The 69,016-nt window shown below is 45.4% G+C and overlaps 1 protein-coding gene across 2 annotated transcripts; it reads left to right on the plus strand.

The window, feature by feature from the left end:
* Positions 1–23,258: 23,258 nt before the first annotated feature.
* nrip1b (nuclear receptor interacting protein 1b) lies at positions 23,259–59,437 on the plus strand. 2 transcript variants are annotated; one of them, XM_071534644.1, is made up of 3 exons: positions 23,259–23,408; positions 28,773–28,855; positions 53,107–59,437. In XM_071534644.1, the coding sequence occupies exon 3, from the start codon at positions 53,565–53,567 to the stop codon at positions 57,192–57,194; it is 3,630 nt and encodes a 1,209-aa protein (XP_071390745.1). In that variant the 5' UTR covers positions 23,259–23,408; positions 28,773–28,855; positions 53,107–53,564; the 3' UTR covers positions 57,195–59,437. The 2 variants fall into 2 exon arrangements, with proteins under 2 accessions (XP_071390745.1, XP_071390746.1); XM_071534645.1 differs by lacking the exon at positions 28,773–28,855.
* Positions 59,438–69,016: the final 9,579 nt, after the last annotated feature.

Here is a 69,016-nt window from a genome sequence, read left to right on the forward strand (position 1 = left end):
CACGACTTAAAGCGGCCCTGCGCACTGTAGCCGCCCGACTCCGCTGCTATTTTATCAAAGGCACAATAATGAAACGCTTCCTTACTACATCTAAATATAGAACAGAATGAAAGTGGTGTCAAAAAACAAACAAACACAAAAAACGATAATCCATTTGTGACCCATTTCTGTCCCTGTGTGAGCTCCATTGTTTGCAATAATCAAAAAAAATAAATTCTCTTTCCCCAGGCACGTAAATATCTACAAAGCCCTCATCACTGACAAAGGGTTTGTCACCGTGGGACTGAGAGGAAATTAGGACTCCTGAGCACAACACCCAACACCCTCCTCAAGAAAAACAAAAAAGAAACACAAGTGAAGAACTGTCGCTTGTCATGCCACCGATGTGATCCCACTTCTAATTTTGAGATTCCCACCCCTACGTGTGTATTCAAGTGTGTGAAGCCAAGAGCATTAGTGCTGCCTCTCTGATCGCACGCCGGCAGAGGAAGGACATTGTCACCATGTATGTTTTTAATAGGATAGCAAAATAAACCTGTTTTCTGGTCAGCAATTATCCATTCTTCTGGCTCGGTGTAAATTAGGAAAAGCCGCAGAAAAGAGGCTTTGAAAGCTATAAGAGGGAGGGGAGGACAGAGACAGGATCTCAAATTAAGGCCTGCTTCCTTCTTTTTATTACTGTGACATATACAGTATATATAGCTTTGTCTCGGCTCTGTCGATTCCCCCAACCCCCCTCCTCTATGAACTGTACTGCGGCCGCCGATGCTCTCTGCACGCCAAGCCTCGCTCTCCCTTCCTGTGTCTCTCTCTCCTGTTTCGCCTTGATGCTTTTCATTTCATCTCTTTATTCCATGCGATGGAGGGTGGGGTGAGGGGGCGGGGGGCTGTTTTCGAAAAAATGCGTCTGCCGGCTTTGTATTTTCTAAAGTGGTTATGTTGTTGGCTGTGAGGAAATCAAATACCTCTCTCTCATGGCAAACCACAGAACACAGGAAATTCCTCCCGCTCTGAGCCACGGCGCCGACTGTCAGGAGAGTTCAGGACGGAACACAGGATGATGACTACAGTCAGTGGCACGGATTATCATTTCACTATTTGGCTTTCCGTGGAGGCGTTTCAAAGAGGCTTCATCCTGTGTTTGGCGCGGTGGCGTTTTTCGGTCGAGGGTGTAATAGTTTTTGGATCACGTCGGTCTTTTGTCACGCGCCAAATGAGGGCATTGTTCAAAGGCCGGTGGCAGCGCCGCGAAGGAAAGGGGCGTGATGCATTTCGCTCCTTCGGTGTTTGTTTGGTTATACAGTATGAAGGTTGTACATACAGTGTGGAGGATCATACAGTATGGAGGCTGTTCATAAAGCTGAAGGAGGAGTACATAGGGAGGCCGGGGGGGGGGGGGCAGGTGATGCTGCCTGACATCTTCCTCAGAGGTGTTTCAGGCAACAAATAGCAGGTCTGTCCGCTGTCAGCCTGTAGGCCACCTGGGGGGTCAGGCCTGACACTCTACACTGTGACAGCACAAGCCTCCTTCCCCACACACACACACACACACACGCACCCCCTCCCAGTCCAGCGCCCCCAGAATGCACTGGGAGCCGTCACGGCCGATGAGGAGTGACGCCGGCGAGGAGGGAGAAAAATCCCTCTTTCCTGCAAGGTGCAAGGAAAGGTCAGGAGCCGGTATCACTGGGAGAATTACTCACCCCGCTGCCTACCTTGACATCAACAGAGAGAGCCGACCTGGAGGGAACGAGTGAGAGCGAGAGAGTGAGAGAGAGAGAGAGGAGGGGAGAGAACAGGTGGAGGGCTGCAGAGCGACCACAGATAGGCGGTGAGGGAGTAATGAGTTGTGAGTGGGGGGGAGGGGGGGTGCGAGGGACTGACAGGGTCAGGGGGAGGTGGAGAGGCAGGTTGAGGTAATGGGCTATGGGGAGTGCGTGTGTGTATGTGTGTGTTTGAGTGTGTGTGGTGAAGGGGGGGGGGGGGGGGGGGGTCGTTGAAGACGTCTTGCCCTTGCAGCACTTCATCACATTCAGTTTTTTATCCACGCTTCCTGAACTTCCACTGCCTTTTCCGCTCCAGTTGGCTCTCAGCGGACAATGTGATCGGAGTGTCCCTGCATGCGCATTGTGCAAGCCTGTTCCGGTCTTTAGTTAAGATGTCAATGGTGCGTGCACCTCCCCAAGGTCAACACCCTAATGAGAAATCTCCTGGGACCACAGTAATTATCAAATAACAACAAAATGCAAGGCCAGGCGAAATAAGATAATTATTCTTGGGCCCACAGTAGATAAAGGGTTTCGTCGCAGCCTTTCGGGAGACACAAATTGCTTGAAAGAGATTCTATTTTCCCAAATACTTACCGGCCAGGTCTCTCCATGAGAACAATTGCATAATGCAATGTCACATACCCACTGCCTGTCAATCTTAGTCGCAGCCTGCCACATTTGAATGCCGGGAACATCTGGTGCTTCATATATCCTCTCTAATAGCTTTCTTTTTCCGTCAGGCCTGTCTCGCTATCTGACATAATGCAGTTACGCACAAGACACTCAACTCAATATTCAGCAAGCCTCAGAGTATCTGCCTGCGCGGCGGTGTAGCCTCCTAACCTGCCCATACATACCAAGAATTTGAGCACATGAGTACTTGGTATTTGACTGCTACAGCGTCTGAAAAGTGCGGAGGGAAGCTGAGTGGAGGATTGAGATTGATCAGTGGCGAGACAGTGGCTGTGCCTCTCGCTGAGTGCTTCTGATTTTTTAAGGTCACCCTCACTAGAGCCAAAAGGGCACATCAATTTTAGAGCCCTCATGAGGAGCACCGCGTCTTCTCCTCGATCACTCAGCCCCCTGTGGAGGAACGACATCTGAAGGTGCGCTTGATTTGTGTGAAACCTGCTACCGTGCATGATCGGAATGAAAATAAAGAGACACAACTTGGGTAAACAGATGGATGGAGCTTCCAACATGCGGTGCTAGGCGGCTGTAACAGAACAGGCGACTACTGGAAGGCAACTGATGACTTACTTGGCAGTTGTCAAAAACAATATGGTACCCTGTTTGAGCAATTGTATAAGTCTTACTTTTCCTGTCAATTTCTAAGATATAATATTTATAAAGTACTAGATAACACTACAGCTCACCTGGCTGGCCTCATAAAAGGGGATATTACCAAATCTGGACCATGTTCCTCCAGCACTACAAAATGGTGCTAGCAGATGAAGCTGAACAGGCTACCTTTATCCTGTCTGTGAGCCAGTAAATCCAGAAGAATTGAGCCCAGTGTTCAGTTGCCATGAATTTATGTGTTAATTTTGCAAACACAAAGAAAGGAAAACATGCATGGTGCACAACGGCCTACAAATTGGACAGAAGTAGTCCCTGGTTAGAAACCTGAGGAATGAAATTGAATTCTGATGCATTCAAAGTGATTGTGTAATTGTGTAAAGTGTAACTGTAGGCAGCAGCCTAGGCACGACCTGCCCTCCTTTAAAAAGGAAAAGGGTCATGTAGAGTGTGAAACTGCTCAACATCCCCAACCGGTAACGCAGTTTTGGAAAGCAGCGCAAGGACAAAAACAATGAGGCGTTCATCCCCGAGACAGCTTCAGGGAACAGCAGTGAGTGGGAGGAGAGTGAAAAGATAACATCACAAAAAAAAAACCACACAGACAAGGAGAGGAGAACGAGGGAGGGAGCGGGAGGAGGAGGAGGAGGAGGAGGAGGAGGAGGAGGAGAGTCATCAGAGATCAGGGTGACCCTGCGCCACTCAGGAACATGTTCTGCCTATAAGCCAAGGGAAAAGCCGAAAGTTTGCCATTGAGTAATCTCACCGCTGTCACCGTCCCGGGGACTCGGCCTTGACGTCGACCGTGTCAGAGGAGCGCCAGGGCCACGCTGCTCTCAAAACCCCCCCGAGATACGCCTGACATGGTCGGAGCATGTTTGGGTGAATTGTTCAGTCAAGTCGCTCTAAGCTGATCTGCTGGAGACGAAAGAGAAATAGCTTCCTGAAATCTCCACCTGCCCCCAACGCTCATCAGAGGTTATTAGGACACGACAAACTGAAGAATTCTCACAAGTAACTTAGCTGAGGGGAAACATTTTCCATGGGGGGGGGAGCTGAAGTGGGGGGTGATTGGGGGAGCGTGCTCACAAAAAAAAAAAAAAATCACAGCAGATGGTGTCTTGCTTTGATATATGTCAGGTTTAATGGAGCCTACCTACCATCAAAGCAAAGCAAACTCCTTACTAAGATTGAGTGAGCCTGACCGTAATGTGCACTAGCCAGTCTGTGCCAAACATGGACCCTGTTTTACCTGGACTTAAAAAACTGTCAACAATCAGGCAGCAAATTCAACATATCCTCATGAAATTATGCATTTTTTGAGACGAACGATACACCTTCCTGGATAAAACAAGGCCTACAAGCAAAAAGAACATGATCAGCAAGAGTGCGACATTCAACAAAGCCGGAGCACGGGCGAGTAAACAAATCAAACCGTTCCGAAATGTGCATGCAAGACCCGCATCAACTGCAGACAGCCAGATAATTGGTGCAAACATTTCACTCAAGACACTTTTGGCCTGTTCCACACAATTAGCGTAGCTTCTGGAAATGCACAACGCAAAAAAAACAAAACAGCAACACATTATCGGCAAAGCAGCCACGTTAAGCAGCGCAGCATGTGCAACACTTCAATACAAAACGCACAGGGCCAGGGAGATATCAGCTCATTTTACGCGCAGGCGTTGATTAAGGCAGATGTAAACTTCAGCATTTCTCGTGCTCTGCTACACATGACAAGTGACAAACTGTCAGAAAGAAAAATGCTTTAATACCTAATAAACGTCACCCAAATTAAAATTGGATCCCTGGAATGCTGTTTAAAACTAGAAAGTGCACGGTCTACTCACTCTTACCCTCCTACCGCACTTAAACAAAGATTATTCTTTTCTTCCTATTAGATCAGGCTATTTTTTTGGGATATGTGATGAGATTTGAAATCAGTTCTGAGCATTTGCAGATGATTATTTTATGAGCTCTTTTTCTTCCCAGAACACACTATTTCTCACAATTACATATTTATTCTCTTCCTCAAAGCAATATCCCCATTCCTAATAAGTGTACTAGAAACTGTGACTTTGCTCCAAAAAAATCTGCTTATATTTCATGGCGCTAAAGCTGCAGCACCCTCACCTTTCGCCTATGCAAACTAATAAAGCTACTAAAGCTGTGTGAGGGCAGCTTAAAAAGGATAACACCACCAGAAATGACTGGCCCATGCTGCTCCACACGACCCTATACATAAACAACATACAGACTGGGAGACCAGGGGACATGCTTAAATCCGTCTTGTTAAGATTTAATGCCGTAGCCATCTCTCTCTACTCGCTCCCTTGCCTGACCCCTCTAAAACACTGCTGACCTCCCCCTTAAGTCCTTTGTTAGTACAGCAGTGCCTCACTGTATACAGTCATTTGCATTTCAGAATTGTTAAACAAATACCCACCCATGGCTCTCTCTCTCTGCCACCCACTGTGACCCTCCACCCACTCCCTTCTCAAGTCAGCCAAAGGTAATCGCAGTCATATGGTGCTGCAACAAGAGGGAAAACTCCTCCAAATGTTCGTTGGAGAGAGCGGGGTCAGAGGTTGAATAATTCATATGAGTAAGAGGAAGAAATACTCCAAAAAAGAAAAAAAAAGGGATATACTGAGTTTAACTCGCTTTACAGTATCGTCGACGTGCCAGAGACTCCTCAACTTGACGGGGGGGGGATGACTCAGTTCATGTGGAGCCATTTTGTTTAATTTATTAAATGGCTCGCTGCACCATTTTGTAGACGTGGAGCTGTAAAACCGTCGCATTATCGAACAGAGAGTATGGACTCGGCATGACATCGTCCTCCCCCGTGCACATTAGCTGATGATGTCAGCGGCCGGAGAGGCGAGGGAGGCGGGTTGTTGGCCGCTTTGGCATTTTGGAAATGTGGTACGGCTGGTCCCGTCAGAGAGCTGAGCGCGGAGGGCTGCGGATCAATAGCAGGCTAGTGTGGGTAGACAGTGGCGGTGTGCTGCAGTGCAATCTGGGAGTTTCCTCTGGGGAGGAATAGGTCACAGGGGGTACGGAGCGCCGGGCTGCCGGTGTTGTTTAAGATGGGAGTACAGGCTAGCGCTGTGTGTTTCTGTTGCAGCTGCTGATGCGTGAAATGGAACTCAGGTAGCCGGGCGGGCCTCGGGCCTTCGCTGTATCTTCCGCCAAGTGATTACTTTACTCCATTGATTTTTCTCCCTCCTCCACTGATCTGAGAAGATCACTGGAAAGAGAGAGAGAGAGAGACAGAGAAGGAGAGAGAGAGAGAGAGAGGGAGAGAGGGGAGAAGGGAGAGGAACCATTGATTGACCTAGTACCGAGATTCAACGATTGACAGCAGAGCCTTGAGTGGCAATGCTCCCTCTTAGCCTGCTAATCTATGACCGAGATCCCCGCTACATTCTAGGACTTCTGTTTTATAAATCCTTACAGAGAGGCCAAATCTTTTCCTATCCAAACATGTTGCGACATAAAAAAACACAGCAACTCTGGCTGTGAAAACCCATCGGCGTCATATTGAATACACCATTAGGAACATCTTAAGCATGCCTAATACATTGCCTTATTAGGAATATGTTCTACCCAATGCACATTATGGTTGGCTGTGCATGCAGTATGTTTGTTTCTTTCATGGTCTTATCAAGGTCTGTTGACCCGACAGAGCTGAGTAAATATATTCATGAGTTTTCAATGGCTTATTTTCATAATACAGTGCATCTTTCAGACAGCGTGACATCTCGTAGAATCAAAACCACACTTCTTTACCTCCGGGGCAAATAACATAAATGTATATGCAAAAGGTGCCTGTCATTACCATAACCGACAGTGGCGCTGCATGTGTAATGGCTAAGTGTCTGTTAAAGGATAATTGCATTTTATTTTTATTATTATGTCTATTTCAATCTAGTGGCTATTTCTCCAACTCAGTGGCCCAACGCTTCGCCCACACCAGTCTTTGAGGCGGAGTTACATATGAATCCGACACAAAGCTGAGATGAGTCATAGACGCTGAGAGCGTCTGACACCGCCAATTGATAACCAAAGCTGATGCAAACAACTTAGTTTGTCATAGAAGCGCATGAATATTCATTGCTCAGTTGACGCAACAGCACTTTGTAGCCCTTTTGAGAGGGAAAACAGAGTCTGGGAGAAGCGTTTCTGTTATAACATCTGTAATCTGTTCTATCACCTGCTGTGATTTTATCAACCTTCTTCTTCTTCAATCTTCATTAGATTTTACATTTTAGGCATTTAGCCTAAAATGCCTAAAATGTAAAATCTAGCCTACCATGAGTGAGCAGGTCGGGATTCAGTGTGTTGCTCAAGAACTCTTCAGCTGTTGCATGGATCGAAGCTGTGACCTGTGACCTTTCGGTTTTAGGATGGTCACTATAATCACTAGGTCATCCTGCCACCTACCTGTCTTATCGACATCCATGGATCTGTACTGGCCACAGCTTTACATCAACAGCATAATTAGATACAACATCAAGGAGAGACACAAAAGATTAAATGACAAGAGCATGTTGCATGTTATAAGTCAAACGCAGGTCGGTTATGTTTGTAAAAATATTGAACAGTCAAATTTTAGCCAGTGTGAGAACAATACCGCCCCCCGCTTCCTTCCGTCCGAAAAGCCGATAGGGAAGGTCAAACGCAGCAGTGTTATTGGAGCATCATTAGGCAAGGAACCATGTAAAGGCCACCGTCGTAATTAAGACCTGAGACCTGCGCTTAACATTGGCACACTCCGGGTCTGGAGAGTGATAAGTGCTTGATCCTGATCAATAAGATGCACAGCACCGTTGCCACTCGCAAAATCAATATTGTTTTATTTGCTGTTACAATAGGCTTGTCTGGTTGCAAATGAGGTCTGAGCCGCAGAGTTACTTTGGAAGTGGAGACCTTATCCTAGACTTCTGCCCGAGTCCGCCTTAATGAATCGGCCAATAAGTGTCTCCGCTGCTGACCTCTCTGGTCATCTGCCTTGGGGACCCCACTAGGGAAGATCCCCAAAGCTGGACACACACACACACACACACACACACACACAGTCATACGAACGTAGCACATCTGCAATTAATGCAACATGCTCACATTGATTTTATCCAGTCTATCAGTGCATCAATGTCATGCTCTCAATAACAAGGGAAGGCATAATTTGGGCAATTGTAGGCAAAAACAGGAATAGCACTGCCTTGTAGCACTCCCTCGTAGCACCTATGTCCTGTTGGACCAGAACTTAGCTTGTTGCACTGTCTTGTAGCACCTTTGTCCTGTTGGACCAGAACTTAGCTCAATAGCACTTACTCTCGTTGTTCTCTCCTATCTAGAAACTTGCTTGTGTTGTATGCAAATCTCATGTGTAAGTCGCTTTGGATAAAAGCATCTGCCAAATGTGAAATTGTAATTGTAATTGTAATAGTTGCAGGTTATTCTTGGTTGAAGAAAGCGCTACCTCCTAGCTTTAGGACTAGCTGCAGTGATTAAGGGCTCCACTAATGTTAATTCTCCCTGACACAAGACAATTGCACATATAATGGAGCGCATTGTATCCATTAATCCTCTTCATATATTCTATAGATACAGCGGTGGGATGAGTTAATCTGGATTTAGCAAACACAAATTCTAGCATTGAGCCTAATTGTCGTGATAGGGCATAGATGGGATAGGAACAATGATTTATAAGATAGGAATCAGCGGTGTGTTATGGATGGCGGTGGGCAGTTCAGATAATAGGGAAAAGGTCTAGAATAGAAGGTCATTAATAGACTCAACAAATCTATTCATTTAGAGAAAATGTACTGTGTCCTTCCACGGTCGAATCATAGATCATGCTAATGCTCTGGCAGATTTCACCTCCCATCTCACCTCGCTCTCCGCTATTTAATTTGGGATGATATCAGCTTCATCAGCTCCCAGTGACACACTCTTATATGTTCTGATTTCAAAGGATCCCTGTTTTTGTCATGCGATATTCAGGAGACTAAAGAAGAGGAGAAGCTGGAAATGACTTGACAGGGAAATATTAGCAAAATGTTGCCGGTGCTAACGCTAAATGAAGGAGCATGGTTCATAATTCTGGATTAATTCAATTTAAATCATATGAAATTAGTAACACATATGCATGCATGTATACTGTATATGTATGAGTGATGATACTGTCAGTAGTCATCTGCAGTATCTGACAGGTGTTGGCCATATATGGTTGTCACACTCACCTTGCAGTGACCTCCTCATGCAAACTGTTCCAGTCAGAGAGGACAAACAGGAGACAGACTGCAGCTCCGCCTGGCCCTGCTACCTACTGCAGCAGCTCCTCCACTCCACCATCATCATCTGTCTGTCATCGCCGGCCCACATGCATCCTCCATTATCACCAGCCTTCATACAATCAAATCAATAATGTTAAGTCCTGATCGCCCCTAAAGATTTAAAACCTCCCCTCTCTACATCCTCACAAACTGCACCGACTTAATTACAACGCCACGCCACGGAATATTTGCTACCCCTGCCGTAATGCTTTCCTCCCACCCCCCCCACCCGCCATAATTCACCTGGGCTGCACCTATGGGGCGCCATTTTGTCTCGGGCCAAGCGGCGGCGCTAATAAGGCTCCATAGCTCTCCTTGATTATTATCAGTGACGGCTCGGTCAGGAACCGGCGTCTCCCCGCGTACATCAGATGCTGTAACCCACTTGCCCCTGTGGCACCGGCCGACTCACCCTTCCTGCCCCTCTGACACACCAGTGCACTGCAGAGGCGAGGGGGGTGGGGGGGTGGGGGTGGGCTTGGCTGCCGGGCTGCTGTTGCTGGTACCCACACAGCACCGCCTGCCACAGCCAGGCAGCCAGGCAGCCAGGCAGCCAGGCAGCCAGGCAGCCCCTCCACGGCCCTCAGGCTGTTCTGTCTGTTCAGCATCTCCCTTTAACCTTCATCTAGGAAACAATAAAACAAGAACAGAGAGGAGGAGGAGGAGGAGGAGGGAGGAGGGAGGAGGGGAGGGGAGAAAGAGAGGGTGTGAATTTGTGTGTGTGTGTGTGTGCGCGCGCGTGTGTGTGTATATCTCAGTGTGTGTTCGCGCTCGCGCCGTATCTGTGTGTGCGGGGAGAGATAGAGAGAGATGCTGTGGACATTTGACACATCTCCTTAAGCCAATGTCTACTTTATTATCTTTGGCAGTCCTTATTGGTTGCACTAATCAAGTGGAAGGCAGTAGCGCTGTGTCGGGGGCTAACACGCTGCGTGTGACAAATATATTATTAACTGGAGGGAGACGGGCGACCTTGCCCGTGTCACCTGAGGACCCCGCCGGCGCTCGCTCTGCCAGCAGGAAACGACCTTCATATTAAATCCCTGCAGAGGTCAATAAACTAAATAATTCACAAAGGTTATATGCTTTGCACTGAAATCTGCTGAAAAAACAGAGGGAGAGGAAGAGAGCGAAAGAGGGAGGGAAGACGGCAAATCTTTTAACTTGTGAGCAGCTAAACGAGGACTGGTGTCCTTGTCAGAGTGTAGTCTCTTTATCATTGGGGGGCGTTTATATGAGCGTGTCAGAGGACGATGTAAATCCTGAATCTCTCTCTATTTCCTCGCCGCTGTCACTCTTCAATCGATCCGTCATCCTGTGGCAGTGGCAGAGGTGGTGGGGGTTGAGGGGGGGGGGGGGGGGATGGGGGGTCACTGTGCTCTAATAACAGGATAGCCTTTTTTAACATAACAGCAGACGCAGCTCTATTTATAACCGCACTGCCAACCTGTATAGTGATCAACCCAACACACTGGCCTTTACGTTGGAAGAAACCTACAGGGGGAAAAAAACAGCTCCACTGTTTTTTCTAGTAAAGATTATTTACTGTTCAACAACTGTCTCGTGCGCTGAGTTTTAGTAGCATACACCTATGCGACGCTGTGTCATTTTTGCTTTATGCGTTTCAAAGTGATGGATGCCTCCTGTTTGTGATAGTCCACACAGGGGCTATTCCTGTGGGCAGGAGGCAGACCCATCACAGCTAAAGGTCAGGGTTAGAAAAAGAAACCTCTGCTGCTGCGTCATCGCAGGCCTGGGATGAGAGGGCGGGGGTCGCTAATTTATTCTGAGATAAAGTCATTGGTGTCAATTCCCAATTACTGGAAATCTGTCTTTAACACGCTAGCGCCTCTACAAATATCTGGCATACGCACTGCAAAAAATACCCATCTTAGCAAATCATTTAGTCTGATATAGAGTCTTAAAATTGAAAACAATCGGCCAATGGGTGAATTAATTTCCCTCATTTCCAATGCAAATCAATTTGTTTTGAGAATTTTCTTGATACTAGTAGGATCGACCTGCCTCACTTCAAGATATTGTCACTCACTTCAAGAAAATCCTTGAGACAAGTGAAACTGCACTGGAAACAGGTGAAATGATCTCATGCCATTGATATATTTTTTAATTTGTTTTAAAGAAAAGATAGATTTTAAAGCTCAGTGCTAGACTAAATGGATATTTTTTGCAGTGTGAAAGCAACAGCATTCTGTTCTCAATGAAGGTCGGTCACACAGAGGGGGTGACAGCGGTGGAAATTGTGCCAACTTATCCTACTCAAGCAGAAGTACTGTTATTGGCAGAATTTTACTTAAGTAGAGGCACATTTACCAAGCCATGTCAAGTTTATTTGTATAGCCCTTAATCACAGTTACAATTTTGGGGCATCACAATGTTAACATTATGAAACAATAATTAAAAATGATACACATAAACCACTCCCCTCAACCTTCGACCTTCAATAAGAACAAGAAAAAACTTATGAGGGAAACAAATTGAAGAAACCTTGGGAAGGGCCTCACAGAGAAGGATCCCCCTTCCAAGACAGTCAGACAGTGTGCAATGGGTGCTGAGAGTGGGCAAGCAAATACTAAATGTTGATAACAAAATGGATCATAAACAAAATACATAAAGTAAGTACAGTAAGAACAACAACATCTGGATCTAGCATAGAGGCAACAACTACAAGCGGAGGTGAGAGAGGAGGGGACCAGATCCTGAAATGAAAAGAGAGAACAGGACACACAAACTAGATTCCCATCGGCCGAAACCTGAACTGGTGCTAACTAACTAGTCAAACCTTACTCTATGAAGAGACTGAGTCACTCAGTAATTGTGCAAAGCTACGGTTGGCCAAATGATAGTGAAAATAAACAGGTTTTAAGCCTGGATTTAAAGACATCAGTAGGATTTGCCTCTCTAACCGCAGCAGGAAGGCTGTTCCAAAGAAAGGAAGAGTAGAAAAAGCTCTGCTACCTGCAGTTTTCTTTTTGACTGCTGGGATAGAGAGGTAGCCACCACCTTGCGATCAGAGTGCATGTGGCAGTATATTTGGTGGAATGAGATCTGCTAAATAGGATGGTGCTAGTCCATGTAATATTTTATATGTTAGCAGAAACAACTTGAAGTCACATATGGCATGAATTGGGAGTCAGAGTAGGGAGGGCAGGATAGCCATTATGTTGTCAAACCTTCTTGTTTTGCTCAACATTCTGGCAACAGCATTTTCTAGATTTTTAATGCTAGCATTAGGTAAACCAGAAAACAGGTCATACTCAATCAATCAGGAGTAATCAAGTCTAGGCAATGCAAATGTGTGTTTTGAGGTTTAAGCGACTGTCGTTGTTAATATAGGTTGAATTTTTGTGATATTGTGAAAATGGTAAAACACAGGTTTAGTAATGTCTTTGATGTGTGACTCGAATGAGAGAATAGAATGGAATGTAACGCCAAGATTTTTAATAGCAGGAATCTCGGAAATTATGCAGTTATCAAAATTTTGAGTAATGTTTGCAAACAGATGCCTGTGTGTAGCTGGTCCAATAATCAATATCTCTGTTTTGATGGCATTGAGGAGCAGGAAGTTTAGGGACATCCAGCGTTTGACTTTGGATAAGCACGCCATTAAAGTTTAGGAATTAGCAGCAGTCATTCAGTTTAACAAGTATAGAGTTGAGTGTTGTCAGCATAGCAATGAAAATGAATGCCAAATTTATGAATGATTTCACTGAGAGGTAGCATATAAACAGAGAATAGTAATGGACCCAGAACAGAGCCTTGTGGCACACCAAAGTCCACATTATAGGGTTAGGTCATATTGTTGTTGAAGACACAATGCATTCTTTCTAATCAGAGCACCGATCTTCAAATACCAATATAGTTTTCAAGGAGCTCTAGTATGTTATGGCCGACCATATAAAAAGTTGCACTTGTCAGGTAGTAAATAGCATTGAGTTTGAATCAGAATCAGTAGAAAGTTGGCAGTTGAAATGGTTCAAATAAATATTTCATAGTTAATCAGTAAGTGCTACATGAGCATTTTGGGAAAAAATACAAAATATACACATTGTTATTTTTCATTTGATTTCCCATGTAATGGAAAAAGGACGACAGAGTTCAATACACTATGTACTATTGCCTATGTTGTTATAGACAATGTTTGCACTGATTACTGCATTGATGTTTGTTTTGCTACTAGCTAGCTAGCTAGCAAGGCTAGAGAATGAGCTAGACAACAAGCAGGCTAACACACACCAAAAATACTGTAACTGGATGTTAACTAAGCTACAATCATGGATTAATTTGACCATTTAATGTTACAGTTAGTTAACTTATGCAGATGTTGTTGTACAATTTGTGATGTGTGCTTGGAATTATAAAGTTATATCTGGGTAGAGTGCAGTTCTGAGATATTGAGCATCAAAGATTTTACATACCATCTGGCAAAACTGTTTCTATCTTTTTAAATATCAAAACATCTAATTAAAATGACTGACTTCAAAAACAAAGGAGTACACAAAAAAGCTACTCAGTCACAGTAACGAGAGTAAATATGATATATTTCTTCCACCCTTTGGATGGCGGTGACTTCAGTCTGTACTGTACAGCAGATGTTACCACACGGCACAGATGAGCTGAAGTAATACCTCCAGTAAATGTATTGTCTAATGCATATTGTACACTGTGACTGTATGCAGGTTATTTATGTTTAACAGTATACCCCATTAGGTGTGCTAATATTTCATCATGATCTGGAGATTAACCTCTCACTGACTTGTTCACCCTGGTTAACCCCTGATGCTCTGGTAAATCCTCTCCTAGTGTATATAGGTTTGGCCCCAATCATGTGATTCAGCAGCTCAGTGGAAAACGCAACTCATACAGTGGTGGATGGGTGTGAGCTCTGCCGCTACTGAGCATTCAGAGGACTGGCTTTCAGTTTCAGAACACCTACAGCCGTAGATTGGTAAAGATGTAAAGATGGCAGCACTGCCCAGATGGAGCCAGGGTTAAGTCACAGGACAGTAGCTGCATGAGTGCAACCTCAACTAAGAAGATCCCTATGGTTCTTGGTACACATGCGGTATTAGCAGCAGACACACAAAAAAAAAATCCATTTTAACAAGCTATTTAATCTAGTATTGAGTCTTGAAGTCTTATTTTTCTTATATGAAGTGAGCAAATGTGCCAGTAGGGGGGAGATAATTTCACTTTCCAGCGCAAATCAATTTGCTTCATGAATTTACTTGAATCAAATGTAATTGTCTACGAGTGGAATGATCGGCTTTATGCTGCCTTGTTTCAAGATATTGATGCTTGTTTCTCATACCACCATTTGTATTAAGAAAAACAAGATTTTAAGACTGAACATGAGAGCAAATGACTTAAAATGGACAGTTTTTGCACACACAAACAAGTTCAGACATAGTGAAAATAATGTCCACACACACACACACACACACACACACACACACACTAACAACCTTGGAATAGGCCTACAACTTATGGCAGACTAAAGTGCAACAGAAACACAATGGTGATTTTGCAAGACCTCGTATTTCCCATAAATACAAGTCTGTCCATTTTAAACCTAAACCTCCAAGGAGTTGACACATTAACGTGCATATGTGCACACACACACACACCCACACACACACACAAAGACCTACTAAACAACACACCAAGCCGTGCTCCTTGCTGTAATTAGACATTGCATAACTGACATCTGGAACTTGCTGACACACTTGCAATTTTCAGTGAATGCAGCAACTCTTGAGGCATCCTATACATCAAGGGAGGGGGGTTGCCTGCGCTCACCTGGCAACCCGCTTCGGCTACGCTCTTTAGCGTCAAACATTTCACAGCTCAAAGATTTTGCGGGGGAAGTGTTTAATATGGCTGGTAGTATCTGCTGCCGCCTTTGCGTCTTGCTCGTCTGCCTTTGAGGCGCACCGGCGGATCAGACACATCAGTGCCATCACGGCTTGTCATGAGGAACAATCGTGTCTTGAAATAACACAAACAGCCGTGTTCAAAGAGCAGACATGAAAAGATGACATGCATATCAAGAGTTCTGAATGCATTTGTGCGTGTGTGTGTGTGTGTGTGTGTGTGTGTGTGTGCGTGAACATGCGGCACATTAAGACAGACAGTTTTGCAAGGATAGAAGAATAGAAGATAAGTTTTACATGAGGGAGGAGAAAAAGAGGGATTTAGTGCGAAGGCAACTACTGTAGAGAAGGAAGCCAGAGAGAGAGAGAAAAAGGGGAGGAAACAGAGTGAGACAGGCAGAGAGAGAGAGAGAGAGAGAGAAGAGGGGGAGGGGGAGGGGGAGGGGGAGGGGGAGGGAAGGGATGAGAAGGATAGACTTTAACTGTCTGAAGGACAAAGCTACTGACCCGCGGATCATTCAGAGGATTGCCTTTCAGTTTCAGAGCAAGGTCAGGCTGCTTATTTTACCTCAGTGTTTTCACGAATCTGTTTTTTGTGTGACACAAACAAACACTCGGGCCGTGTACACATACACACAGACGGCACGGACGCACACACACATGTTCTCACGCGCGCGCACTCACACGCACGCACGCACACACACACACACACGCACACAAGCAGACACTGAAACTAAGCCTGCCCATACCGCCTTGAAATAATAACAGCCTATGTAGGCTTTGCTATCAATAAACATTAGATGTGCAGGCTTTGTGCCTACATGGGTATCACGCTACATGGCACCTGTCATGAATTTCAATTGCTGTAACGCGCCATCACAGACTACACATGTCCACGCTGCATTCTAATGTCTGTAATATATTTCCCCCGCCGGCGATTTGGCCTTCAAATGAATCCAACGCTGTGAACTCGGCTCGCATTATAGTCTGTTGTAAGGCATCTTAGCATAACGGTGTAACGAGCTAAAAATCGTCTCACGTCTTATATTGACAGGCCTTAAAGGAGCTGACAGTGGTTGTTGGCTGGCAGCTCATTATTAGCCGCACTACATTTATGTCAACACGTTTACTGACAATCAGCGGGGGGATGCTGGGAAGCCGTGGCAGTCCCACGGGACCCGCCAGCATCTGTGGAGGAGATGAGGAGACGGTACCAGTGGGCGTTGAAGCTCCTGGTGGAGCGCTCTGTAAAAACACGACAACACTGAGGTAGCGATCACTGGAAGTCGCTTAGTGCCCTACTGTGGGTTTGGGGGTGGGTGGGGGGGGTTGCCATGAAGCAGCGGGCCAAAATACTGTCTGAGAACAGAGTAATCTACAGTGTGTGTGTGTGTGTATACACAGTGGGTTAAAGTGCCCCAGTGTGTTCCATGCTGATCTGATAATGAGTGAGCAGGGTCAATAGGATGTTAACGGCCCCGTGGGAACGGCTGGTGGTGGATGGGTGGAGGAAGGACGAGGGCCCAGGGACACTGAGCTGTGTTTTCACTGCGTCCTCGCTCTGTGTATGTGTGTGTGTGTGTGTGTGTGTGTGTGTGAGAGAGAGTGCAGCAGGGACGGTAAGGTGCCTCTGTCCCTGATATTTGACTCTTTCGCTCAGCCCCCACTGTGTCCTCCCAATAGAGCCTCAGTCAAACAAAGCAGCACGTCGAGTGTAAAACCAACAACAACACAGCGGCTTTGAACAGCAGGATTAGTCTCTGCTATACGGCTGAATTTGTCAGCATACACATAAACACACACATGAAAAATAGGCACGCACAGTATATGTCTACTGTCGTATCCAAAACCAACTCGTTTTTTTTTTTACACTTTTACCTCTTTTGGTTTCAGTCCCAGCTGAACGTCATCTGTGGGTGTTTTACAAAAATGTGGCGGCGTATGCATTAACAGCATATCTACGCCTCATTATACTTGCAAATGGCCCATAGTGAGTGAGTGAGTGAGTGAGTGGGTCGGAGGAGTCATAAACCACAAGGTGAAAGAGTAATTGGATCACCCAAACATAAGTAATAAAACCTCACAGAAGACGACAGCATGTCAGTTGTGTGTCAGTGGGGGAAAACGTGTGTAAGCTGATAGACCGGCATTGATAGCTGAATAGGACGGACGGCTACGTGACTGTGTGGGAAGACATGACTTATTCACCCCTGGGCCGCCCGGATCGTTCAGAAAATGCACACAAACACAGCGAAAATATAGGTGTCGTGATTTTTTTTTTTTTTTTTTTTTGCTCGTGTCACACTTTGAGCCGACGAGTCAATATCGAACCTGAGATGGATGGTGTGATAAACAGATGAAAGAGGAAGAGCTATGAGAGCATGGGTGTTGAAATCACGAGACAAGGGCTCCCAAAGGACAGAGAGCAAGAGAGTAGGGAGCAACAGAAAGAGAGGGGGGGGGGTTTAGAGAGAGAGAGAGAGAGAAAGAGAGAGAGTGAGAGAGAGAGAGGGGGGGGGGAGAGCACTAAAAAAACATTGCGTGTTGTGTTGGCAGGCACTCCAGTCAAATCCCCTGGCAGTTTGAAGATGTTTTTTTTTTTTTTTTTCCCCTTCTCGTTCCGCGAGGCCCCGCCTTTGCCATCTGATATTCAAATGCAGAGGAAACTGGAGGAGCGCTCCTCCCAGACCACCCGCAGAATCGTCAGGGATTAGTCAAAGAGCACCAACTAGGTCAACAAGATGCAGGGCCGGCGCACGTACAGGGGGGACGGGAAGCAACTCACTCACCCACACAGAAGCCCGTCTCGTCCTGCCTCGGTGTCTATTCACACGCATGAACTCTCTCTCTCACACACACACACACACACACACACACACAGAGACACACTCACAGACATGGTTACGCAGTGACCTGTTTTTCCATACTTTGACAGTTATCCAAAAACAACTCCAAAATTCCTCTTGATTTTTTTTTCTCTCTCCCCCTTTCAGAGCAAGTGGGTATGGGTTAAGCATTAGATATGAGGACAGGCGTAGGGAGATGTAAACATTCCCACTGCTGTCAGCAGCCTAACAATTGACTCACTGGCAGAGCATTCGCTTTGCCGGGTAAAAGGCAAAAATGTTGATGAAATGAACCGTTTCCGTAAGTGAATATGTCTTATTTGGAACAACCTAGTTCGGTTAATCTACTTGTAAAGTTGTTCCCCCCCCCCCCCCCCCCATAAAACTTCACTGGCTGTGTGTGCTTCCTGGGTAATGCGGGAATATGGAATAACATCTCTGTGGTCTCGCAGTCACACCTTAAAACAATAAAGCAGCTTCACGCAGGATGGCCTTGGAGATTTTTTTTTTTGGAAACCAGAGGTGTTTATGAAGCCTTTTCTTCTCCATGCCAGTACCAGGGGGGAAGAAAGCGTTCAATGGGAAAGCAGACACCATCTCCATTGTAAGCCCAACATCATGATATCCCCTCGCCGAGCGCCGAGCCGAGCGTGGATCCTTTCAGTCAGATCATTAACTCTCCGGAGAAACACAACACGGCAAAACAACAGAGCGCTGCTGCACTAAATAACACTGACATACCTGGACACCGACCGCCGTATCAACTATCTGAACCCGGACACCTCGGAAAGGAAATTTCTAAACACCACATGATAACCTCGTATATACCGTTGTTCTCCGAGGGCGTGCTGACGTACTTCTCCTGGCACCGCGCATTGAAATGTTATACACTCACACAGAAATAAATGAGTCTGATGGGAAAACAGGCGTTTGGAGAGACGGGGTCATGTCAGCACTTTGGTGCACCTTTGTCGGATACACTGGCATTATCTATCTTGTCCATCACGGGTACAATTTCATCTTTCCGAAACACTTCAAGGACAAAAGCGGAATATTTATCGGGGACGATCGAGATGACTGTGTGGCGTGTCGTGTCTGTTTATTTTGAACCTGGGTCAAAACTTTTTCTTCTCTGCCCTCCATTTGTTGCACCAATAAAAGCCAGTTTCACTTGTTAATGACTAATCCACTCATCACAAGGCCAATGTTGAGTCTGTACAAAGGATGTCACTTGCTTGGAGTTGTAAGTAAGATGTTCGGCAAAGCTCGGGCACTGACCTTGTCAAACGCGCTCAAATCTCTTCTTTTTTTTTTTTTTCGCTGAATTAAATATGTGGCCTTGGCAATTTAGCAAAACAGTTCAAGAATCCGAATGTGCTTTGTCTCGTTCGTGCGCAGGTTCCACAAACCCGCCGCGTCATCCGGTCTCAGCCAAACCTTCCGCTGCAGCTGCATACGTGGGGAATGTCACAACCGTCCCATACTGACTCCAGTTCAAAGGTTACAGTATGGTGTGACTTCCCAGCGGGCCCTCCCATCGCAGCTCGCACCTGCCTCCTCCTCCACCTCCTCCTCCTCCTCCTCCATTCCCCTCACTCCAAACCTTGGGAGACACCGCGGCTGAAATTGAGGAGGGGGGAGTGGGGGTGGGGGGTGGGGGGGTGGAGGTCAAAGGTGCGGAGGGTTAATGTCTGCTGACACTCCCGGCTCCCTCCCTCTGAGACAATCGGGCGTCTGAATCTAAACTCTCCTCTGTCTGCACTGCCGGGCCAAGACACCGGCGCTCGCACCGCTGACCTTTGCCCTCGCATTCATATGTTTTCCATGTATTTTGTTTTTTTTTTACCTTGGAATATTCAGCGTAAGTGTATAAAAAAGCTATTTTAGAGGGGGGGTGGGGTCAGATTACTTAATTCCTGGGTGGAGGGAAAAATCAAATCTCACCGCATTATCTGAATGATAATCTGCCCCAGTAACCGTGCAGTGAACTTGTGCTGAAAGGTGAATCACAGTTGAATAAGCTATATTCTAGTGTTATATACGGATGAAATGTTCTGTGGCTTGGCTCGGAAAAATCTGTGCTTGTTAACTAAGCTATTTGTCTTTTTGGTTTTCCAATGGTTGGCTTACACTTATATTTCTCTTTGGATTACACTTATGTTTCTCTAATGGTTGGTTTACTTAGACTTCTCTTATGGTTTAACTAGCTGACAAGTCTGCAGTTATTTAATTAGAGAATCAAAATTCTAAATGAGGATACTACTCATTTATTTTCTTTTTAGGTTTTGTATTATGACTTTTACATGCTTCTTTGTGTGTTGTTTTCATCGGCAGAAACCACCAGCAATTTAATTTTTTACATTTTTTTTTGGGTTGCTGATAGTTTGATAAAATCATTGTTATAAAATCCCAATCTACCACTATTTATATGTTTAATAAGACACTGTGTTAACAAGATAATAAAAAGTCACTCTTGTAAACATCAAAGTCCATTCACTAATGACTTTTAAACGCTTGTTAACCTGCCCTTTTAAATGCGCCACACTTTCTCGTGTTTCTTCATGTCTTTTGTGGTCGGCCACAGTTCTATCAAGTCTCACATTGTTACCAGCCTCCTGACATCTGGGCTCAACTTTCTTTTCCTCCGTTCCAGACAGAATTTAGAAAACCACATACATAAATAAAACTGTGACATACATTTTTCAAAATTACTTTGTGTGTCGGCCCACAGACAGCAGCCACAAGCTGTCCTTACTTCAGGTCAAAGGACAAAGTTCCCTGAACCACATTTCTGTGAAAGGCTTTGGGGCCAAAGTTCAGGGAGTTCTGGTGGGGGGAAGGAATGAAAGGGAGGATATTGTATCTCCATTTATGTGGCATTTGAGGTCAGAGTTCAAAGATGAAAGGTCACTCCAGTTCAGAGGTTACAAGGTGAGATACCATTCAGTTTGCCAGTCTGTCTTGAGGCCGATGTTAGGCCAAAGCACAACAAAAGAGTGATGTTCTGCACAGCATTTGTGGCGCAATCAGATGACAACAACAATAAAGGCAGTAAAGACAACTTTTTATGAATACCACTTTGCTGAGGACTTTGATCAGACTCGTATTTTAACTGCTGTTACACTAAAAATGCAAATTGAAGGTTAACACCTATTGCGAGCGACGGCCTTGTAAAAAACTATCCAATTTACTTGACGGACGTGTTGAGTGCCGGCTCTGTTTATACTACTGGCAATGAACTGAATTACTGTTTAAACACCACAGTGGGGTTACGGCAGGTTAGAAGGCACAGTATCCACTGGCTGGATACAAGTGGCCAATAACACAGCATGATGTGATAGTGGAGCAGCGGGAGGAGGAGGAGGAGCCACCACCCCCACCCTCCCCTCCTCCCCCTCTCCACCCTGGATTTGAAAAGGAAAACAGAGAGAGAGAGAGAGAGAGAGAGGGATGGGCAGAAGTAGGTTATGTTGTTGTGTTCTTATTCATGAGAACACTGATGTTCCCCAGGTCCTTAGAGACATTTTGTTCAAGGCCATGTTGAGATGGCCGACCGCAGGCCAGCGGACTTGATACCGCAGATTATCACAAGATGTCAGGAAAGAAGGAAAAGTCATATGGAAGCGTTTTGTTACATAATCAGCTTATATTTACACTGCTGTTGGTCTGGGGGTGAAGCAGGGCAAAGTAGCACGGGCCTAGACTAACGATACATGAATGAAGAATTAAAAAATAAACATTAAATTATATTTTACGTCATTTTAGAAGTTGACTGCATGAGCACATTTGCTGTTTTTGAACGACACCCCTGCTTCACACTTCAGTCACACACATTCACACCTGGGAGCTGCCTCAGTGCCTTGTTCAAGGGCACCTCAACGGTTCAATTTCCCTGCTTGCTCACTGTTGTGCTGTACTGTGTTTTTTTTTTAATTCTATATTTTGGACCAAATCCGGTGTAATGACTTGTTTAGAGAGGCTGACTAATGGGTTGGTTGGGCCACTTCTCGTTTAATCCTTAGTTGAATCAATCCACTTTTATGTTATGAGAAGGAGATAGATTGAGGAAGTTCTGTGTAGCTTCCATTAAATTAGTTGACCTGGCTCGGACTGTCCATTAATTGGCCTTAGACTGTTCATTATAAAATAAACACATGGAGGCCACAAATGTGCTAGCTGTGGTGAGCTACATGACCAGTGATGTAGAATAAAAGGTAGGTAGACTGTGACCTCCATTCATCACCATAAGGCAAACAACCACAACCAAGAGTAAAATAAATTATATTTTCAGAAGGAATTAATTTATGCTTTTCTTTCCTTTTTACTTTACCCTATCCTTATATAACTTGCATGAGTTCAATACCACTACTGTGATTTCACACCATAAATTTTGATGTCAGCCCAAAAAAGGTGAGCAAACTCTATTTCACATGTAAAAATGTGGGTAAACTGAGTTTAGTGGTTTACATTCACTATATCCCTGTATATGACACTCAATTTCATGTTACAAAAACTATTACTATTATGTCTCGAACTTTTGTTGGTCTTGATAGTGAAGTTTTTTATTTATGTTTTTGTTTTCTAAAACAAAAACATAAATAAAAAACTTCAAAAAACTTCAAATTAAGTTATACTACGACTGCTACTACTGCTATTACTACTACTAATACTGCTAGGTCTACTGCTGCCAATACTGCTAATAATAATATAAAACAATAAAAACGACAATAACTGAAAATCCCCAAAAATGTATTTACAAAAATTAAAGTAACAAAATAATACTATATAATTTAAGAATAATTAATACATAAAATATATGAATCAATACAAATACAATACAAAAAAGAATAATATATGTGCATTGTTATTGTTATTATATTTTTTTTATTAGGCTATTATTATTACACATACAGTACATGCCACAGGAGCAGCAGCAGTGTGCAGCTTGTTCCTTTAAGGGTGGTGTCAGCCAGCAGAGGAGGAGGAGTGTAGCTCTCTGCTGACTTCTCCACAGCGAGGGGACTCCGAGAATAAACAATTCCCACAGACTGCACGCTACACACCACAGCTCGGTCACAGTCGCACAAAAACCCGAGGCATTTTGGAACTAAATTTTTATTTTTACAGGCAGTCTCACCGTTTTTTTTTATTTCCTGCCAAAACTGTCAAGACTGACGCGACCTTTTTCATTGGATTTGCCTCCTCCTGTCGAATAATAACGATGCGCCTCTCCGGCTGACTGTGGGGTGGACAACGCAGGTAGGGGATCTACGTGCTAGAGATAAATGCACTGTAATATCAGTAAAATTATAACCACCGGGGGTAAAAAAATGACACGGGTGTCTATATGGGATGGGGTGTCGAGGATTATACGAGATTATTGCGTGTTTTTTCGAAGATAGGAAGGGCTGTTTGTGTGTCGAAAGGCGAGCAGAGGCGCATATGGATATAGCGCTGAAAACGCTGCATAAAGAAGTGGGGAATAAATCAGCCTGTGTGCCGTGCCATAGCCTTCTATGTTAGCATACAAAGTCATTTAGTAATAAAACCCGCTGTCTTCATTTCCCTGGCTACCGTGTGGCCAGCAAATTAGGCCTAGACTATGACTATGTTTTTGCATAATTCGGTAAAATGAATGTAAATTATAGTTATTTTGTCCAAACACATAGACCGACCACGACTAGAACCTTCTCTTAGAATATATGTAACCAGCCTGCTAATTTTCTAACTGTATTTTTAGGCCACTGTACTGTCATACCTCTCTGACACTATGGAAACTGAATCGATAATGTCAGACCACGGGTTATGGCTATTTAACAACATGATTTTCCCTCTCAACATTACACACTGTAGGCCTGTCCATGTCAGAAGAGTTGTAATGTGGTAGCTTCAGTTAATGTAGTTCATCACATCGGTTCAATACAGTAGACACCCTTCTAATTTCCTATAAAGTAGCCCAGAGTAGTTTTAGCACCACCAATGGGAAACACTTCACAGTTGCACTGCTCTGTAAATTACTAGGCTAGTGCTGGTCCTTAAAAAAGTCTTGAAATGCTTAAATTTGAATTTATCGAAATTCAAGGCCTTGAATGCGGTTAAATGTTGAGTTCGGGTTGTAAATAGGGATTCAGAGGTAGTAAAAATATAGCTTTGTCCGCGGTGCATTAGCTACTTTTATGAGACATTTCTCCGGTTGCCCAGACGCATACTTCACTGTGTTGTTTTACTCTCCAAGCTAAATTTTTGGGGTGAAATAAGTCTTAAATTTGCCTTGCAGAAACCTGTAGGCCCCCTGTAGTGCCGTGTTGAGCTGGGTTGGTTTACATTGCAGCCTCATTCAGGATTCAGTGATAATAGCGCTAACCTCCTGACCATGTACAGTAAATACAATACAGGTCGTTAAAAATGTTGCATAGCACTGTCACTCTGTCTGTTGCTACAATAAGAAACATCATCAAAGCAAACTCTGGCCTTTTAATGAATTATGATCAGTCATGCTCTGGATTCAATGGTTTGTTAATGATCCTCATTCATGAACATTTTGTTTTGCCTTGTTCCTTACTTCATGTCCCAAAAAATCAAATAGTCTAATGCCATCATCCTATTTTACAGTGGCTGAACTCTTTAGTTTGGGAGGGATGTTGGTTCAGTTTGCAGACCAAAATGCAGTCGGTTGAAGTTGATCTCTCGCAACCTGTCACATCATTTTGCCATCCTCTGAGATCTGTTTTGATAGTTCAGAGTTCAAAGACTCGGAAGCTTTTCAGTGACTGCCAGAGAGGCTTTCTGAATGGCCATTGCGTAGGTGTCCAGTTATTCTGAGATGTCCTATTGCTTCATGCAACCATGGATCAGTACAGAGGCAAAAGGTCAGGGGCTGAAGTTTGTTACAGGGTTACTGGGAAGAGGGCAGAGCACATCTCGCACTGTTAGTTCAGGTGCACATAGTCCAGGTCACAAAATTTCTTGGCAACAACAAAACCCGTTTGGCTTTTGTCATGTGAAAAAAAAGGTGTGTTCAGTTAATGCACTACGTTTCACAGAACCTTAGTGGATTAGACATAGCAGACTGAAGTGATGTGGAGAAAAGTCAAACTTCTGTAAAGTCTGGTTCTAAATACCGTCTGTGTCTGGGGGTCTGCCTTTTAGCCTTTCTTTTGTTGAGCGTTTAAGCTGCTTAATTATTTGACCTGAACTTACACAAGATGTTCAAGGTAGTTCAGCTTGTCCTCTGTTGCCATAGATAACTAAAACCTCCACATTTATAGCCCAACTTTGAAGTTGCACTTGAAAAGTACTTTTGTATGAGTGGTCTGGCCAGCCTACTGTAACTCCATGGAACCTGTGTATTGGATGTAGCTTCGTTTGACTGAGCCATCTGCTATTGTCCAGGGAGCTGCTGTTGAGTGATGTGCAGTAGCCTGCAACAGAACCAGAGGACATTCAAATGGCCAAATGCAAATGATGTCGGGTCTGCTGAACAGTCACAAGACTGGACTCTGCACTCTGTCTACTCTCTTATCCACTAGCTGCATTTCATGACAGCAAATCTTATCTGCCCTCAAAACACCAAGCTGCTGTGCAAAAGTGGCATGCTTTCAGGTGTGTGTGTTTGTGCACATGCAGGTGTGTTTCTGTGCTTCTTGTGTTAAATAGTTAATGTATTTGGCTACAGTATAGAAGACATCATCAAAGTCATCAACCCTATTAAACGAATCTTGACATTGCATGAGTAATTTGAGAATCACACAGCTCGTTGCGGCCCGCAGTGGTTCCTTTCTCCTTTTGGTATTTTGATGTAATTGTGTATTTTTATACAGGATGATGCTGTAGATGTAGGAGTACTTGCCCTTGCACTTATCTCTGCTAACAGCCTCCCTGCCCCCTCCTACTACCATTGTGCCAACTATCAAACCCCACTGTTTGAATATCTGTCAGAATAGCAAAAGAGATGGAGGACAGACAAAACTGAGGGTGGCATCACTCTTTTTATGACTGCTGAGATACTCAGCAAAAAAACAAACTAATGTGCAATCTACCAAAACAGGTGTCATGCATTTACTGCAGAGTTTTTGATTTATTATAGACCTGGGAGCTGCCCAGCACTTGTGTTGTTGGCCACTGAACATTGTTCAAGGGCACTTTGACAGTAGATGTTGAGGAATAGAGGAGCATTTCTCATCTACTTTCATGCCCATACTTCCTGAGCCAGTCTGAGGACTCAAACCAGGGACCCTCTGGTCACAAGCTTGCTTCTCCAATCATTTAGGACCCATACTGTTTTTGTGGAGCATACACTAAGCCAAAGCATTATTATACATTCTCTTCTTTGCTTGTTTATTCAGTGGACACTCACTGCTGCTAATAATACTCACTACTGATAATATTATTTGGCAGAAAATTACACAGCAACATGAAAACTAGGCACCGTAAAATTCAAACAACTAGACTGAAATGATTTATTTTTGTTGTTGTGAAACTGACAAGATAAAAATTCACTAAGAACCTAGCCGACATTCTGTTTGATGAAGCTGTTTGAAATGATCAATTTTCAGTGTCTTTTACTATTAGGCAGATTTAAGCACAGCTTAGTATCCTGACTTTTCTCTCTGCCTGCTCCACACCTCTCGTCTCTCACTGGATTTCACACTCACAAGGAACACGCAAAGATTATAGTATTATACAAGCAAGTGTTTATATCAAGACGGGTCCAGATTGCATGAAAGGGGAATGGATGTAATGAAGACTAGACTAAAATGTCAAGTTTTGAAGGATTAAGAAGCCTAAACATAGACTAGTTGATGATGTGACTGAAATATAACCGATAACTGAAGCCAACGAAATGGAATTCAAAAAAGAATATTACCACTAAAATTGCCACTGGAGCTACACTATTCAAAGCCAATTCTGAATTAGTGAGGCAGATACAAAAAGGGGCATCTGAACACTCATGCTGCTTACTGAGTAGAAGGCATTTTGAGTCTACTCTTATTTATATTATATAGAATATTTAGAAGTTTATTGCCGCTAGCACCCCCAAAGAATGAAACCGCTTCGGAAAACAAGGCAAATGACTACTGATGTTGATGCTGCTTTACGGAATGAGATCATTGTGTTTGTAGTGTTGGTGTATTCCCACTGTGCGTTGTTTAAGTAGGTAGTGTTGAGTATGAGCTCTCAGTTATACCAACAGTGTTTCCTACATCTCACTACATTGACAATCGCCCTGGCTCTTATTGGTGCTTCCGTCATGAACAGAAGGCAACCAAAGTCAATGGGGCTCATTTTGATGACAAGGCAGGAACTGCTAAATGCGTCTTTACAGCCAGCGCTCCTGGATGCGGGCTGAGATGACGGAATGGATGGAAGAAAGATGGACGCCTCCTCCGCAACCCCTGAGAGCTATACTGGCCAGAGCTCATCTGTTGAATGACTCCCCCCGCCCCCGTCCTCCTCCTCCTCCTCCTCCTCCTCCTTCACCCTCACCTCCGACTCTCCTCTCCTCGCCTCAGCCTGACGCTTCACCTTGGCCTTGGTGCAATGACAGGCCCCTCAATTATCACCACCGATTGATCGTTGCTGATTGCAATTGCTGTGAATTATTTAGACTTCGCTGAAATCGCTCACAAAATGGGAGGGAAAGGGAGACGGGGGAGAGGGAGACTGAAGGAGAAAGATATTGCGGGTCAGATAAATTACACATGTCACCCACATGAAGCATCGGTGTGTTTCAAAAACAACAGCTGTGGAGCCTAACTGTGCCGATCAATGAAGCAGAGCAGGGAAAGAGCACAGAGCTACCTTGTTCTGTGGTACCGGCCTACCGGCACAACACTGAATCTCTACTCTCCCTCTCCTCTGATACGTTAAGTAAAGGCTGAGGAGATGTAGCGAGGAGCAGCAGACCTGGGTGACGTGAGAGGAACTGACTCCTTCCCTGGCTGGGCTGGTGTGGTCACAACAGAGGAGCGGAGTGGAACTGACTCCCTCCCTCCATCCCTCCCTCTCTCACTCCTGTAGCAGAGCTGCTGCCCCCGGGCTGTAGAGGTGCAGTAGGAAGGTTTCTCTACCATTGTGGTGAGTGTGCTGCCAGGATGCTGCAGTCAGACAAGGGGAAGGTCTCTGCTTTGCCACAAGCAGGGCAATGTCACTGGCGTGACAGAGTGGGCGGGCTGCAAAGAGAATGAGGACAGACGCTCATAGATAAGAGCCATACCCAGCCTGTATGTACATGTGGTAAATTGTCTGCCTTGATTTACAGGGGATTGGACTGCATAAAGATGGCTTAGAAAGAGTTGGCATTGTTGTTGGAATTGTACATAATTCAGAGTGCGATAATACCGTCCTTGATCATTGCAAACATGGATTCACATCAGCTTACGTCATGCCTCACTCAAACAAAACAGCTTAGTGGCGTCTGACAAGGCTACTGCACCTTGTGTAATAACTGCTATTTGCGTGTGCCCAATTGTATTATTCCATATGTCCCTAGTGTGCCCTAAGAAGCCTAAGGGTTGAAGGTTGGAACAACAGGTCGCAAAGTCCAATTAGAATGCCTGAAATGCAGCAGGATTTCTGGAGACTCAGGTCGGCTGTTATTCAACTGTGTCTTATTTTAACCAGGTTATGTGGCTGGAGTGCAGGGGGAGAAGCTGGGGCTAAGTGAAAATGCCACTCATTCCTGAAGAGTCCCTGGCCTCGTCAAGGTTAGTGGCTTGTCTTTGTAAGTTGAGGGATTGATGCATGAGCCTGTCTGGCGCTGAATTCAAAGTCCAAGGCTGTCACAGGCAGCGGCCCCCCCCCACCCACCCCCCCTCCCTTTGCAGCCTATCACAGGGCCCCGTCCTTCCCAACTTCTTAGCAGCCTGTCCTTTTGGGAACCTTGAGCAGCCCAGGCAAGGACACAGCGTCTGGTGCAGTAAGCCTGTGCAGAGGGGGAGGCTTTACGTAACGTTCTGCTTTAAACATGGGCGTATGACTTCCCTGACACCGAGCAGTGCAGTGCAGAGCTGCACGCCGTGCAGCACATGTCCCCTTGGCCCCCCTGGACAAGGAGGGGGCAGAGAGATCCCTGCAACTTAATTATATCTTTCTCTTTTAAAAGCTTTCGTTTGAAATTAAATTTTCCCAGGCAATTAACTAAAGAGGAGTTTTCAGAATTTATGAATGAATGATGGATATATTGCACAGGACGACGGGGTGGGGTGGGGGGGGGGGGGGGGGGGGCAGGGAGCGGGGGATGCATATGCAGTATATGCTGTGAGGTTGTGCCTCGGAGATTTATTTCCATCGCGAGAAGGGTCATGTTCGGGGAAATTTAAGCATCATAAAACTTTGTCCCTCAGAGTTGCCCTTGTGTGCCACCAGCCCAGCAGCACTGCAGAGTTCACAGTGCACCATTCAGTCAGCATTTGGGTTATTGTCAGTGTACCTGCATGACACTTACATTGGTCGGCCGAAATCTGAGTCATATGGCTTTGCAGGATAGGTGGGAAAAAAAACGCACAGGCCATGCAAGGGCTGGGGTTTCCCTAGTTGCTATTTTAGACACACATCTTATATAGTTTGGAAACAATTCGCTGAATGATGTTATATTCTGCACACCCCAAATCCTCTTCAGCTTGAACTGTAATTGTGTAACTTTTTGGCTTCTAGTGATGAGCTGAATCGTTGCTCGGCAACAAGGGACCTGTGCGGGTGGCCGTGTAGAGTAGGAGCTGTATGAGTTCAGAGAGATCTTCAACACATTAGCCTGGTTTCCACTACAGGAATGTCACCTAATTCCCCCGAAAACTGTAGATCTGATTGTTTTTGCACGTTGTTCCAAGCTTGGACGATGCGTCAGCTGGACTAGAGTTTCATATAAAGTCACAGTCCATTTGAAGCTGTCTTCTGAACATGTAGAGTTGGCTGTGCTTGGCGTTGCTGTAGAGCTATAGTTTGTGGCAACAACACAGCTTGTACTATCTCTGAGTTTGCAGATTCCCATGTAAATCTCCCACTGTATTTTAAATTTGTCAATGAATAGATAAATGAGTCGTTGCAATTTGAATCAATATGATATAACACATGGCCAAGTAAGTGCCAAATGAATACCCCCCCCCTCCCCCACACACACACTCCCAAGTAAGGGCTGAGGAAGTTTGGCATTACCCCCTCTTTTACTGAAAGTGGTCTCTTGAATTTCTGAAACATGCTGTCCTATTGTGAACCTCCAGCCCACTTGTGAATCCATTAGTGAGGTGGCGTTATTCAGTACATCCTTACCAGAGCTCGGTAAACAGACTGAAAGGCTGTGGGTCAGAGGCACAGCTTTCTCATAACTGTTATAAGGCACCCAGCGCTAGGGAGGCCATTTGAGAGGAGATGGAGAGCGCCGGGCGGATGACTTGAGGCGGCTATATGACCTATTACTTAGGGAAAATGGACTGGTGACCAGAAGATTGCTGGCTCATACTCTGCTCACCCTCTGCCCTTGAGCAAAGGCAATTAACCTGGATTCCTCCAGTAAATATCCAGCTGTAGAAATGGGAAGAGATGTGCAAGAGCGATAATCGTGTAAGTGACTTTGAATAAAAGTGTCCACTAAGCAGGAAGATTAATACAGTTAATAGAATCACAGCTTGTGTTTTCAAGTTATCAAGGACCCAGGACCGCTGAACATATAGAGGAGCACCTTGTTACCCCTCCTCCCTCTTATCTGTCTTTGTGCGCCCCCCCCCATCCTCACACACACACACACACACACACACACACACACACACACTCTTCTCTCTTTTCCTTTGGCATTAACACTAGAGCATGACCTTGACCTGATTGCTGAGGAGGCTTTTTAAGTAACTCTCCAGAAGGAGATCCAATCATGTGACACCCCTCACCCCACCTCACCCCCCTACCCTCTCTCCCATCCTTGTATGTCTAAGAGGGCAGGGGAAAGGGGGCGGGGACACTCGCCACAGGCAAGCACGCAGCTGGAGGGGCCGTCGTCCGATTGGGTAACCGCTGCAAGGTCAAGCGGGGTCGAGGTCGTGTCAGAGCGAGCTGCGTGGCTCGAATGATCCCTGCCCTTATCTGTATTTGGGAATGGCAGGCCACAAGTTCCACGCTGTTTCATTGTGGCGGCGAACTGAGCAGGTTTAGTCATCATCTCAACTCTCAATCACTGATACCAGCATATGTCAGGGAAAGGTCGGTTCATGGCCAGAGTGATTCATGTCCGGAGTGAGCTGGCTGCTTGGATTTGTGTTATTGCAGTTGCTTTCACTCACTCCCTACAGCTGCCCCACTGTTTAAACCACGCTGGCTCACTGGCTCACTTTAGAGCTCACTGGTGTCTCTGCTTCAGAGTATTTTTATGCTAGCATGTTAACATTTCTGCCCCCTGGATATGTTTACCATATGGCTGGGTGAATAAGGATCCCGGCCCCCTTTGTTAACACCACATTAGCACATCCCAGCCAAACTCCAGCATTTCTGCAAAGGAGGCAATCATTAGATTAAAGTGTCACTTCTCACTTTTCCATAATACTGTGCTCTCCCTTGTCTTTTCGGCACTTCCAGTGTAGTTGGAGATTAAGACAGGCAATGGGAGGCACTGTTTCCTCCATGTTATATTATGTTAGGTTACACAAGGCATGTGCTGTGATATAAAATGTCAGTGTGACTTTGTACTTCATTTCTGACATCATGACCAAGTGACACTAAAAAAGTTAATGTACTCAGTGAACTGGCCCAGTTGGATGACTGTTTGGGTTTTCGTAGTATATCATATACCGTGAATATAACCACTTCCTCATGTGCATATCTTTTCTGTGTCAGTCCTAAGAAAAGCCGCAGTAGCTGTTTATCTGTGGAGTGGTGACAGCAACTGTAATCTGTAATTTGTGCCTTTACAAAGGTTTGCAACATGAAAATACTAAAGAATTGAACACAGCAAAAGAAAAGTCGGTTTCCTGTTGAATTCAGTAAACTGCCCCATATTGTCGTCAGTGAAACTACTGCAAATTCTAAGCTTGAGATAACCATAAAAAACTTAGCTTGTGATTTTTGAAGCTATCCTACCCATTGATATGAGCGTAACATCTAACTTGAAAGGCATCCAGGCTGCATGTAGCGTTCCAGTCAAATAAATGGAGCAGTGAAGATTTCCAGTCTAGTTTTCACAGGGATGCGCTGTCTCCCCAGATGTCACAAAATACTCAAGTTCTGTGCTTCTCATCTCATTGCGCTGTTATTAAAAGCAGGCCAAGTCATACTTCCCCTGTAATTAAACTAACTGATCGACTGATCATTTGCCCGGAGGAATAAGGCATATAGAAGACTACTTCCATTATTGTAGGCTACAATTTGTCATGCATTTGTCCAACTCAGTGTAATCTTCCCACTTTTAGACTTTAGACTGACTTTACCTTTACAACCAAGTTCAAATTGACAAATAGAGATTTTTTAAAGATTGGTTTGGTTCATAACATAACATGCCAGACTTGGACACTTTTATCCAAAGTGCCTTTTAGCATGGCTGACCCCAGTGGGAATCAAACCCCAAAATGTGGCACTGTTAGTGCAGTGCTGTCCCCATTGAGCTGGACCTTATGCTGGCTTGATTATGCACAGAGCGTTTTCTCGTTAGACAGAACTGAAGTAAAGGTGATCACCTGCTAGGATTTGACATTTGGAAATCAGATATCAATTGCTACGCGCCTGGTTACACCCCTAGTTCACACATACAGAGGAGAGGAGCGCCATAGAGTAACCCATAGCTTGTATAATTTTGATTTTCATGTCCGTGCTCAGCCTTAGTCCATCAGAGGTGCTCCTGTTGTGTAACTGTATTTATGTCAAGGGAGAGCGCTAGCGGTAGCACAAGTGTTGCTAACTCGCGTCGCAAGTATTTTTAAGGGAAGCCTAGTTTGGGTTATAAAAAATAATGGAAGCTAAAGCAAAGCTTGTGTAACCTGTGTGATCTCTTTGTACACACACATTCGCACATACACACACCTAGGGTTAGCACAGAGGAGCTGTGTGCTTGTGTAACTGTGTTTACACGTCTGGGTCTGGCGCTGGCACAAGAGCCAGACGAATGTGGTTTATCCAGGGCCTCTTTCTCTCTAAGCCACCTGCCCTTCCATTCAGCGTTGACCTTGGTGCTTATGAGGAGGCAGGGCTTGACCTACATCCACCCCCTTAACAGGAACTAGAACCTCCACCAGCCCCCGCCAAATAAAGAGATCTGACACCCTATTCTACTTTTTCCAAACGGCCATTTTCTCTCTCTCTCTCTGTCTGTCTCTGTCTCTCTCTCTCTCTGTCTCTCTCTCTCTCTCTTTGGCCATGTTTGCTGTTCTTCACACATCTGAGCCCACGATGCAGCATAGCTCCATCTTTCTGAAGCGTGTCTGGCAGCAGAGGAAAGTGGAGCAGCGGGCTTCATGACTCGTCTCTGAGGCACCAACATGTCTGTGTGCACTAGGTCACCATTAGCACGCAGAGGCTTAGCACTCGGCTGGTGAGAGTTTAGCAGCGGGTCAACCCTCCTCTGGTTTTTAAAAGCAGAGTGTCAAGCAGTGGCTAATGCAAATCAGTACACACGCAACCACATGGAGTAGCTAGCATCTGGTGGGACTAATGTTCCTGTATGGGCACACTCAGTTTGACACTGGGGTTCTAACATAAGGCACACTAATGTACGGCGAACTCTGGACCCGGCCAGTATACCTGACAATCTATCTATGAGGGGGTTTGTGACACCAAATTTTTAACTTAACTGGGAATACAATTCTGAAGTTGAATTTAAGCAATAAGCCATGAGATGCTGTGGTTTATAGTCGGTTTAGAAGGGCTAAGATGTATTGGTAGACTTGAAACTAACCCCAGTGTGAAATCATTGTAAAGTACAGCGTCAAGTGGCTTATTGCTTTTATACAATGGTGATAACACACCATACCTAAGGTAGAATACAAATGTTCACCAAGTCTTATAATAATAATTGAATGTCACTCTTGCTCCTAACACTATAGCTCTTGGACAATAGCTAAACAAAGGTTGCTAAGCGACACGAAAGCGCCAGAGTGAATGATAATTTTCGGTTGGCATATTAATATTTAAATGAGCTATTATGCATTCAAAGGTGTGCGTTGATTGGGTATTTTTACAATGGCTTCGAACGGGCCTCCGCCGCTGATACAGATAGTTCTGTTATACATGGACGCAACTCTCAGCTGTCGCCAGAAGAACGTGCCAGTCCAGGAGAGCCATAGCTAATGTACGGAGGGATTACAGAAGCAATGCATGAGTGAGCGCAGCTTAATGAAGGAAGGGTTTGCATGAGAGCCCCGTGCGTGATCGGAGATATATCATGAGCTGTCCTAACCCACGCAGTGGCATTCACGGGGGCCAGTGTCATGCTACCGGGCATTAGGGCAGCTCCGGCTCAGCTAGCCCCGTGATGCCTCCCCCAGCCTAGAAACACTCATAATGTTTCTGACTGGATGACATGTCATACCTTCACGGGTGTTAAATGACTGCGAAAAGCAGCGTGTATGTCTGTGTTTAAATAGAGGGTCCCATTTAGCATTCTGAGTAACACATGAGGTAATGGCCACCTCGGAGGAGGAGAGGTAGACGTGGGTGGTGGGTGGGTGGGTGGGGGGCTGGTGAAGCCTGTAGATGGGTGTTCAACCTCGGGAGCAGTTGTTGTATTAAGGCGTGGGAGGATTTTTGCCGTACATACAGGCCAGCTGATAAGGGTCGCTTCTATTCCAAAGGCCACAGGAACGCAATGCCAAAATTCCGGGGCTCATCAGAGTAGTCTCTGAGTCTGTCTATTTTTTTTTTTTGTATTTCTTTTCTTCCTTTGTTTCCCTCTCTCTCTCTCTCCCTTTTACTGTCTCCCTCGATCATGCTCTGCAGAACTCCTTGCACGATCTTAGGGAGGAAGAAAAAAAAAGAAAGAAAAGTGGGTCAGGGCGACCTATTTTTTTTTTCCCACAGTTCACGGAGGCAGAGGGTGGCGGAGTTATCGTCAGTTAGACGAGGAGCAGGGCCTGATGGGGAGGCAGGGCCCTGTCGCGAGACGCAGCCACTCAGAACTGGGTCAGCAGCAGAGGCTACGTCTTGTAAACGGCTTGTCATACTGGGGAGAAAAGCTGCAAATGAACCATAGATTATACGCCCCAAGCTGAGCACTGAGGTCTCTCCTCGCTCCCCAGCCCCACACATCAAAAACACACACACACACATATAAGGCTTACAGTAGCGCAGGAGTCTCTGAAGCACTGCCACCTCCTATAAGTTCCTCTCTTCCCCTCTCAGTCTCCAGTAATAGCGTTTGATTACTGCAGTCAGACCTGACAAGCTCAAAGCCCAAGCCACACACGCTTTTAAGTAAAGGATCTTTTCACAGTTCTCTTTCTCTGACACACGGGTTGCTATTTTCTAAATATAGCCCACTTTCTCCCGGATTTGCTCCACTTTATTCAGGTCAGGTTATTTACTGTACCAAGTTCAACTGTGGTTTAGAAATGAGCAATGCAGATGCTTATTCAGCTGCGCTGAATTCTGTGCTGATTGCATATCATCTGTGCCAAAGCCAGATACACATGAACAGATAATTTGCTTGTATGACCTATTATAAGATATCAAGCACTAAAAAAAAATATGCGTCCCTTATGGGAGACTTGTTTTAACTTGGCATGATTACCTGCATATACTGTTATGCTGGTAAACTAATCTAATCTAAAAGTACATGCAAGGCAGCCCTAATCTCAGTGCAACGCTGGCTAAACTAGGAAGATCAGTGATGTTATGTGAAAAGGAGTAGCGGGTGACTTTGGCCCATGTTGATTCCTGGCATATTATGTTCCAGCCCCGGGGAAGAAATTATCCACAGTCACCATATATTTTTGATATTGATTTCACATGGCCCGCCGCCGTCGCTGGTCGTTTCATATCCTTTGTGTCTTCCAGTGTGTCTCAGACAGACAAAGCGGGATAAACACTGGGTTTGATCTGCTCCTCACAAATAATTGCTGTGGCTGTTCTAGTGAGCTTGGACCTCAGAAGTGAAAATCGGGGCTTACTCTCGTATTGGGGTCTGCTTATGGAGCAGTGCAATTTTCAGACAGTAGAGCTCACTCATATTTCACTATGTGGAACAAATCTGCCTGTAATGAATCTCGCAGGACACTGTGGTGCCTCCACACCCGAGTCTTTTTGGCTCGACTGGGGGCGTGTGTGTCTATAGTAGGCCTGTTAATATTTCAGCACACCCATCTCCCCGATATGAAAACAACTTTCTTTTTTTTTTTTGGATGGGACGGATTTCACAGCGAATAAAACACAGGGTTCATTAGCGGTTGTGTCACTCCTCTTCCCCTATATCAGTCCTGGCTAATGTTAATCAGATTGGTTTCGCTCTCTGTAAAAACAACCTTATTAGCCAAGGTGTCACACTAACAAACATAACATAATATCCCGAGGTGGGGCTAAACATGGCGGGGGATCGGATTAGCAGCGAGGCACTGGTTGGTACAGACACCGGGCTCTCCTCAGCGCCTCAGTGCCACAGCTCCATAGCCTCGCCGCTGTCGGGGCAGCAGACCTGTCTAATGTTATTCTTAGCCTCAGAACTTCACGTCTCTGCGCGAAAGCCCCTTAACGCTAATTGAGGAGACTGCTCTGAGGGGATAGTCTCTGAGGGGGCGTTTGCATGTCACCGTCCGTCTGGCTACGTTTATGCGCGCTTGTGTGTGTGTGTGTGTGTGAAGGTGAGACATGCTGAGCGGTAAACCAGTCAGAACCAGTACTCGGCCACTTCAGCCAGTGCTGTGTTTTGTTTTGTTTTTTATGAGAGGGAGCCACCACAGCGCCTTTAGCAGATGGTTTCCAGCAGGCCTGCGTATGACATGTGATAACATTACAGTTCTGAAAGGTCAGGCATGAAGAGAACCGGTAGGGGGGCTAGGCCTGTCACTGTTTCGCCCCCTTATATACTCCTCTGCACACACTATTGTGCCGTCTATGTGTGTTATGTAAAAAAAAAACACAGCTCATGTATTGAACACATCGCTTCTAACAGCGCGACTGCAAATATTTACTCTATTACTTGAACCTCGGTGGCCTGAATCGCAGTCAAAGGGAGGGTGCTGCAATATTTGCATGCTGATAAAAGCCATCTTTGTGCTTTTACAGTAGGCTGTGCTCCGTTCTCATGCGAGAGCAGAGTTTCGCAGCAGAGAGCCACACTTTGGACTATGGACCGCGGTGTTTACGTAGGTAAATCAGAGCTCTTCATCTGGACCCAGCAGGTCATCATCAACCTGTCAAAACACTGGCTCCAAGGCGCCGCCCCTCTCTAAGTCTCAGAGAGGCTCGATTGGCCGGTAAGCCGACGCTCATCCTTGGAACAGAGACTGGGATATTTGTTTTGAAGCTCCAGGTCACTGTGTGCCAATGGCTCAGAGCAGAGCGGGGAGGAAAAAACAGTCTGGAATTTCCTCATACGTAAACAACACCTCTGGAGTGGACGGCCATCTCATCACACAGGTGTATTCCAAAAACATCCCCCCCCCCCCCAGCCCCCGTCCTGAAATGGCATAGGGCTTGAGCGAGGAGGAGGAGGAGGAGGAGGAGGAGGAGGTGGTGGTTTAAAAATAAATCCGCACAGGCCGGTCAGACATTTTGAAATTCTGTCTCTATCTCAGTCTGATAGAGAGGTTAAAGATACAGCATCCTGATAAATCTCTTCCCACCAGGGGGAACAGATAAGGAGTGGCGTAGATTGAATAAAAGAGCTGGGGAGAAAGAGGGAGGATAGAGGGAGCGGGGGCGGGGGGGTGGTGGTGGTGGAGGGGTGGGGAGGTGGGGGTCTGAGATGTCTATCAGGCCGCGTGAAGGTTTTTTTTGTCTTGCAGATCCAGTTCAAGGGCGCCCGCAGGCGAGGCAGCTCTCGCTCTTGCCGTGCCAACGCTGCCGCTCAAGGTCATATGAGCCAGCCCTGTGACATTAAAGAGGAACAGGAAAGGGGAACGGGGAGGGGGGGTGGGGGGGTGGGCAGAAAACCATCAACCACAGACACGCACACACTCACTCACTCACACACACCACACAGAATTGAGTTGTAAGGGGAAAAAGTAACCTTTAACTCCTCGAATCTTTCCTGTGACTTTCTGCACTGGTGTCTGGGTCTACAGTGGATTTTGTGAGGGCAAGAGCTTTTTAAGGGCAGTAATGAGAGTGTCTTATTCTCTCTGCACAGAGCCAAGAGATGCTTGGTTAACTGCTTTGTAGTTGCCAGCCACACGCACACACAGCATTTGTGTGTGTGTGTGTGTCTGTGAGAGAGAGAGAGAGAGAGAGAAAGAAAGAAGGAAGAAAGAGAGAGAGAGAGAGAGAGAAGAGTCACAGTGTGATAAACCTCGGGGGAGGGAGGTAGAGAAGAGAAAAAAGGTCTTAAAGTTATTTAAAGGGACAGCGAACCAATGGCAGCCCCCTGCAAATGTTTTTCATCTGAGTGTTGAGGCTAAAGTGAATTTCACCTTTTTCGATAGACTGTAGCATCAATAATTGAACAAGTTTGCCAGCTGTCACAGAATGCATTTGAGAGTTAAATAGATATCAGCCTGCGTTATACTGCATGATCAGAACCTAGCTGTTGGCAAACATGGGACGCAGAGCAGCCTTTACTAGAGATATACTACATAGAGCAGACTATATACTATACTGTCGTAAACTAGATTGCATCAGCTGGTTCTTTCAGATTGATTGTTCTATGGCCAAAATATATATTGCAAGGGAACTACTGTGTGGCCTTGACCTTTGCACTCCTTGCTCTTTGTTGCATGTAATTTTGGTGCTCTCGGAATTTAAGATTATTCAACTGTTGTGCTCATTGTAAGTCACTCTGGTTAGGAGTGCCAGCTAAATGCCTAAAATGTGAATGTAAAATGTTTTGGTACAGTTACGTCTAATTTTTATGTAACTAACTAGCCTCAGTCTATAAAATCATCTTATCCTACTCACCCTGTTGGATTCTGAAGTGCTTGTGCTTCATAATGTAAAATCAGAGTATTTAGTCATGTGTCCATGCTAGATTTGTCCACTGCACTACATTGGATATGGACATGTAACAGCTATATCGTCATACAGTATACTGTGACACAAAAAAGATTACAAAACGCATTGTGGAGGTGGAAATGGTGGCATTATAACCACAATCAGATATGCGTAATTTAACCTGGAAAGCAACATTCACAAATTAATAAGCAGTTTTCAGTAGCAATTTTTGTGCTTTCCAAGTGATCTATGATTTCACAGTAAAATAAAGCTAATGAAAAGCCAATGAGGGATTAAAGTTAAAGTCAAACTTATTCTAATCTGGGATGTTTTGCATTGTGTAGTGGCTGGCATCATGATAAGAACAAAAGTGAACCCATTATCAAATATTACTCCACTGTATTGACAGCTGAGAATATAGTTACAGGATCCATGGGCTGAGTCGCTCCTCCACTTTTTGTTTACGTTGTAGTCATGTGTCCACTGGTCAATCAGGTGTCGGCTTGCAGTGCCCATTACACTATGGCCGCTCGGTGACAACACTGTCTTGGCCTCCGACAGCACACAGTTATACTTAACGGGGGAAATGCACTTGGGGCAGCAGGGTGGCGTGGCGAGTACGGACTCCGCCCGTCAACCAGAGAGGACCCCGTGGTTCCAGTCCCTGTTTTGGCAAGCATATGCTGTGCTGAAGTGTCCTTGAGTAAAACACTGAATCCCTACCCAGCTCCAGGGCTGCTGTTCTGTAGCTGACTCTGACCTCTGACCTCCCTGTGGAGGGGGAAAGTGAAAAGAGAATTTCCCTGTGTGGCTCAATAAAGTATCACATCATTATTAGTACCATATTACTTTATACCACTCATTTTCAGCTTTTTGGTCTAGTACAGCTTTGTCCCTATAACTAAACATTAACCGTTATCTCCCGTAGCCAGAAATGAGAAGAGTCTACTTTGCCTCCTAATCTTTGATTTTTACACCAATACACGGCTCCATAGACAATGAATTGTAAAAGAGGTACAAGGTGAGCCTAATGGTAACAAGGATGATTTTGGGGCGCAGATAAGAGTATATTTTCTGGAATGGAACTAATAGCCTTACTATCATCTAAATTTCCTTTAGATGTAAAAGTACAGGCAGACATTGTATGAGTCTACAAAGTCAGTCTCCCAGGCTGGTAATGGAGCTATTTCAGGCTATGCATCAATATGACATCACAGATTACAATCTTAAGACTTTGGGAGCACTTTAGGTACTTTCAGTGCTGAAAGAAAGGAGGAAGGACTGGGTGACAAAACACTGAGTCATTATAATAACAATCACAGTGATGGGTGGAGTTGTACAGTGATACACCCTAACTCAAAATCTCTAATATTCCTATAGGGACTTGTGCTGTGTCTGCGGTGCTCAATAGCAAGTTAACAGTGTACTTATCATACTTAATGGTATTTTTTTTATCGCCTGTGGTATCACAGTAATATTTCTATAATGTATAGAGTGATTGTGAAATTTATCATAGGATAGGATTACTATAGTTCTTTTTTATAAGGGTACAGTGATATAGTAGGAGGAGAGGAAAAGGTGCTATGGTTGTCACCTACCACTAATCCTAGGTTTACAAGAATTTTGTTAAAATAATTAAAGTAACTGGACACAGCTTATGTGCGAAAGTGAAAGTGTAACTCCAGCTTTCTCTGGTAATATGCTGGACATGCAGTTAATTACCACTGACCTTGTTTTTGGGGGTGTGATGAGAAGGAGAATGTCACACTTTCAAAATGAGTCAATACATAGCTTACAATACATTGAGTACATATAATATATATATACATCCAATTTCTTATGGAAAGAAAGGTTGTTAGCTTGCCAGGCAAGAGAGTTTCAGAGTCTAGACACAGGAAAAATAAAATAAATAGTGCTTTACCAGGCAGCTACATGTGGGAATACATGGTATAAAGGTTTTATTCTGAGCCCATTGAAGCTAACATTTGTAAACTGAAGAGTAATTCATCCTCCTACAGAAAAGACAGCTAGCTAGCTAACACTGGCCCCATGCCCCTTTGACTTGCACTAGCATGGCTAATGCTAAAAGAAGCCTGTGGCCAGTGTCTCAGAAACCTTGAAAACATCAATTTTATTTGAGTCACCTTCATTTGCTGAGTACATGGCATTTATATAGAATTTCAGTAATTGTGGTTGATGATAGAATTCACTCTAACTCAAGTACAAAATAAATGCTACACAGTCGGCCTGTATTGACACACAGAACAAAGACATGGCAAGTAGTACAGTAGTCTAGGGTGCCACTGCAGTTACAGTAAAATAATAGCATATTATATTATATGTTATGTATTTACAGTTTTTATGTTTTATTAAATGTGATGTATTTATTTAGATGTGATTTTTGTTTTATTTATAGAAATTTTTAATTTATAGAAATTATAGCCTATTTATTTATATTTACCCTATTTATGAATGTATTTTTCTAATACTAGTTAAGAGTAAATGCGTTTACCCTTTACTACAGAAGACAGATGTTATTACCGGGGCTGTAAAGTGAGAGTGTACCATGGAAAAAGTCAGTTCCAGTGATGAATAATAAATTGACATTCAAATTGCAGCAGAGGAAGTCCTTTCAGTGGAGTGTTGCTCAAGGGGGTTGAGTGTTTATCCCCTTGCCTGCTCTAACTATATTAATGTAACTGGACATTTTGGCTCTGCCTGCATAGTCATCTCTTCCATTTTGTAGTCTTCTTATAGGTGTACAGTCTAGCAGTGGAGAGCAGGTTTACCCACGACACCTGTTGAGGAGTGAAACTCTTCCCCTTGGGCAGAGGAGTGTATGCAGCCGGTATGATATCCACCCTAAGTCCCTATGAACTGTACTTTCTACTCAGACAGGATTTACCGGATAAGTGTCCCTCGCTCTTGTGACGCAATCCTTTTGAACACTAACCACTCAAAGCTGGATTTGAAGCTCCACTGAACCCTGTTGAACTTTGACACTTTAGGTGGGACTTAGAAGAAAAGAGTGGGGAAACACTTTCCTCTTAGCAGCAAAACAAAGCCACAACAACCCCCCCACCCCCCCACAGGCCGTTTGATCACACCTGCTCATCACCCAACTGGCATAGCACCATTTTGACTCTTTCCTTTGATTAAACTAAAAAGCATTTAGACTAAACAATCAATAAGTACAGGCTTGAGTCCTGAATCGTTCTAGCATAAATCTTCCTGGGGCCTGGCGTGGAGTCTTCTCTGTATCATTTTTGCTGATTAGTTTTCCCATTACTCAAAGCAGATGTGTTCGGAGGTGATGAATGATCCAATTATGGGATATTTGTCACCCATTTGATATCTGCTGCTAGTCTGGGACACCAAGGAATTTCATTCTGGTCCCTCCAGTCCACAGTCCATTCTGGCTGGGTACATGTTGCTCCGGCCTTTGGACTTGTTGTTTGGACGGCCAACTGGCCAACTCTACCATTAGACACAGCATGGACTTTTGCCCCAGCTTTGTCCGTCCCCAGTAGCACCCAGCCACCTCTCCCTCATCATCCCATCCCATCATCTGGGTTACAGATAGGAGAGGTCCTCATGTTATCAACAGAATACTCACCACTCCTTTCTGTTTTAGCTCCAGCAATAAGAATAGTTGCCCTCCTAATAAAATTTAATTTATACTAACTATATCCTCGTAATTCCATACTCCCTGCTGCTCCTCTTGTTGACATACTAACATGCCTGAGATAGTAGTCATACATGGCTAAACTACAGTTGACCCCCCCCCCTCCTCCTCCCCTCCCCCCATACACACACACTCCAAAACAATACACAGACACTCGCAGCTGGACACTCGCAGCTGAAAGGGTTCATGTATGCCCCCCACCCCCCTCTGCTCTGTCTGTGGACAGTAGGCTGATTCTGCAGCCTCGCTCGCTCCCTCCCTCCCTCCCTCTCTTTCTCTCTCCTCTTCTCTCTCTCTCCCCTGCTCTGCTGTGCTGAGCTGTGTGTGTGTGTGTGTGTGTGCGTGTGTGTGTGTGTGACAGCTGCCTAATTGGGCATTCTCCCCTCGTCGGAGCGCCTGCCTCTCCTCTCTCTCCTCTCTCTCCTCCAGCCTGGGCCGGGGCTGCTGACGAATGGCAGCGGATTACAGATGAGGACACGGTGACCCGCCTGACCTTGCTGCACAGCCGCGGGGGAGGGGGAGGGAGAGGGGGGGGGGGAGAGACAGAGCGCTAGGGGTGGGGCGGGGTGGGGTGGGGTGCTAGGACTGCAGAGGGGTGGGGAGGGGGGGGGGGGTACGGGCGGGCCAAGCGGCGTCAGGTCAGCGGAGGATGAGGTCGTGCGAAGGTGGGCGAGAGATGGAAGGGGTGGGGAGGGTGGAGGTGGGAGGGGGGGCGACTTTTGCCAGGTGGCCAGCCGGACGGGCGGGCGGACAGGCGGGTGAGCGGGCAAACGACAAGAGTGTCACATGACAGCGCGGCCCCCCGTGTCACTATGTCAAGGGCACGAGCCCCCGCTGGCAACCGCCACTGCGGCATTTCCCCCCCCCCCCCCTACTTTAATTTATATATTTATTTCCACACTTCCCCTTTCTCTCCTCTGCTCCTTTTCTTTTTTTTTTTTTTTTTTACTTTTTTTTTATGTGTTTGTGTCTATCAGACTTGCGGCTCCTATATGGCTGCTGGCTCGCCTCCACGCCCCCCCCCCCGGGCAGCGATGTGGTCGGTCAAAGGGAGGTGGCAGATCCTCGAGTGTGGTGAATTTTAATTTCTGCCGCGCGCGCCGTAGATATTCCTATGCCCCTCCCCTGCCCTGCGCCCACCCCCCCCCCCCACCGCCCCCTCCCAACCCCCCCCCCCCCCCCCCCCCCCCCCCCCCCCGCTGTGCGTGTGAGACTGCCAAGGTGAGGTTGTGTCCTCTTGTTAAGAGCGATTAATGGCACTCGTTATGTACATAATGAAATATCCCTGCTGATGCATAGGGTGGCGTTCTCTCTCACTCTCTCTCTCTCTCTCTCTCACACACTCCTATCTCTGCTCCATGCCTGCCTGTATATGCGTGTGCGTGTGTGTGTGTGTGTGTGTGTGTGTGTGCAGTGTAACATTGAGGACGTTCTGTTACAGCCTCCAGGCAACTCCGGTATGTGTTTGATATGGTGTAGAGACCCCCCCTTGTAAGCCGTCTCTCCAAATGAAAAACGAACGGGAATTAAGGCCCTGTCAATTCACAGTCGAGTTTGTTCCTCTTTTTTCGCTTTAGATGCGCACAACACCGCGGCTCCCTGCGTGACATGTGTTCTGAGAGATAGAGATGGGTGGCTCACCACCGAGTCCCGTTTTGACTGGCGGAGTAAATTTAGATCTAATCTTCTTGTGTGTGTGTTCTTTTATAGCCCAAGAATGTTCACCTCACATCAGCTTTTAAGTTGACCTTGTTGTGTTGTTTGCTCTTCTGCGGCTTGTGTCCGCGCATGTGTGTGTGTGTGTGTGTGTTTCTGGGGCGAGACGCTGCCGGCTTCCCTATAGGTTTTTTATTTTGACCTCGTGTGTGTTTGCTTGTGTGTGTATGTGTGTGCTACCGCTATTCAGTGCCTGAGTCAAGCTGTGCAAGCTCTTTTAATCCCACGCCCCGGTGCACGTAGGCTTGATTAGTGGCAGCAGTTATCTGTGCAGAAGACAGCCCGCCCTCCTTTAGCGTTTGGTCAGGTCTGGGGCACGGGGGGGGGGGGGGGGGGTGTCAAGTCATGAGAAAGGTGAATGAGGAAGGAGAAAGGCAGAGAGAGGGAGGGGGGGGGGGGGGGGTGGAGGCAGAGGGAGGGGGAGGGATGGCGAGAACGAGGGAAGCGGGGAGGGCGGAAGCCTGATTAGTATTCCAAAGGAGCGCTCCTGCCAGTAGAGCAAATTGATTACTGCACTTTACCTGTATCAGCCTCCACAGCTAAGGATGACAAGGTACGGGAGCGTGATGTGTGTCTGCGTTCGCCTCCCAATCCCCGACCAGAGCGGAATGGGTGTGTTAGCGCTTGGCTTAGTGTAGCGGGTTTTTTTTTTTGTTGTTGTTTTTTTTCTTAATTCTGCTGGGCTCTATTTACTATGTTTTCCGCTAGATAGTTTTCTTTCTCCCCTCGATCTCCTTCATTACAGCAGAATAATAGGGACTGCTGGTTGCAGTTCGGCGTTGGCCTTGTCTCTCTCTCTCTCTCTCTCTCTCTCTCTCTCTTTCTCTTTCTCTCTCTCTCTCCCCGTCTGATTTAATGGTCAATGGCTGACTGAGGGAAGACAGACTAATTTCCTGCAAGCCTTGGCCCGGCGGTTGTCTGCATCAGGGATGACAATTAGCATGTTACTATTAGTTACACTGGAAGCAACCTGGTCAATTCCAAGGCACTTTAAAAGCCATGCTGAATCCAATTAGAATGTTATTTTTGTCTGCCTATGATTTCCATCAACACACACTGTTCATTTAACTACAATACCTTACTCTTCCAATGTTTCTGTACAGGCCCAATTATCTATTTTACCAACCCCCTACTTCCATTAGTCAGTATATGTATGTATATCTCTGCAGAATGCCTAACTAACAGAAATGGCTTGAGATAACTAATTGAAAATAAATTATTATAATAGGCTCAATTCAGCACCCCTGGGCCTTTGTCATTGGATTGAGAGTGTAAGGTAAGAATCCACTTGTTGAAAAGGATCCAATCTAAATGCTAAAGCAGGTTTATTATTTCAATTTATTAGTGAGTAAGGAGTCTATTAGCTGGTTACCAACAGTGTTAACGAATGCATAGGCAAGGCCTGCTAACTCCAATTATGTAGGCCTGTGCACTGCATAGAGATAAATAATATAGTAATTCCCATACACATGACCACTACTGTATGCGTTGTTGCCAAATAGTATCTTAGGCTGTTTTTTGATATAGAGTGCCTGTGAATGGCCTATACATAAACATATGAGTATTCAACTAGTAGGTCATTTTAGAGTAAGAAATTTCATTTTTTTTCTATTCCAAATACTCTACCCACTAAAATGTGACTCATTTTAGACATATATAGGGGGATAATAATTATAAACAATGGGAAAATCTTGATATATTACTCTTTTCCAAACCTCTGTAATGACCATGGCGGCTTGTCCAGAAACCCTGAGCAGACAAAGGGGAGCCCTCCTCGCATCTTTTCTCCTTTAGTGCTGGAGTGACCCTGCTGTAGTTAGCAAGTGGAGCAGACTGTAGGTGTTTTAGCCAATAAGGCTTAGAGGTGAGGAGGAGGCTTACAGGTTAGGAAGAGGCCAGGCTGAATAAGTGTGTTTTGTCCCAGTCTCCATGTGATACGGGTTTACCTCCGGTTCAAGTGGAGATCAAGGTGATCCCGGCTTGCATCAAGAAATAAAAGTACTTTTCAACACTTAAAGAGGCTGCTGGCAGAGCATTTCAGGGTATTTTTTTTTTTTACCTGCAACACAATAAACACAATGTAATTCAGAGAAGTCTGCTTTGTACTCATTTGTATATTTGTCAGTGTTGTAAACTGATTCTGTATACGCTTTTTATGTGTATATTTTATATCCAACTCCCAAGCCTGTATTTCCCAAGCGTGTTAGAAGGCACCGAGCATCCCCTAATTGACATTGCGTGAAGGATTGTATGCTTGCAATGGGATCTAAGATTGACTTGTGCTTTGACTCAATTAATGGCTTCCACGCACAATGCTTACACCCATTGCATGTCTACAAAAAGTATGTCAGAATCACTTTAATCCCGAAGTGCAATAAATGGCATTTGTCTTGGTGACAGTGGAGAGAATTAACGCCAACTTGAGTTTCACAGTAAATGCAGACAATATGTGGTATAAGGACAACAGTACCTCTCATTGGTAGTATTAAGTTTTATACTAAGAGGACCATGGAAAAATCACTCTCAAACATCCCAGCAAAAGTCATTGTTTAGATTTTTTCCCACTTTTATCCCCCATTTTTTGCATAGAATTGCCAATTATCTCGCCTATTGTTTTGCAATGTTAAAGTCTGTCTCTTTCTGTCTCGCCACAGTCTCTTACTTAACCCCACTAGCGCATCTGAGGAAGGTGTTTACCTACGACACTTCAATTTAAAAATGCTGTTTGAAATTTGGGTTTTTGATCATGCAGCACAACTATTTGCCCACAGGGCACCGATGGCAAGTATTCCAATATAATCCCCGGTGTAATTGACCAGGGTTATCCAAGCTTAATAAGTGGCTACATTTTGTTTTGTCCAATGTTTTGCTTGAAAAGGAACCATATGAGGCTTGTGATATTATCTTAAATGGCAGGGATTGCTTGTCTAAAGCTTATTTGACTCACTCTTCTGTGTTATCTATCAAGTTGTGTGAACAAGTGGGTGCAATGTGCCGCAAGGTCCTTAAAGGTGATGGGACAGTAAGCATAGTGTCTCGTTAAACCCTTGTATTCTTGGGAAAATATGGTTAACAACAACTATTTTTGAGCTCTGTTTACCTGGCGGTGGGGCCAGGTCTTCATCATATACCTTATAAATGCAAGTATACTTTGGTATTAACCTGGATGCCAATTCAGTTTACTGGTTGTATGTAAATGTTTGTGCCACATGATCACCAGATTACAAACCTTGTAAATTTAAGTGTGCTTGGGTATTAACCTGGATGCCAATTTAGATTCTGAGAATATCCGAAATAGAGTGAAGCTGTTTTTGTCAGTAGCGCCAGCTATTGCACTGTAAGTGCTGGGTTGGGCATCAGGGCCAGGTGTAGGACTAATCTTATTGAAGTGTCCTGTTCATTGGCATATACTCAGCTCGGCCCTGCCAACTGGATTGGTGCTGCTTGAGATTTTCTCCCAAAAGGTTACGCATAATCGTTTTATACTTTAGTGGGTTAAATGTACCTAATTGATTAACAAGATTCCTTTAATTGTGTAACTTTGAATGGGGCTGTATGTGTAGTTGTGCAGAGGCAAAAACAAGTCAAAAATGTGTTTCGGTCTTTCGGATGATTCTAATGGAATGACCCTTCACAACCTATTGTACCCTCTAATACCATTCTCCAACCTCACTCAGAGCAAGCATTAGGATGATTTAAAAACTGGAAAGTAGGTCAATGGGAGCATTACGAAAGGCAAAATGGTAGCAGAGAGTTGTCCTCTTCTCTTTTCTGCCACTCAGACCTCTGTCACAGGCCATCTTACTCCAAACCGTCCCAAATTACTCACAGGAAAAATCAGGAGCACTCTTTTAACCCGATAAAGGCAGACATCTTGCTGACTCACGGCGATGGCCTTCTTAGGATTGATGCCAGGGATATTATGGAAATGATTCATTAAAAGCCAAGGTTTTTTAGCTGGTTTTATCTAGCATTCAGGGCAGCCTGACAGTGGGACATTTGATCTCAATTGCAAAGTGGCCCATTTCCCTCAGACATCACCACCGCAGTCTGCTTCAAAAGCCTAGCTCTGCCTTTTGGCGTGCTGGCCATGGGGCAATCAGCTGTTCCTGTTTCCAGCGCCAGTGTTTACAAATGGAAAATGTGTGTTGTTTCGGGGGGAAATGAGTACCATTTTGGATAGACGATGTGAGCTGAAGATTACCTCGGAGCCCAATAGAAACGAATCAGGTATAGATTGATGGCGGCCACGGCTCATTAAGAAGGAATGTGTGTGTGTTTTTAATTGATGCACTAATTCTCGGCCACTCAGGAAATAGCCCTTGGGTGGGTCTTCCAAATGGCACACAAATATTTACTATGGACACAAACATTTTTGTAAGCACGTCCGTGCCACCCTGGGCAAGGTAAGGGGGGAAGACGGTGTTGTCCAGGTCTGTGATACAGTACAGTGATATCATCCAGGGCCATTTAGGTTTGGCTGGGTCCCCGCCAGTCAGTTGGGCTCTGAATCGCTTAGATGACTCATCAGCGTGCATGAATTCCTCTTTGCTCTCTCTCCACCCCGAGAACTCTTTGTACTGATGAGTGCAGATGAAGTTAAACGGCCCTCACGCGCCTCTCATCCAAGGCCAGATGCAGGCCAAGAACTGTAGCTCCCCGGTCCCATTTTGTCCGAGTCTAAAATGTTAGCGTTCACTCATCACACAATGTTCCTCACATTCATGTGCTCTGAGGAGGACGGTTTTCCCCCTGGATTGCCTGTGCTACTTAGCACAAGAGGTCTGACTTTTCAGCATGCGTGTATCACATTTCCTTTATGTGGGGTACGTCCACGGGTTTCTGTGTGCGCACATGGGGGCGTGTGTGCTATGCATGACTTGTTTGGTCAATGCATCCTTAGAAGTGGGTCAGAGTGCCCTAGTTCTCATTGTGTGGGTGTGCGTGTGTCTGTGTATTGCATTTCAGTGTTATTTTGTCCTGATTGACTTATCTGCGAAAACATTTTTTTGTTTCTAGTCTCCTGCTGCTCGGTAGCATGTTATTCTCTTGTTTACCTCTCTCAAGGTGAGGGAGAGCTTTTAATTCGACTTTCCTCTGGTGCACTCGTTCACTTGTGGTGGGCCCGGAACAACTACATTTGGTCAGGTAGCTTATGTTTTGTCTTATTTAATCATGTCAGGGCCATATTGAATTTACAAATAGCGGTCACGCCGTATGTGTAAGTGAGCTACCCCGTTGAGTATGTGCAGCAGGGCTGGGCTGCAGATTACATGATATAATAGTGTTTAGGCATCGCCTCTCCTTTTAAATTCCTTTAACCTTGACTCCCCTTTAATGCAGGGAGAACACATCTGCCAGGCTGGTGTCAGACATTAGTAATACACACCGCTCGGGCAGCATTGTCACTTTTTATTAACGCCCAGAGCTTTGCATGGACACCAGCTGTTGCATCAAGTGGAAAAGCCTTGGCGGCATGAATGACCTTGACTTTAACTGCCGCTCCTGTGGCTCTTCCCCTTTTTAATTCTTTTGTTTGGTCTCATACATTTTAAATGGCTTAAATGGATTACTATTCCTGACAATGAAGGTCATTTAGGAACTCTCATTTTTTTTTAAAAGAGGGGGGAAGAGGTTGTGCGTGCTTTTTTGTTTGTTTGTGTGGGTGGGTGGTGGTGGGGGGGGGTGTATTTACAGGGGAATGAAGGTCAGACTTTGAGATCTAATCCGTGACATATGCATCGGGACGTTTTTGTGTCAGTTTTCTGGTAATTCCACATAGGAAGTGGCTGAGAGTGCAGTGACCTTTCCTGTTCCTGGTGTCTCTTAAGTACTAGCGGAGGGAGAGAGCGGGAGAGAAATAGACGAAGAGAAGACCAGTCGGGGGATGATGAAGCTCTCACCCCTCCCCATCACTTGCCCTCCCCTCTCACACGTACGTGGCCGACTGTAGTGGTAAAAATCACTTTAGAATGGTGCCTGCTCTGTCATTGGCTGACATTGTCAAAGATAATGGATAATCACCACAGAAACCGTAGAGCAGCTCATTGGTGCTCCGGTGTCCCACGGTGGGGGAGGGGGTGGAGGTCAGGCTTTTGGGGTGCCACCACCAATGAGATGACATGTTAACAGATGTGTAAGGTCATTTTCAATGTATACACCAGGGGAGATAATGTAATAGTAATACACACATCACACATCCTGAAAGGGGAAGCGAGGGGGGCTGTATGCTTTAGGGGCTCACTATAGAGGACAGCTTTCCCTATATTAAGGTCATTTATTTGTTCAGAGAGCACTATCGCTGTAGAGAACATATTTTCTCTTGCCCTTGCTGTTGCGGAGCTTTCTGACATCAGCTCTGTCATTACATGTGTCTTTCAAGAGCTTGAAGGTCCCCACTCCTTTGTAAAGGCTGACTTGTACTTAAGTGATAAAGTGGATGTGGTAGCTCTGTTATATATAAATTTATTCATTGCAGTGTTATAGTGGCCCTGTGCTGCCTTGTCTGCTTTGTGTATTGAAGTTTCTTTGGGCAAAAGCATAGACAAGGTCAACTGTAATTTGTAAGGTTCACTGCCAACAGTAAAGAGATTAACAGAATTTCCCACGTTGAAACAGTGTCCGTGTCTCTTCTCCTCTGACTCACTGACTGGGCTGCATCAAGGCATATTAGTTACTGTTCCAAACTAAGTTGAAGGTAAACATGTGTACGTGTTTATTATGCTGATCAAACGCAGTGTTACAGGGCGTTCTATTATAATTGCGTTAAGCTCACTGGCGGGAAAATAGCCCTAATCCTGGCATCTAAGATTAGCAGGACAGCAGACGTCAGATGGCCCAGTGTGACCAGGTTGGCTTTTGTTGTTGTCAGATTTAGGTCAACAGCTTAAAGCTGGCCTTGAACTGTAATTGATGCTGATGGGCCAATCTCAGTTAAGTTATTCTTTATGCATTGGCAAATGTCGTGAAGGGTCTCATCAACCTGTGGACCAGTGGTCTCAAGAATTACTTAAAATGGCCAAAATGATTGTTTTCCTGCTGGTACTCAGACTTCATTGCACACTGATCAACTTAAATCCAGCCTCTAATCCTTGCTCATTTTCAAGGTGGCATTAAAAGTGCCACCTTGTTGCCCTTTCTGTCATGCCAACCTGTGGACTTTGGCCACAGGGATGGATTTCAGCCTGATTAGAGGCCCGCTGCCTTGTTGTTTTTGGCCCTCGTCGCTGCTCTCTGTGAAGTATTTAGGCTAGTGGCTACGTGGGTTGCCATGGCCTTTCGTCATAATCAAGGGCTGCTGTCCCGTTGTGTGACCTGCTATGTTGGTCCACTCAGCGGACACCAAAGGTGAGGACGGCGTCGGGAAAGGACACGGACAGCAGCTGAGGCGAGGTGGAAACTCTGTATTAATTAACCTTTATGGGATGCGGCCAGGACTGTCGGAGGTGTCCTGTATCCACGGAAACCACGCTGACAGGGTTCAGAGCAGAGGTCTCCCAGGGCAGTGCCGCTGACACTGTCATGGCAACTGGCACAGAGCTCACCCCGGTGTCACCGGCTCTGCCCTCCTGACAGTGGTGTGGTGTGACAGGTGCACCTGATCCTTAAGCCACCCCCATCCCTCCAACACACACACACACACACAAAAACATTTGATAGTCTGGTACGGCTTGTCTGTTAGCTAGATCCTTGCTGTGATCCTCCACTGCCTTTGTACTGTACCTGTAAACAAGACTCACATCACATCAAGTCAGTTCAGTTGTTTTGCTCCTGTCTTCTGATTTCAAAGCCGCTCAGGCTCAGATCAAGTAGGCTTGGTGAGGGATTCAGCTGGACAGGTGTTGATAAAGATAATTCAGTGGTGAGATAGAGCAGCCACAACAAGCGGGACAGTTTTCACTCAGTCTGTGCATGTGTATATGTGTGTCTTCATGCACTTATTCATGCTTGTGTCCAGGCACGCATGCTTTAATGCATATTTGCGTGCGTGTGGGTGGGTGGGTAGGTGGCTGCTGCTATGTGCAGAGCCAGGGTTGTGTCGTGTGAGATGCTGCTCAAGTGCATAAGGAGCGGGAGGTGTGTGTGTGTGTGGGGAGGGGGGGGGATAATCCACTGAAATGACAAGCTGCATAAGAAATTATTCACAGCTCTCACAAGGCCCTTCACTTTTGAAAGACATCGCTGCGAGGGGCTTACAGCTCAAGACCTGAATGTTTTCAAGGTAGTGGGCTTGAATTTTCAATTTGGATCCAATCAGGCCTAATCTACATTTGTCGTCTGTTCGGGTGGCTGTGAGGGGAGAGTGCGGGGAGGGAGAAGGAGAGGGAGCCGTGTGCAGTCAATCTGAAATGTTGCTAAGTAACAGAGATGGCGGACAAGGTATATAGTGCCGTGCAAATCCCTGCTTCTTACACAGTTTCTCCTCTTTCTCTCCCTCCCCTCTCCCCCCCCTCCCCTCTCTCTCTCGCTCTCTCTCTCTCTCTCTCTCCTCTCTCGCTCCCATAGGTCCCCCATGTGAGATCTGGAAAGCTGAAAGGCGCCACTGAGAGAACCACAGCCAGGCATAAGGACAGAACATCCTAAACATCCACAGCCACGGAATGTGTCAACATCTCTGTGGTGAAATCCCGCTGACTCCTCACTCGCTGCTCACATAAGCCTGGAGCCGGGCCTTCTGGGACCATCCGGTGTTCAAAGGCGTACCAGAATGCCAGGGAGGCCCACCTGCCCCGGAATGGCTCCGACCATGGCTGCCGTTTCACCGCTCCGCTGACTGGACCCACTACAGAGAGGGATCGCATCTAGCCGGTGCGTCCTTCAGCGCCCTACAGTGTCACTCTGTGCAACTGCTTGCCTTCTTTTTGGTATTTTGGAAGTACATGCCACTGTCAACCAGATGACCCAGTGGACATTTGTTTCCCAGTACCAGTGCTGAACCATACGAGGGGATCCTAGTATTGAACATGACTCATGGGGAGGAGCCTGGCCCTGAGACACACAAGGATTCAGCTGTTCTAACTTATCTGGAAGGTTTACTGATGCATCCAGTGGTGGCCGGGCCTGGGGCCACGGCAAGCAGGAGGTCCGAGGCTGCCCACAGCAACCAAGAGCAGGCCGACAAGGCGGGCGGGCCCTTCCAGCTGCCCAACCATGGCCCTACAGCCCCCAAGGCTGGAGCCAATGGGCCCTCACTGGGTGCCTCGCAGCACCTGAAGAAGGCCCGCCTGCTGCGCTCCGGGGCCTGGAGTGAGCCGGGGAACCAGCGGATGAGTTCACCCCCAGTGGAGCTGAACGGCCAAGGGGGAGGCCTGCAGAATGGAGCCATAGAGGGCTCTCCTCACGCTGGGGAGAGCACCCTACTCGCCTCCCTGCTCCAGTCCTTCAGCTCACGGCTGCAGAGTGTGGCTATGTCCCAGCAGTCCAGCAAGCCCCCAAGCGAGTGTTCCCCTCCAACCAAGGCCCCACCTGCAGACAAAGAGCCACTCCCTGTATACGGGACAGCCTCCAGCCGTTTGAAGGGCCTGATGAGGAAGAGCAAACTGCAGAATCACAGCAACACGCCTTACAGCCGCCGGGGACACAGCCAGGACAGACCTCCAGAATCACCTCGCTCAGCACACAGCGCCACGCCTCCTTCCGCCCCCGCGGCCACTGATTCAGTGTCCTGTGCAGAGCGTCTGAAGGCGGTGGCCAACATGGTGAAAATCCGCTCTAGCCCAGCACCTTCGCCCAAGCCCAGCGTGGCCTGTAGTCAGCTGGCCTTGCTGCTGTCCAGTGAAGCCCACCTCCAGCAGTACTCCCGGGAGCACGCGCTCAAAGCCCAGCTCTCCGGACGCTCCGCCAGCGAGCGACTGGCCGCCATGGCAACCCAGCAGCAGGGCCAGGACAAAAGGCCACCCAGTGTGGGAGAGGCTCTGCCTGGAGCCCCAGACACACTAAGCTCCTTAACCACCCAAAATGGGATGACGACGACAACCACAGTAACAACAACACTCCCCCGAATGGCTCTGTCCAGCCCGCGGAGTCCCTCCCTGCTGCGCGGCCACAGCCAGAGCTCTCCTCCCCCTCCCCCTCCCCCACATACTCCAAGCCACACCCAGAGCCAGCCGCCTCGGGAGAAACGAGGCTTTGACTCGCGTCCGACACGCCCTCCCCAGACCTGCAGTAGCTTGCTCCTGCTGCTGCTCAATAACCACAACAACCAGAAGCAGCTGACCAAGAACGGGCACCTGGAGGACAGCTGTGGCATCCTGCCACCGAGCGGCTCCTCTTCGGTCACTTCGGACAGCGAGTGCTCCACCCAGGAGAGGAGCCTGGCCAAGGATAGCAGTGATGCAGAGAGTTCCTACTCAAGCTGCTCTCCCATTGACCTGTCCATGAGGAGCCGGGCCAATGCCCAAGACACTGGGCCCAAAACCACCACCTCCTCTTCCTACTCCTCCTCTTCCTCCTCCTTCTCTTCCTCCACCACAGTGTTTTCCTCTACCCCAGCTGCTTTCTCCCCTCCCTCTTCTGTTCAACCCTCTACCACAACCTTTTCCCCCTCCTCTACTGTTGTCTCCTCTGTCTCCACCGCTTTTTCCTCCTCTTCCTCCTCCTCTTTCTCTACCTCCTCTTTGGACAAACTGACAGAGTCATTGATAAACAAGTGGAAACCAGAGCCGTCCGGGTCTAAGGTCTCCAAGGGTAAGGAGCTTGAAATGAGCCCAGACCTAAAATCTCATCCTAAGGTCACACTCATGCAGCTCCTTCTTGAGCGCAGAAATAACGAGAAGGTAAACAAAAGTGTAGGTAATCCAGATTTGCCACTTGACATAAGCATGGCCACCATGTCTCGGGGCCAACCGAAGGGACTGGTGCCCTGGGATGAGACCAGGACAAAGAGCCCCATGGACAGGCCCACACCCCCAGCCCAGCCCCTCTACTCTCACAATCGAGACCCCAGCAGTGCGCTGTCCCCCTACTCCTACCCTTCCCCCCATGTCCAGTCCAGCCCGCTGGATTTGTGTAAGTCTAAAGCCTTTCCTGCTGAGAAGGCTTCTGAGCCTGCCTTCAGTGCCAGTAAACTGTTACAGAACCTGGCCCAGTGTGGCACGGCTTCACCCTCCCCGCCTATTCCCCCCAGCAAAGGGATGGGCCAGGAGCTGGAAGCAGGCAGGCCCTTGGCCCTGTTGGAGAGGCTCAATGCACCCATCAACAGGACCAGCACCACTCCACTCTCCGACGGGCCCTCGGGCAGTGGCACACCGTTCAGCCGGAAGGAAGCCTCACCCCCTTCCTCCCAGATCGAGAACCTTCTGGAGAGGCGCACGGTGCTGCAACTCTTGCTAGGAACGGGCTCGACCACTGCTACGGTCAACCGCAAAGACAGGCCCGCTGGGAGTGGTAGGAGGAGTGTGGAGGTGGCAGGGGGGTGCTTTGAGAAGAGCCCCGGCCCCTCTGTAATTTGTGACAGCTCCAATGGGCCCTCTTTGGACGTAAAGATCAAAACGGAGCTTGTGGAGGAGGTGGGGCCGTCCTCGGCCGCATCTGACGATTTGAGTGGCAGAAAGCGACGGAGTGGCTACGACAAGAGCAGCCCCCTCTCAGAACCCCAGCAGGATTTTAAAACCGAACCACGGCCTGCAGAGGTCATAGCAAAATATGGCCTCCTCAGCCAGCTGCTAAAACAACAGACTGCTACCTACTACACCAGCGCTGCTGTGCAGGCTGAGTCACAGCCCAGACAGGTAAAAGAGGAACAGAGGGAGTACCCGAGCCCCAGCCCCAAGAAGAGACGCCTCTGCTCTGATCGAACTGACAGCCTGAATAATGTCAGCTCTCCAAGGGCAGTGGACAGTAGAGACGGCAACAGCCTTGCCTCATCTGCTCTTCAGGAACAGCCTGACCAGCAGAGGAGTCCCAAGGAGGAGGAGGCTCCACCCAGGAGCCCCCCAAGTGAATCGCTCACCAGAGAGAGTCGGGGCTTCAACGTGCTCAAACAGCTGCTGCTCTCCGACAACTGTCTGAAGGAGCTGTCCCAGCAGCCCCGGGGGGCACCCAGCCCCTCTGTCCTGCAGGCCAACGGCAAGGCCAATGGCAGCATTCTCGGTCAGCCGGCCCACAATCACAGCTTCCTCCACATGCCCTGGCACCCCCACGGCTCCCTCAGCTCAGGGCTCCCCAGTAATCTCAGACCCCTGCCCACCCCTCCGGCAGTCGACGGCCCCCTCCGCGCCCCCTGGGGCCGCCACTCAGCCCCGTGGCCGGTCACTCAAAAACGGGACCCCCCGACTCTGGTCAAACAGGAGCCAGAGAGCCCGGTGCGATGGACTGGTCAGGAGGAGGAGGATGAGGGCTGTGACTCCAACCCGGACTCTCCGCGGCTGACGCGCTCCAACCCCATCCTGTATTACATGTTGCAGAAGGGCAGCGCTCAGCTGAGGAAGGAGATGAGGGATCAGGCGGAGGGGACCCAGCCTATGGTCCGAGTTAAGGAGGAGCCAATCAGTGACGTGCATGCCTATGAACACAGACTGAGCTCCACTCCGCAATCGCCGACCCACGACAAGCACAGCCACGAGAGCCAGGGGCTGAGCCAATCATCTGAGTAGAAGTTTTATCAACAACAAAAAAGACAAAGGGGGAAAAGATTACAATGACTCTCTTTTTTTTCTTTTTTTACTGACTTGCCAAATTGGTTTGAAGTTTGATGAGACAAAATAACATTGAGAATGCAAAAATGAAGATTTTTTTAGTGGAATGGAGCAAGTTCAAATTCAAAGGCATATTTTCATTGCTTTCTCAATTTTAAACGGTGAGGTTATGGAATGGTACAAAATAGCTCTATCTTTGCAGAATGTCTAATTGGTTAAACCAAAATTAAGCAACTGTCAAATTTAACTTTGCCCATTACTGATAATCATGCAGTATGTATTTCACTCTCTCAACTTCAAAGTCCTCCTTTAGAATTTGGTCTTGTTTTACTCCTATAATTTGTATCTGAATTGTACACATATCACCATTCTGTGTCCTCTTTGTTGCCTGCCATAAAACATTTACAAAGAACATTTCAAGCAGCATTTATTATTGATGACTCCAAAAATGTTAGCTCTCAGTTCAGTGGACATTTATTTATTTTCTCCATCAGAACATTTTGAGATAGACAGAGTCCCATCAATTTTAGATCAGATTCCAAATAAAGTCATTCTAGGGCAGGCACAGCAGTCTATTACAAAAATGTACAAGATAGAGACATTCAAAGGAGGACCTTGAAAACAATATTCACACTGCAATAGCTTCAGAGGGGATCCTACAGTGATGAATGCTCTCTCTCGCATTTCCTCAAGAATCATGGTGTGGCATAATTACCAGTGGGATGACAATACATCATCAACAGTGGTTTGAATGGTCACAATTCATTGTATTTTGCTTTTATCTGAATTGAACTTGTTAGGCTAAAATTCGACAGTGCAAATTCAGGGGTAACGTCTTTGCAGATTGTGCAGTTTTGAGCAGATGGGTCAACAAGGCATCTGTGGTGCATACAGTTCAGCAACTGTGTGTAAACAGGTTTCTAGAGCAACAGTTAAAAGACTGCAGTGTCTGAGGAACTGTTATCTTTCCATCCTGGGTAAAGCAGCAGTATTTACTTACGCGAAGCACATGGCATGTCTCTTTTCAATTCATGTACAGTTGTACCCAGAGTTTGCACTTTCGAATTTGAGTCCTCGGTGTCCTTTTAAGAATAAGTTAATGGCATGTAATGAAAAATGTCAGTATTGTTATCTGTTGAGAAATTTGACAGTTTGTGAAGTTTTTTTATTATTATTTCTTGACTCTTGTGCTTTATGGACACCTTTTATTTTCGTGACGGTCTCTTAACTCATAAAATGTCAAAAGAATTGCATGAAAATACAGAGAAAACCACAGGTACATTTTTTTTTCTGAAGCAGCTGGATATGTGTACCTGCCCCCCAATAATCACCAAGACATGTTGGTGTCTTGAGGGATATCTGGTATCTAGCTCCTTATTTTGATTGTACTGTATTCTTTTCAGTATCAGTTTTAGTTTCACACACTGCGTTATCCATTTAGTCTTGTGATCTTTTTAATACATATACCTATGAAGTACGTTTCTCTATTATTAATACATTTTCACAATGGTTAAATATATTTGTGTAAATAGTACTTTCATTATGAAAGATGACTATTTTGTATTGTTGAAGAAAAAGATATTACCCTAGTTTTTAATGCCCTGATATGTAAATATGAATTATATGCGTACTAGTGTACATACAAAGGCAGAGGATGCTATGCCCATCTTTTTTTGGTTGGTTTGTTCTTTGCATGTGTCTCTATGTGGTAAATGATAATCTATCCTGCGCTGTGTTGTGTAATAATGTCTGACTCTCCTCACTGCTGCCTGTTGCATGCAGACGCATGGGAACTACCTGTGTATCCCTACTGGTGATGGGGGAAAATGTCAAGTCTTAAAATAGGTCTTTTTTTATCACAGAGAGAGGCTCGTTTAGAATATGAACAGTCCCTAAATAACCACAGACTGTTGAGCAAGTTGATAAAAATGTGTGAAAATAAACGTGCATTGAATATTTTTGTGATTTTCATTTCTGTTACTGGTTAACAAAGCTCTGCGAAGGAGCTCGGGGCTATAGTGGAGGATTGACGTACAATCATAGACCTGCATTGTGCATCTGAGAAATACATTTGTAGCAGCAAATATAAAAAAAAAAGATGTTTCATTTTTTCATGTGAAGACCTGAAACATTATTTCATTTTTTATGTTTTCATTTTTGGTGTTCATTTGCACTGATATCTCAAAAATAAAGTACTAAAATGCATGACCTAGTATGAATGTGTTTCTTTTTTTGTACTTTGCCATTCATGAGTTTTTTTTTCTATTGACAACTTGATGCACAAATCTGGGATGTGTTTGAGTATATTAATCGATAATATATTCTTGAATGTTAGCATTGGCTGATTGAAATTCATCTCCTAGCTTTCAGATGCCGCCACAAAACACATAGGCCTACGTCTTGGTTTTATGCTTCCAAACAATACAAATGGAAACAGTTGTATATTATATTTTATATCAGTTTTAGAGTAGAAATGGACTTTAAACAAAACCAGGAGTGGGGTAACAGACATCCCATGTCAGATTGGGGCCCCAAAAAGCCTTGAGGACATAAAAAGCCAAAAGCACATTGAGCAATCAAAGACTGGTCGTTATTATAGAAGGGCCAGAGGATGTCCTGTATTTCCCCCCCAAAACTTCTGCTTCTGAGTTGGCTGCAGTTCACTACATTGCTGAGTCTTAACAAAGGCAGGAAAGACATTGAGAGGCGGGAGGACACCCGGAGGTCAACAGATGTGCCCTGAACGCATGCCCAAGGATGGAACATGCATCTTTTATTTAGACCCTGAAATAGATGGCTTCACACGGGCACTGGAGCACCTGAAGCCTTGTGTTTCAGACTGCGTGATTATCCATTTTGCCATGATCGGCTCGGCTTGAGAAAAACAGCCTGTAGCGCGAGACTCTCCGAAGGTGAAGACGAGTTCAAGCCCAACTTCCCTTGGCGCTGGGTTTTTGAATATGAGGTCCGACGGGCGAACAGACGGCTTTTTGTCTGCAGTGCACTTTTGAAATCCAGCGCAGTTCCTCAGCTCCGACTTCTCTTTTATTTAATCCTCCCCATGACTGGCTGCACTCTCTTTAAACTCTCAGTAACCTTTCCCCTCGGTGAACTTCTCCATTTCAAGATTCTTATCAAGGCTGAACCGCCAGTAACCTCTTGATTTCCACCGACTGCCGAGGCGGCGGCGAGCATAAAGGAGGGAGTCACAAGTTTAAGCCGAGGTCAAGGTGTAAAACTTGACAATCGGCTGTTTGTCTGTGGCTTGCTCTCTTTGATTTCCTGACCTCAGCGCGAGGCCAAAAGGATGTGAACGCTGCACACACCAGGCCGCCAATGACTCAGATACAGGCCAAGGACTCTGAAGTCACACAACAGGCATTTCATAGTTATGAGGCCTCCGAAAACTATTTCCTGGCATTATACATGTTTGTTCTCTGACAAAACAACTTCGTGACTGTACTCCGTCTAAGAGTTTCCAGCGTTTTATCTACATGGGTACACTTGAATTTAAAAACCACATCCACTATCCTTCTGTGTCTTCTGTAGACTTCAGTGTTGCTGAGGTACAGACTGTTCTGTGTTTTCTGGTTGGGTGAGGTGCTTTGTTTATTCACATGGAGGCCATACAGAGCTAACACTTGTCATTAGTTGTCATGGTGACTGGTGTGATAAATATGCTCACAGATGTTCCATCACCCCGGCCTCATACAAGTGTTTGAACTTTGAGCACATGGTTTGACCTCAAATGTTAGGTAAACACACACACACACACACACACACACACAATGTAATTAGCATTTTATGGGTCATATAACCTTATTTGGAGTGTCGTTCCGGCAGTACCTCCTTGATAAAACACCAGACTTTCTTCCACAGTGACACAAGTGAAAACGCTTTTTGCTTTGCCTTGATGTAGTATTACAACACTTGAATGGGTGGAAAGCACAGAGGAGCGGAGCCTCAAGTCAGACAACAACAAAGAGGTTAAAGCAAACACCTGGGGAAACTCCCGAGAAAGGAGGTCAAATTGGTTTATTTTCCCAACCTCAGCAGCTCCCCCCGACGGGGCCGTAGCTTTTTGAAGATGTACCTCTTTGTGAAGTCTGTTCCTTACCTTCCCCCCCAGGGTCGCGACCTCTTGCACCCCCCCCCCCCCTTGCCCTGACCTGGCTGATCCTGTTTCCCGGCCCAGGATCAACTGTTGGCCTGCAGCTGTGACACCCCCCCCCCCCCCCCCCCCCCCCCCCCCCCCCCCAACCTTCCCCCTCCCCCACCCACTATCCCCCCCATCCCCTCCTGGGCATTACAATCACAAGGCCATTCTTCTAACGTTTCGCATAAATATGACAACCGGCTGCGGTCCTCTCTTTTAATCACGGCTGATAGCCTTCTGACCCGCTCGGCCTCCTGGTCGGCCCGCATATATGCAGAGCTAATTATTCATAAATGGCTAATAATGTGGATGTGCAGAGCTTTAATGTCTGCAGAAAGGCCAGAGAAACAAGAAGTGAAGTGATTTTTCTTTAAGACTGGGTTCACTGGGTGTAAGGAATAGGACGGAAGTGCAAAGGTTCACGTTTTTATTATTGATAAGCTCAATGATAGGTATTTTGCGAGGCCTCCATATTGATAGTCAAGTGCATGCATGTAAACAGAGCGAATGAAATATTGATGATGAGCGAGAGTCCCTGCAGTCCACAGTGCAGCCTGTCGGCTTGAGGGATCTTGGCTGACATTGAAAGAACATGGATGACATTTGCCATGTCAGATAAGCACAAGGGTAAATGTTTTACAAACCGGCCGGGGAGAGCAATGTCAATCTCCTGTCTGCAAGCGCCTTCTTCCTCTGGGTATCTTTCTCATGCAGATAGAAGCTTTCTCTTGTACTTCCTCTTCTGAAGAAAGCCCTTGTTCATATATTTTTGAGCACTTGATTTTTGAAGATAGGGGCAAAGCCCTGCTGGGTGATGCTTTCTTCGCTGATTAATTTCACTCTTGACCTGATTCTGACCTGAACTGACTCAATTTAGACTTAAAGACAACTAAGTCAACAATCATTTCACCGATTTCTACCTCTTTGATGTATAAAAAAAAAAAAAAAAAACTCCCCATCTCCAGGAAATGTATTTGCCTCTAATTTCCTGCATGGCCCATCACAGATGATGACATTGCGGTTGATCTGCTGGGTCATGAACTTTCCAAGTAAACATTTCTCAAAATCCCCGGTAGAATGAGAAAGGGCAGTTCAGTGTCAGCCAGTCTAGCTAAGACCAGCTTGAGATGTGAACTTTGTGCTGCGGGGGCTAAGGGCCATTTAGGGGGGAACACATGCCAAATTTAACTCTGTGGTGTTTGTGTTCTGATGCTCCACCATGTGTGGAGGCGTACAGGACAAATAATGCTGCATCTGGCATTCAGAAGTGTTTTAGTTACTAAAAGACAAAAAAAAGACAGTGTGAAGATTGAAGTCATTAAAAGTTTGACACTGAGAGACAGAGGAGGGAAGTCAAACTGTGAGGGAGGAAGGCGGAAGGAAGGGACAGAAATATATCACTTTGCATATGTTTAATCTGTATACAAATTGACTTGGGCAAGGGTTCAGTATTTTGTAATTGGTGCTCACCAGCAGTATGACAGCCCCAAACTGTAAATGCACCCCCTGTTGAAACTGTCACCCAACTATTGGCCTTGCTTATACTTTCAGTTATCTATTGACTGATCCTTTGATACAAAGACTATGTATGTTGAGGCTTTATTTTTTAAAAAGCCAGGAGTAAAAACCTTTGAAGTAACCTTTAACGTAACCTTTAAAGTACAAGCACTGCATTTTGAGTAACTATAGATTATGATTTTTTTTTTTTTTAAATGTTACTTTCAAGTTTCAAGTTAACAAGTCACTTCAATCAGAACTGGTGCGTAGATGAAAAACAGAAGACTAAACAACACAGATAGTACGGTCTCCTCCGCATGCTATCTATGTTGTTCAACACGATGAAACCAAGGCAGTTTTATTTGATGGGAAGGATGGAGGGGAAGGATTGTTCAAAAATCTGTTAAAAAAAAAAGTTTTATTGGTTGAAATTTATATTCATGCCTACTGGTACAGTCACAACTAAAGATTTTCTGTTTTCCAGGGAGTAAAAGTAACACGATTTTGATGTAAAAATACAAGAAAATATTTTTTTTTTGTCTTTTATTTTGGCAGAAATTGTCAAATAAATGTATGGTATGACAGTTTGAATGAACTAAAAAGGCGAAAATGTCATTTTGTATTATCAGTTTGAAAAATGTTACTTCCCATCAGTTTCTTCAACAGCCTATGCTAATACAGCTAAATTTATATGACCAAATTCTGGATTGGGGCATTAACATGGGCTGTAGTGAAGAAAAAAGACCTTTTAAAAAAATCATGACCGTGGAAATCCACATAACACACATCTTGTCAGGATGCACTTCAACCAGTCGCGACCGTATTTAACTACTTCATTCATTACACTGTCATAAAATCAATGCTCACATTGCACTCTGCACACAAAAAAAAGAAAAAATAGTGATGGGGAAGAACAGGATCAGTGTTTGAGGATTGTTTCTAATTAAGTGAACTGTTCACTACTGCTGCTGCCAGCAAAATACACTGATATGTGCACACTGAATATAACCTTGGAGCATGAGTTCTGGTATGTTTCTCAGGTACGGTGCGTTCATCTTTTCCATATCACATAATAACATCTGTGATGGACGTCCATGTCTGTATTTGATATTAAATGTGAGGATCAGCTGCTAGAATCTCTATGTGGCATTGTAATATCCCCCTGCCTGCAAGAGATACTGAGGCTTGTCTTCCTTATATGAAGACCAAGACCTCATATACTGCACCCCTGATGCACTAAGACTCTCCCACCCTTCAGTCTGGAAAAAGATTCAGATGATGAATCAGTTCTTACTGTTTCATGGTTTATGGCAGGTAATATCCTGTTGGGCAAATAGAAGTCCACAATGGTGACAATGATTATGGGGCATTGCTATGAGAAACAAACAGATTGAATGTCTTGACTTATTGACTGGTCACTTTCTCTGTGGCATCTGTGTGTTTCCAAATAAAATGAAAGTATAGCGATGATGAGGAATGATTCTGGCATCCAAACCCTGATGTAAAGATGTCAGGAATCAGGGTGCTGAATGGGACTGCTCAAATATTGGGTACGTTTTCAGAGTCAGTGTGTTGCAATGGTTACACACACTTTAGCCATGATGTGCTTGGTCATGCTGCCATGTACCATTCACAACCAATAATCACTCACTGACTGATCTTAAGCCTGAGAGTAGGTGGTCCAAATTCCATGAAATTTGATCAGCAATAATTTGAGAAATTATCATGGAGTCTGGCATGCCTGCTTCACAAAGAGATCATCAGTTATATCAGATGTCATAGTGACTGTGCCAACCCATTTGCAGTTACAAGCCATTATGTGATGGGCCACACCCATAAAACACATAAATCACAACCCAACTTCATACAGTGACCGGCACTAATACTCAGCTCTAGAGCAGGTGGATCATATGCGATGACAGTTAGTAAGCCAGATTCAGAGAAATAAACTGAAGTGTTGTTAGCTAATATAAATAGTACTTTATCCAGCTGCAGCCTGTCTCTGAGGCCCTAGAGTAAAACATGGACTCTGAGTAAAACCTCCCAGTTGCGCAAACTGACTGAAGAGGGCAGCACAGTGGAGATGACCATGGCTGCATTTCAACACTTTGTTTCCAAAACATTGTTCTGATATAATGTGTACACAGAGCACCTGCATGGCGCCAACACTCCCCTCCCTCCCTCCCCCCTCTCTTTACTCAGGGGCTAGTTTTAGTGGCAGCCTAGGCACCATGCTGGTGTGCCCAAAAAACGAAAAACCTGAGGGAAAAGGACTGTTCCTCAAAAGATTCAATATGGCAGTAAATCCATCCCTAGTGGGACTTTGATGTTCCAAGAGGTAAATTTGTGGAACAGTAACAGCTGGATATACAGGCCGAGTGTCATGATAATAGCACACATGGTGCAAGAGTTGTGTTTATTTTTATTTTTTTTACTTTTTTTTTTTATATTTGAGGTAAGATTTGCTGTGAAGCCCAGACACACAGTTATTGATGAGATTGCGAAGGTTGATGTCTCTAGCATATGGATCTCTTGGGGAATTGAGCAACAGCAGAATAATATTAAGCAATAGAAAAGCAAAAAATGTCACAGTTCTATGGGCTTGAACCTCCACTGGATAATGTGCACTGACATGCAGGACTGTAACAGTAATAGACATGGCCCTGTTTTAGTACATCTGGGATCAAACCCCTAATAAGGCATTAAATTAAGACAAATACAATAGGGGTGCATGCTGTGCAGGGTCAGGACCCCTAATAAAACTAGGAGTAATAATAGCTACATGTCTTGAACCCCTATTAAACTAAGAGTGAATACCAAACATGCTTCTGCTCCCATGAGAAATAATAGATTTAATCACACACACATCTATGTCACTGTTCAGGCCCAAACTGTAATGTTAATCCATAATCTATCTGCATCCATATTGACATTCACACGAATGGCTAAACACTCAAAGTACTGTTCTTTTGCTCCCTTTGCATGGATTTGCATGAAATTTGCATGCTCCAAGCGATGCTCCTGACATGCATATCATGTTTTTTATTGATTGTGCAAACCCATTTTGAGATGAGCCTCTACTAATAATGAACCAAGACAAAAAGTATGTTTATTAGCCCCCATACAGGGTTTGATAGCCACATGCTGTTATATTACCTTGTTTCATGATACTTCTGACTCGACTGAAGGTTTTAATATTTTAACCCTCCCTTCATTTTAGCTTCCCAATAGTGTGCTTGTACTGGATGGCATGGTCGGACTGAAGCAGACAGAGCAGCAGAGGGACTCTCTAGACATCCTGGTGTGAGTAAAGCTGTTTCCTCGCTGCCCTCAGGCTCGCTTTCAGGATCCACTTTGATCTTGAACAAACAAGTCAGAACTCTTTCTGTCTGCTCTCCAGCCAAGGGATCTGTTCCGAACACAGCGGCTACTGTTTGACTTTGCCAATTGATTCATCAATTTCATTTCTGATTGGTTTCCCCGACAGCTTCCCAGATACTCTGACTGATAGCTCTACCTCCTGCCTTGAGGTCAAACGTGTGTGATGTTTCTGCTCCGACAAGAGCGCCGTTATAAGAGGCCTTCTGAGTGCTCAAGGTAACCTTCACACACTCTGCTGGTCAGTCAATATTTCAGCATGCTGCACATAAAAGTATAACATATTGATTAAGTCGCAGTGCTGAAAATTGGAAAACAGACTTTGCGATTTACAATGCGACCCGGTTTACCAAGTGGAATCATTTTCATGAATCATTTGCTTTTCCTCGTTCATCCTGCTGCGGTGAGGATCTGTCATTATGCAACCTGACGCTCCAAATGAGATGGGATGTTGCCATCTGCTGGATGTGGGCGCAACACTGAGCAGCAAGGGCTTGCATTGAATGAAGCATTGCTGTGAGGCTATGACCAAAGAATGTATTGATATCTATATATACAGTATGTGCATAATCAAATGACACGCAGCATGATTTTGATTACATTGTGTTATGAAATTGCAAAACATATCTAGACAAAATCTTTCTTTACACGCCCACTGATGCTAAATCTTCCTCCTGATAACAAACTTCTGAATATCCCAATGAATATTTATATGTACTAGTTAGATGACACACAAAAAACAATTTGTATTAGCGAAGGCTGGTGAATACTTCAGTTATAACTCTTACAACAAGGCTGTTCCTGAACATCTAAAGAATGACCCAGTTCTGTGTCAGAGGACTGTTCCCTTCCATCTTCCACTGAATTAATAACAACTGACAGATTTGAATGCCCTGTGTTTGGATGTTGCTACCACCCTCTCTGTTTGGAATAATTAGGACACAAATTGGACTATGGTTTTGCGCCTTTATCCACAAGCGACAAACCCTGTGATGTTGACGCAACGTGCATGAAACCTAATAACACTCTGCCCTAGTTGCATTGCACTATCAACCATGCAGCTGGGAGCAGCAACTCTGGGGTTCACACCCTGCAGGACGTATTAAAGATTTAAAGCTGTTAGAGGTCAGGAGATGTGTGGGAATGTTTGAAGATTAGGTTTGGACACGCTTATCAGGAACTTCAATCCAGTGACATTGTGACAGTTAGATGTAGGGATAGTTGTGATTTCTGCATCTATGACATCCGACATTTGAAAATCATGCTTAAACTTGAGAATGAAGTTTAGATTAGACAAACTGTCATGTGGTTATGGTCGGCTTATGATTGTTTGTATGTAACAGCTATATAGTTTGACAAATTCCACTGTAAAATGATCAGATGTTGTGTTTTCGTATGCTAATGGCATGGCCAATTGGTGCAGATTACAGTTTAACATGTTAGAGAGTTTATGATGGTGGATCTACATAGTGCCAAGCAAATGGTCACCAAAACTAGATGGACCAAGTCTGTTGGACTTCAAATTGTGTACAAGTTACAGCATTGTAAATGTGTTAGTTTTGTACCACTATAGCACCTCCTTGAGGCCAAATGGCAGTGTTAAGTTCCATGCTCTTACTTTACCAAGGGAAAGAGTACAAACAGCAAAAGTTCAGCAAGAACAATCCACATTTCGACGAAGGAAGGCAAGTGCAACAGGGTTGATGTTGGCACTGGCAAACCCATATGGAACAAAACAACACCGTTACATAAAGGAAAATGGCAGCAGGGCAAAGAGCTTGTCAGGAGATAGCAGCAATTTGTACCCAAGTGCTTTCTCACGCCAGCCAGGAGCAACGCATTGGAAAAAGAGTAAAGAGGAAATAAAGAATGGAGGCAACACCGTTTGAATCCATCACTGGAACAGCAACCTATATGATGTGCAGCCATAACACTGTAGCCTCACCAGGGGCAAGGTGAACACGGTCCTCACATGTCCTCTGTGTTCAGACGACTCATCCTGTCAGAATGCAGAGGAAATCCTTCATAACGCTTGGCCAGAAAGCCAAGTGCTGAAGTGTCTCACAGCTGCAATCAAGAGGAAATGAGCAGCTATCAGTCCTGCACCTCTCAGAAAGCAGAATCATATGCATTAAAGTGCCTTTTTGTGTTAAGAGGAAAACATCAGGAAAATAACAGGGCTGCAATCTATCTTTTCTTCCACTCACTGGAATCACTCTCAAAAAATCCCTTCTCTTTCCTTAGCTATTATTCTATTTCTTCTCCAAGCACTTTACTTTTACATGATCTTTCTATGGTCACAGGAATATTGCACTGAGGCCATGATGATTGCACTCATTATTGGTTGCTTGTAATGTTAGTGATCGAGAAATTTCAACTTATTCTACTGTTGCACTCACTGTAAGTCGCTCTGGATACGAGCGTCAGATAAATGCTTAAAATGTAAAATGTAGTTCCACAGTTTAAACTCCAACAAGTTTCTAGCAGATTTGAAGTTGTCAGGAAACAAGAGCTGTAAACCGTCATCTATTGTCTCCCCAGGCCACTTTTGAATCTTTTCCATCTGAATCTGTTTTACTTGTAATTGGAGGTATTAATTAACCCCAACTGGTTTATCCAATCTCTAATCAAATGAATCCAATCCCTGTTAATGCAAATTCCTTCCTTCTCAGTGTTCAAGTGACAAATAGACCTCAGAACAAAACCTATTAAGTCTTAGTAAAGTGTAAATAAGGAGTATTTTAACATT

This window comes from Centroberyx affinis, unplaced genomic scaffold (genome assembly GCF_046629955.1).
Source record: "Centroberyx affinis isolate AG114_WGS23_722 - 3 ecotype Tasmania unplaced genomic scaffold, CSIRO-AGI_Caff_v1 ptg002593l_1, whole genome shotgun sequence".
Classification (NCBI taxonomy): domain Eukaryota; kingdom Metazoa; phylum Chordata; class Actinopteri; order Beryciformes; family Berycidae; genus Centroberyx; species Centroberyx affinis.

Coding starts and splice junctions, on each gene's coding strand:
- nrip1b (XM_071534644.1), top strand. CDS start 53,565: ATGACTCATGGGGAGGAGCCTGGCCCTGAGACACACAAGGATTCAGCT.